At 49.6% G+C, this 72,089-nt stretch overlaps 1 protein-coding gene across 2 annotated transcripts; it reads right to left on the bottom strand.

The window, feature by feature from the left end:
* Positions 1-32,524: 32,524 nt before the first annotated feature.
* LOC140408599 (toll-like receptor 2 type-2) lies at positions 32,525-55,272 on the bottom strand. Of its 2 annotated transcripts, none has more exons than XM_072496015.1 (4): positions 55,135-55,272; positions 46,577-46,659; positions 46,273-46,351; positions 32,525-36,331 (listed from the first exon to the last, which is right to left on the bottom strand). In XM_072496015.1, the coding sequence occupies exon 4, from the start codon at positions 36,313-36,315 to the stop codon at positions 33,913-33,915; it is 2,403 nt and encodes an 800-aa protein (XP_072352116.1). In that variant the 5' UTR covers positions 36,316-36,331; positions 46,273-46,351; positions 46,577-46,659; positions 55,135-55,272; the 3' UTR covers positions 32,525-33,912. The 2 variants fall into 2 exon arrangements, 1 of the variants encoding a protein (XP_072352116.1); XR_011940147.1 differs by lacking the exon at positions 32,525-36,331 and adding an exon at positions 45,683-45,899.
* Positions 55,273-72,089: the final 16,817 nt, after the last annotated feature.

The following is a 72,089-nucleotide window of genomic DNA, read 5'->3' as shown; positions in this document are numbered from 1 at the left end:
CCCTCCTCTCCATGAGCTCCGGCTTCTCTGAAATCCCAAATATCGCCACTAAAGGGTATCCACCTCCTCCTCCACTACTAAGACCGCGAAACAGTCCCGCCCACACCTCTCACACTCATTTGCTATGCTCTGAAAGAACCCACTCATTCTCACCCAAGTCATATGCACCCTGTGCATCATCTTAAACGGTATAAAGTTCATCCTTGCACAAGAGGAGGACCCCTTTACCCTTCGCAGTGTCTCACTCCATACTCCACAATTGATCTACCCTCCCAACTCCGTTCCCATTTCTCCTTGATCTTCACCACCCGCTCACTGCCCTGCTCCCCCAGCCACTAATTCTTCCCTTCCCTTCCACATCCGGAAGCAGCAGTCGCTCCAGCAGGGTGTATCCCAGCAACCTAGGGAACCCCCTCCAGACCTTTCGCCCAAAGTCCCTAACCTGCAAATACCTGGACGCACTATTCCTCGGCAGCTCAACCCTCTCCCTGAGCTCCTCCAGATTGGCGAACCCTTCCTCCAAATACAAATCCCTCACCTTGACCAGCCCCACTTCCCTCCACCTCCTGTATACACTATCCATCCCCCCCCGGCTCAAACCCATGATTCCCGCACCACATCGTTAGCACCGAAATCCCTTCCATCCTAAAATGCCTCCTCAGCTGATTCCATATCTTCACTGTGGACTGCACCACTGGGCTCCCTGAATACCTACTCTGAGCCATTGGCAATGCAGCCGTTACCATAGCCCTCAAACTAGACCCCTTACAAGATTCCTCCTCCATCCTAACCCACTCTACCCCTTCTCCTTCCCACTACCGCCGCACCTTGTCCACATTCTCCACCCAATAATAAAGAAGCAAGTTCGGCAACGCCAACCCCCCCTGCCTCTATGACAGGGTCCTCCCCACCCTCGGCACCTTCCCTGCCCATACAAAGTCCGAGATGATCGTGCCCACTTTCCGAAAAAAGGCCTTTGGTATAAAGATCGGAAGAGCCTGAAAGATAACAAGAACCTCGGCCGAATATTCATTTTCACCACTTCGACCCTCCCCGCTGTGGTGAATGTATTGCTGTAACAATTCACCATGTACATATCTGTATTACGCAGTTGCCCATGTGGGCTCCACCTATGGACCATTGTAAGGTATTACCTGTGATGTAGCATGTTGGGGCCTGTGTGTGCTCCGCCCCTGGCTCCTCCCCTTGAGGGGAGGTATAAGAGCAGTCGCCCTGTAGGCGGCTCCCACTAACAGATCAGTCTCAGGCAGGCACTGTTCTAGTTGATTAAAGCCACAGTTTACTTCTACTCCTGGTTTCGTGTGAATTGATGGTCGCATCAATTTAATAAACTACAACGCCACGATGGAATCGGCCCTCAAACCTGACCGACTGGAACTCGATCTGCAGGCCGCGGAGGCAAAAGAGATTTTTTCGCACTGGCTCCACTGTTTCAAGGCCTACCTCACCACATCCTCCTCGCCTTCCGTCACCGACGAACAGAAGCTGAGTCTCCTCCATGCACGGGTGAGCCATCGAATCTCTGTTCAACTCGAGGAAGCCTCCACCTACACAGATGCCCTCGCGATGCTAGAGCGCCTCTACGTAAGGCCCGTGAACCTGAGGGGCACAAATATCCTGGGGGGGAGATTTGTTAGTGCTCTTTGGGGGGGTTTAAACTAATGCAGCAGGGGCATGGGAACCTGGATTGTAGTTTTAGGGTAAGGGAGAATGAGGGTATAGAGGTCAGGAGCTCAGATTTGACGTCGCAGGAGGAGGCCAGTGTTCAGGTAGGTGGTTTGAAGTGTGTCTACTTCAATGCCAGGAGTATACGAAATAAGGTAGGGGAACTGGCAGCATGGGTTGGTACCTGGGACTTCGATGTTGTGGCCATTTCGGAGACATGGATAGAGCAGGGACAGGAATGGATGTTGCAGGTTCCGGGGTTTAGGTGTTTTAGTAAGCTCAGAGAAGGAGGCAAAAGAGGGGGAGGTGTGGCGCTGCTAGTCAAGAGCAGTATTACGGTGGCTGAGAGGATGCTAGATGGGGACTCATCTTCCGAGGTAGTATGGGCTGAGGTTAGAAACATGAAAGGAGAGGTCACACTGTTGGGAGTCTTCTATAGGCCTCCAAATAGTTCTAGGGATGTAGAGGAAAGGATGGCGAGGATGATCCTGGATAAGAGCGAAAGTAACAGGGTAGTTATTATGGGAGACTTTAACTTTCCAAATATTGACTGGAAAAGATATAGTTCGAGTACATTAGATGGGTCGTCTTTTGTACAGTGTGTGCAGGAGGGTTTCCTGACACAGTTTGTTGACAGGCCAACAAGAGGCGAGGCCACGTTGGATTTGGTTTTGGGTAATGAACCAGGCCAGGTGTTGGATTTGGAGGTAGGAGAGCACTTTGGGGACAGTGACCACAATTCGGTGACGTTTACGTTAATGATGGAAAGGGATAAGTATACACCGCAGGGCAAGAGTTATAGCTGGGGGAAGGGCAATTATGGTGCCATTAGACGTGACTTGGGGGGGATAAGGTGGAGAAGTAGGCTGCAAGTGTTGGGCACACTGGATAAGTGGAGCTTGTTCAAGGATCAGCTACTGCATGTTCTTGATAAGTATGTACCGGTCAGGCAGGGAGGAAGGCGCCGAGCGAGGGAACTGTGGTTTACCAAAGAAGTGGAATCTCTTGTTAAGAGGAAGAAGGAGGCCTATGTGAAGATGAGGTGTGAAGTTTCAGTTGGGGCGATGGATAGTTACAAGGTAGCGAGGAAGGATCTAAAGAGAGAGCTAAGACGAGCAAGGAGGGGACATGAGAAGTACTTGGCAGGAAGGATCAAGGAAAACCCAAAAGCTTTCTATAGGTATGTCAGGAATAAGCGAATGACGAGGGAAAGAGTGGGACCAGTCAAGGACAGGGATGGGAAGTTGTCTGTGGAGTCTGAAGAGATAAGCGAGATACTAAATGAATATTTTTCGTCAGTATTCACTCAGGAAAAAGATAATGTTGTGGAGGAGAATGCTGAGCCCCAGGCTAATAGATTAGATGACATTGAGGTACGTAGGGAAGAGGTGTTGGCAATTCTGGACAGGCTGAAAATAGATAAGTCCCCGGGACCTGATGGGATTTATCCTAGGATTCTCTGGGAGGCCAGGGAAGAGATTGCTGGACCTTTGGCTTTGATTTTTATGTCATCATTGGCTACAGGAATAGTGCCAGAGGACTGGAGGATAGCAAATGTGGTCCCTTTGTTCAAAAAGGGGAGCAGAGACAACCCCGGCAACTATAGACCGGTGAGCCTCACGTCTGTAGTGGGTAAAGTCTTGGAGGGGGTTATAAGAGACAAGATTTATAATCATCTAGATAGGAATAATATGATCAGGGATAGTCAGCATGGCTTTGTGAAGAGTAGGTCATGCCTCACAAACCTTATCGAGTTCTTTGAGAAGGTGACTGAACAGGTAGACGAGGGTAGAGCAGTTGATGTGGTGTATATGGATTTCAGCAAAGCGTTTGATAAGGTTCCCCACGGTAGGCTATTGCAGAAAATACGGAGGCTGGGGATTGAGGGTGATTTAGAGATGTGGATCAGAAATTGGCTAGCTGAAAGAAGACAGAGGGTGGTGGTTGATGGGAAATGTTCAGAATGGAGTTCAGTCACAAGTGGAGTACCACAAGGATCTGTTCTGGGGCCGTTGCTGTTTGTCATTTTTATCAATGACCTAGAGGAAGGCGCAGAAGGGTGGGTGAGTAAATTTGCAGACAATACTAAAGTCGGTGGTGTTGTCGATAGTGTGGAAGGATGTAGCAGGTTACAGAGGGATATAGATAAGCTGCAGAGCTGGGCTGAGAGGTGGCAAATGGAGTTTAATGTAGAGAAGTGTGAGGTGATTCACTTTGGAAGGAATAACAGGAATGCGGAATATTTGGCTAATGGTAAAGTTCTTGAAAGTGTGGATGAGCAGAGGGATCTAGGTGTCCATGTACATAGATCCCTGAAAGTTGCCACCCAGGTTGATAGGGTTGTGAAGAAGGCCTATGGAGTGTTGGCCTTTATTGGTAGAGGGATTGAGTTCTGGAGTCAGGAGGTCATGTTGCAGCTGTACAGAACTCTGGTACGGCCGCATTTGGAGTATTGCGTACAGTTCTGGTCACCGCATTATCGGAAGGACGTGGAGGCTTTGGAGCGGGTGCAGAGGAGATTTACCAGGATGTTGCCTGGTATGGAGGGAAAATCTTATGAGGAAAGGCTGATGGACTTGAGGTTGTTTTTGTTGGAGAGAAGAAGGTTAAGAGGAGACTTAATAGAGGCATACAAAATGATCAGGGGGTTGGATAGGGTGGACAGTGAGAGCCTTCTCCCGCGGATGGAAATGGCTGACACGAGGGGACATAGCTTTAAACTGAGGGGTAATAGATATAGGACAGAGGTCAGAGGTAGGTTCTTTACGCAAAGAGTAGTGAGGCCGTGGAATGCCCTACCTGCAACAGTAGTGAACTCGCCAACATTGAGGGCATTTAAAAGTTTATTGGATAAACATATGGATGATAATGGCATAGTGTAGGTTAGATGGCTTTTGTTTCGGTGCAACATTGTGGGCCGAAGGGCCTGTACTGCGCTGTATTGTTCTATGTTCTATGTTCTATGAACGAGGTATACGCGCGGCATCTCCTCACCACTCGCCGCCAGCGTCCCGGGGAATCGCTGGAAGAGTACCTACGCGACCTCAAAGTCCTTGCATGAAGCTGCAATTACCAAGCAGTTACGGCCACTCAACATATGGACCTCGCCGTCCGGGACACCTATGTGGCTGGAGTCAGGTCCAACTCCGTGAGACAGTGCCTACTCGAAAAAGATGCCCTAGTGCCGGCAGTGTTGTCAATGGCTCCGAGTAGGTATTCAGGGAGCCCAGTGGTGCTGTCCACGGTGAAGATATGGAATCAGCTGAGGAGGCATTTTAGGATGGAAGAAACGGTAAAATTAGCCTCCTCTCTGGAAGTAGCGTTCCAAAGTCTTAACGCATTCCCGTCCGATCACGTGACCCCCTCGTGGACCCCCGACCAAAGAATACCCCAGGCCCGTGCCGCGTGGCTACCCGCCCACCATGGGGGGCTACCCTGTTATTTCTGTGGCCACCCTCAACACCCCCGGCAGCGCTGCCCGGCCCGGAACGCGAACTGCAGCGACTGCAGGAATAAGGACATTTTGCTAAAGTTTGCCTGGCCAGGTCCAAAAACTCTAAATCGCAGGTCCGACCCTCAGACTCACAGGCCCACAGATCCCAGCGTGTCTGCCGGCTCCGCCTCCCCCCCCCGGACGCGTCATCGGCCTCATGTTGTCCATGGGGGCAGCGATCTTCCAGCCCGCACAGCTCGTGCGACTCATGGGGGCCGCCATCTTGGCCATCCTCGCCCACGCGGCCCAGCCACGTGTGATTCATGGGGGCCGTCATCTTGGACGCCATCTTCCTCACCGCCCGACACGTGCGACCGACGGGGGCCGCCATCTTGGCCTTCGTCTGCAACGCCGACCGACACGTGCGACCAACGGGGGCAGCCATCTTGGGACAGCCACAGCACCTCCGACCACGCCGGCTACCGGCAACTCAGCGTGGTCACCCTTTAAATTATATGTAGTCCCCGACCTCTGCGCTCCTCTCCTATGGGGACTGGATTTCCAATGTAACCTCAAGAGCCTAACACTGAAGTTCGGCGGGCCCCTACCCCCACTCACCGTATGTAGCCTCGCGACCCTAAAGCTCGACCCTCCCCCGCTCTTCGCAAATCTCACCGCCGACTGCAAACCAGTCGCCACCACAAGTAGGCAGTACAGCACCCAGGACAGGACTTTTATGAGGTCCGAGGTCCAGCGACTCTTGCGGGAGGGAATCATCAAGGCCAGCAATAGCCCCTGGAGAGCTCAGGTGGTGGTCGTCAGGGCCGGGGAAAAGACCAGATGGTTGTAGATTACAGCCAAACCATAAACCGGTACACACACCTCGATGCGTACCACCTTCCCCGGATCGCAGATATGATTAATCAGATCGCGCACTATCGGGTGTTCTCCACGGTGGATCTGAAGTCTGCGTACCACCAGCTCCCAATCTGCCCGGGGGACCCGCCACTACACAGCTTTTGAGACAGACGGCCGCCTCTTCCACTTCCTCCGGGTCCCCTTTGGCGTGGTCTCGGTCTTCCAAAGAACGATGGACCGAATGGTGGACCAGTACAGGCTGCGGGCCACGTTTCCGTACTTGGATAATGTCACCATCTGCGGCCATGATCAGCAGGACCACGATGCCAATCTCCAGAGATTTCTCCAAACCGCCCGAACCCTTAACCTCACTTACAACAAGGAGAAATGCGTTTTCCCCACAACCGGACTCGCCATCCTCGGCCACGCCGTGGAGAACGGGGTTCTCGGACCCGACCCCAACCGTATGCGCCCCCTTCTGCAACACCCCCTTCCCCACTGCCCCAAGGCCCTGAAAAGGTGCCTCGGGTTCTTTTCATATTACGCCCAGTGGGTCCCCAACTTTGCGGACAAAGCCCGCCCACTATCAAGGCCACCATCTGACGCTCGCCAGGCCTTCAGCTGCATCAAGGTGGATATCGCCAAAGCCGTGATGCGCGCGGTGGACGAGTCCGTCCCCTTCCAGGTGGAGAGCGATGCATCAGAGGTCGCCCTCGCCACTACCCTCTATCAGACAGGCAGGCCAGTAGCGTTTTTTTCATGAACCCTCACCACCTCCGAAATTTGACACTCCTCAGTCGAAAAGGAAGCCCAAGCCATCGTGGATGTCGTGCGGCACTGGAGGCACTACCTCGTTGGTAAGAGGTTTACCCTCGTCACCGACCAACAATCGGTAGCCTTCATGTTCGATTATACGCTGCGGGGCTAGATCAAGAATGATAAGATCTTGAGGTGAAGGATCGAACTCTCCACCTATAATTACGATATTGTATATCGTCCTGGGAAGCTCAACGAGCCCCCAGATGCCCTGTACCGCGGCACATGCGCCAGTGCGCAAGATGACCGACTACGGGCTATCCACGATGACCTCTGCCACCCGGGGGTCACCCGGCTTCTCCACTACATCAAGGCCCGCAACCTGCCCTACTCCACCGAGGAGGTCAGAGCCATGACCAGGGGCTGCCAAATCTGTGCAGAATGTAAGCCGCACTTCTATCGGCCAGATAAGACCCACCTGGTAAAGGCATCTTGGCCCTTTGAGCGCCTCAGTATCGATTTCAAAGGGCCCCTCCCCTTCAACAACCGCAACACATATTTCCTCAACATCATCGACGAATTCACCCGCTTCCCCTTTGCAATCCCTTGCCCTGACATGACCATGGCCACCGTCATTAAAGCCCTACATAGTGTCTTCACCCTGTTTGGTTTCCCACTTCTTTTCCCACTTCTACTTCTGGTTTTGTGTGAATTGATGGTCGCATCACCCGTCAACGTTAAATGCAGTGTATCCCACCTCCTACGATTCTCCCTGGCCTCCTCCACCAGCTTCATTAAGTTCCACTTATGGAGCCCCATCCATTTCCTCGCTACCTGAATCCGCAAATACCTAAACCTATTCCTCGCTACCGTAAATGGCATCCCCCCTAAATTAGCCCGCTGTCCCAGCTCATTCACCGGGAATACTTCGCTTTTCTGTACATTCAGTTTGTAACGCAAGAGCCCTCCAAACCTCCCCAGCAGACCCATACTCTCCAACGGATCCGAAACATACAGCAAGAGGTCATCAGCATAGAGCGACACCCGATGTTCCCTCTGTCTCCTCATAATCCCCTACCACTCTGCACTGAGAGCCATCGCCAATGGCTCGATGGCCAGCGCAAACTGCAACGGTGACAGTGGGCACCCCTGCCTCGTACCCCTGTGTAAGCCAAAGCTTCGTGAGCTCATATCATTCGTCCTCACCCTCGCCCTTGGTGCCACACACAGCAACCGCACCCATGCCACAAATCTCGGCCCAAACCCAAACCTTCCCAGAACTTCGAACAAGTACTGCCACTCCACCCGATCAAATGCCTTCTCTGCGACCATGGACACCACCACCTCTGATCAGAGCCCCTTACGGATTCATAATCACATTCAACAGCCGTCTTATATTACTCGCGAGCTGCCTGCCCTCCGCGAAGCCTGTCTGCAACCACCCCCTGGACACAGTCCTCCACCCTCCCAGCCAACAACTTAGCCAACACTTTCACATCCGTGTTCAATAGTGATATGGGTCTATACGACCCACATTCCACCGGATCCTTCCCTTTTTTTGGGGATTAGTGTGATTACTGCCTGCGTCATCATCTCCGGCAACTCCCCCTTCTCCAGTGCTTCATTAAACCCCCCAAACAGACGTGGTGCCAGGTCCGTCGTGAATTCCTTATAAAATTCCGCCGGGTACCCATCCGGCCCAGGGGCCTTCCCCAACTTCATACCCCTGATACTATCCAGCACCTCCCTCAGCCCCAGGGGCTCCTCCAACGCCTGCCTCTTTGCTTCCTCCACCTGGGGAAATTCCAGCTTGACCAGAAACAGCCCCGTGTCCCCCTCCTCGCCCCCTGGGTCTGCCTCATAACATCCCTGGTAATACTCTCTAAATGCCTCATTTATCTTCCCTGGCCCCGACACCACATCCCCAGCCCCAGTCCGTATCTTCAATATTTCCCTGGACACAGTCTGCCTCCGCAGCTGGTGCGCCAGCATGCAGTTCGTCTTCTCCCCATACTCATATTGCACCTCTCTTGCCCTACGCAGTTTCCCTACCGCCCTCCCCGTTGTCAGCCTGTCAAATTTTTCCTCCTCGCCAATCCCTCCAGGGTGGGCACCCTCGAATATTCCCTGCCCACCTCCACTATCTCGTTCATTGGGCGGTCATGTTCCGCCCTACTTTCCTTATCTGCATGAGCCGTAAATGAAATAATTTCTCCCGGACTACTGCCCTCGGTGCTTCCCAAAAAATGCCCGCTGACACCTCCCCATTTTGATTCAACTCCACATACTCCTTAATCACCGCCCGCACCTTATCACAAAAATCTCCATCCGCCAACAACCTCGAACCAAATCTCCACCCCGGCCTCTGCTCTTGTCCCACTCTAAACCGAATCTCCAGCCAGTGGGGTGCATGGTCCGAGATAACTATCCCCGCATACTCTGACCCCTCCATCCCAACCAAAATCTCCCGACTCACTACAAAGTAGTCAATCCTCCAATACACCTTATAGATGTGAAATGAAGGAATACTCCCTTCCCCCATGGTTCTGAAAATGTCATGGGTCCACCATACCCATCCTCTCCATGAACCCCCCCCCCCCCAGCTCCCTTGCCATTTGTACCCTACCCATCGACCTGAGGCTCGACCAATCCACCCTCGGCTCCAGGACACAGTTAAAATCTCCTCCCGTGATCAACTAGGTAAAATCCGGGATTGCTGCCAGCAGCCTCTTCATAAGACCCACATCATCCCAATTTGGGGCATACACATTTACCAACACTTCCCTTCCAATACCCCACTCACAATCACATACCTCCCACCCAGAGCCCTCACCTCCCTTGCACTCACAAATCCCATTTGTTTTCTCATTAAAATCGCTATCCCCTTGATTTCAAATCAAACCCCGAGTGAAAAACCTACCAGACCCACCCCTTCCTGAACCTAACCTCGTCCTTCACAAGTAGGTACGTCTCCTGCTGAAAGGCCACCCCCGCTTTCAGGCTCCGGAGGTGCGCAAATACCCGTGACCTTTTAACTGGCCCATTAGGTCCCCGGACGTTCCATGTTACCAGCCTTACCAGAGGCTTATGCCTCCAATCCCCGCCACCGTTTGTCATCTTCTCTACTTAACTCTCGCCCCCTTAATTCCACGCTACACCTCGCCCATCCCAGGTTGCCTCTTTTTCCGTCCCTGACCATGTCATCTCTCACCCCCTGCCACATCGCAGCAACCTCCCCGCCTTTCCCCCTTCCCCCCCCCCCCCACTTCCCCCCTCCCCCCCAGCCACCCCTCTTGGCCTTCACCCCCACCGCCTCACTTCCGTTCACCAGCATACCTTGCTAACACGGCCGCCCCTGCCCAAAGGCACCTCCCAATGACCCCCCCCTCCCTCTGCCCCCCACTCCTCAGCTCAAGAAAGAAGGCCTCCCGCTGGCCTTACCCTCCCCCACCCAAACAAGGACTTCTCCTGAACTCCCAGCAGCCATCTCCAAAAGCAAACAAACAAATGTTAAACACAAACAGTCCCATAAAACAGGAGGGGGATGGGAACATCCATCTCCACATAAACTTTTCGTCCCTACAACTCCTTACATCTCAACACTGAACAGAACCCCCCCCCCCACCCCTCCAAAAAAACCCCAATCCCTACCCCCATTTCAAACATGCTCCCGACCATTACAAAGTGCCAGCACCCCAGTTCCCAAGCATTGTCCGCTCAGTTCTGATGTGTTGGGTACTCTGCTACACAGACGAACCAACACGGTTGCGAATGGTACAACTCAGTTTTATTACGAACATTTATTTACAGTGGTAAACTGGTTACTGAGGTTCGATCATAACCCTAGACTCTGTGGACCTATTCCTAATACTATCTTGTAGTGGCACTCAGCACATGGTGGATGTCTGAGTGGCTTGCTATGAGCTCTGTGTCCTGCACTGTCTCCTGCTGGAATGCCCAGGAAGTGTCGTGTTCCCTGTTTTGTACTGTATATGTTCTTGCCTGTGATTGGCTGTGGTGTTGTGGGTGTGTTGATTGGTCCGTTGATCTGTCCATCAGTATGTATGTTTGTGCTATGATATTTACCTGAATATCATGACATCCCCCCTTTTGTACAAGAACATGTGCCTATGTGGTTATAAATAGAGATGTGTACTGAGTGCAGCTGAATGTGTGTGTGTGCAATATCTACAGCATGTACATGGGGCTAAACTATATACAAGGGGCGATGTCGGGTGCGACATAACAACGAGGTTGTACCATAACCAAAGAACGGGGAAATGTTGAACGACAAAAACGAACTCCTGTAATGACAAGGAAGAACGGAAACATATTAACACAGTGGTATCATGAGTTCAATGTACAAACAGGCTCATAAGTCCAGTCTAGTAGGTGGGCGACGAATTTGGGTTGACCGCCTCAAGGGTGGATCTGGATCCACCAGCTGAGGAATGGGCCTGGCCACGGGCGACAATAGAAGGGGCATGGTGGCAGGAAGCTCCACAAAGTCGATATCAGGAACAACAGGAGGGCACGGTGTCGGTGTAAGTTCCCGTAGCGAGCGTGGAAGTAGGCGAAGAGCCCGGCGATTGCGCCTACGAATGGATCCATCAGGCATGCGAACCAGGAACGAGCGGGGAGCCACGCGTTGGAGAACTTCGGCAGGTGCTGACCAGCCATCTTCTAGTAGGTGGATGCGGACATTGTTTCCAGGCGCCAGGGCGGGAAGATCTGTTGATCTTGTGTCATATACCATCCTCTGGCGAACGCACTGCTGTTGCATTCTGTGCAGTACCGGAGCATGGTTGGTTGTGGGTACCAGAATGGATGGCACAGTGGTCCTGAGGTGCGACCCATCAACAGCTGGGCTGGTGAGAGGCCAGTGGCTAGTGGGGCCGAGCGATAGGCCAGCAGGGCGAGGCAGAAATCCGATCCGGCAGCAGCAGCCTTGCGGAGGAGCCGCTTGACTATGTGAACGCCCTTCTCCGCCTTTCCATTGGACTGGGGATGCAGAGGGCTGGACGTCACGTGTGTGAAGCCACATGAAGCAGCAAAGGATGACCATTCCTGGCTGGCAAAACAGGGCCCATTGTCCGACATGACAGTAATTGGAATGCCGTGGCGAGCGAAGGTGTCTTTGCAGGCCCTTATGACAGCGGACAATGTCAAATCGTGCAGGCGTATGACCTCTGGATAGTTTGAAAAGTAATCAATGACGATTACATAGTCCCTGCCAAGCGCGTGAAAAAGGTCCACACCCACCTTCGCCCAGGGGGACGTCACCAGCTCATGGGGCAGAAGCGTCTCAGGAGGTTGCGCCGGTTGAAACCTTTGGCAGGTGGGGCAGTTGAGCACCATATTGGCAATGTCATCACTGATGCCCGGCCAGTATACCGCCTCTCGGGCCCTCCGTCTGCACTTCCCGACCCCCAGATGGCCTTCGTGTAGTTGTTCGAGGACCAGCTTGTGCATGCTGTGTGGAATCACAATCCGGTCCAGCTTTAGAAGGACACCATCAATGACGGCCAAGTCGTCTCCGACATTGTAGAACTGCGGGCACTGTCCTTTGAGCCACCCACCCGTCATGTGGCGCATCACCTGTTGTAGAATGGGGTCAGCCGCAGTTTCCCGGCGAATACGGGCCAGACTGGAGTTGTCAGCTGGCAGATTTGCCGATGTGAAGGCCACCTGCGCTTCGACCTGACAGACGAACCCCTCCGAATTGGGCGGTATGCTCACTGCTCTGGATAGGGCATCCGCAATGATAAGGTCCTTTCCCCGGGTGTAGACCAGTTGGAAGTCATACCTCCTGAGTTTAAGTAGGATGCGCTGGAGGCGAGGAGGTCATCTTGTTCAGGTCCTTATTTATGATGCTGACCAGGGGCGATGGTCAGTCTCAACGGTAAACTGGGGGAGACCGTACACGTAGTCATGGAACTTGTCTATGCCGGTTAACAAAGCCCGGCACTCCTTTTCGATCTGCGTGTAGCGCTGTTCTGTGGGGGTCATGGCCCGTGAGGCATAGGCGACCGGGGCCCATGACGCAGTGTCATCCCGCTGCAGGAGTACCGCCCCAATGCCGGACTGGCTGGCATCAGTCGAAATTTTAGTGTCACGAGATGTGTCGAAAAATGCCAATACCGGTGCTGTGGTGAGCTCAATTTTGAGCTCCTCCCATTCCTTCTGGTGTGTGTGCAGCCACTGGAACTCCGTGGACTTCTTGACGAGGTGGCACACAGCCGTCGTGTGGGAGGCAAGGTTGGGAATGAACTTCCCCAGGAAGTTGACCATGCCTAGGAAGTGTAGCACTGCTTTCTTGTCTGCCGGCTGCGGCATGGCTGTAATGGCGCTCACCTTGTCTGCATCCGGACGGACCCCTGACTGGGAAATGTGGTCCCCCAGGAACTTCAGCTCGGTTTGGCCAAAGGAACACTTGGCTCGGTTGAGGCGCAGGTCGTTTTCCCGTATGCGCGCAGACACGCTGGAGACGATTGATGTGCTCCTGTGGTGTGGTGGACCAGATGATGACGTCGTCCACGTAGACGCGCACCCCTTCGATACCCTCCATCATCTGCTCCATGATCCTGTGAAAGACCTTGGATGCCGAGATGATGCCAAATGGCATTCTGTTATAGCAGAACCTGCCGAAAGAGGTGTTGAAGGTGCACAGCTTTCGGCTGGACTGATCCAGTTGGATCTGCCAAAAACCCTTCGAGGCATCCAGTTTTGTGAAGGTTTTAGCCCGGGCCATTTCGCTCGTGATCTCTTCCCATTTGGGTATGGGGTAGTGTTCCCTCATTATGTTGTTGAGGTCTTTTGGATCAATGCAGATCCGGAGCTCGCCGGAGGGCTTCTTAACACACAGCATGGAGCTGACCCATGGCGTGGGCTCCGTGACCCGGGATAGCACCCCTTGGTCCTGGAGACCCTGCAGGTGCTGCTTGAGGTGGTCTTTGAGTGGTGCTGGGACCCTGCGAGGTGCGTGAATGACTGGGGTGGCGTCCGGTTTGAGCCGAATTCTGTAGGTGTAGGGCAGTGTTCCCATGCCCTCGAATGCCTCCTGGTTGTGGGCGAGGAGCGATTGGAGCTGTGCCCTGAATTCTGCATCCGGGAAGTCAGATGTGCCTTCTGGAGACAGAGCGTGGACTCGTTGCACGAGGTGGAGAACCTTGCATGCCTGTGCGCCTAGCAGGGGGTCCTTTGATGATCCGACTATCTCGAATGAGAGTGTGGCCGTGTGTGTGTTGTATGACACCTGGAGCTGGTGGGATCCCATAGCCGGGATAACATTCCCATTGTAGTCAACCATCTTGCAACGGGATGGCAGAATTGGTGGTCTGACCTTCATGGCGTAGAAGGCTGACCATGCTATGATGTTGGCGGAGGCGCCAGTGTCCAGACGGAATGTTATCGGTGATCGGTTGACCGTTAGGGTGGCACACCATTCATCTCTCGGATTGACAGTGTTCACTTGCAACGGCTGGTGGGTCCTGGCTGGAGACATCCAGTTCCCATCAATGACCGCAACACGGAAGGCGTCCCGGTCGACTGTGTCACTGGTCTGGATGTCGTCTGGGCACGACTCGTAGTAAGGAGGCTGAATGGTCCGCACGTCCCTGCGAGGTTGTCGGAATTGGGGGAACATTGGCAGGTTGAGCTGCTTGACAGCAGGCAGCGTAGTGGCCCATCTTGCCACAGCGGAGGCATTGTCGGTTTCTTGCGGGACATTGCCGCTTTAAATGTGCGGCTCCGCAGTTGCCGCACGTTGTGACATCATGGCGTTCGTTGCGCCACCGCGCATGCGCAGTTCGGTCTTGCGTCGAGCGCGCCTGCGCATCACGTCCCTCTGTGTCAACGTCGTTTTTGGTGCGCACAAACGCGGGATGCCTCGAAAAGCGCGCGAAATGGCCGCCCTCGTCCGGGCTGCGGGCCGGGAGGAATTCGAATGCCTGGACCGTTCGGCCTCGTAGGACGCCTGCCTCGCCGATCCAGCCGCGTAGGACCCCTGCCGTGCCGATTCGGCCGCCTGAAATTGTGAGTAGTGGCTAGTCGCGTTTTCATGCAGGACACAGGCTTCGATTGTGCAGGCTAGGGTGAGGCCTTTTATTTTTAAGAGCTGCTGGCATAGGGTGCTCAGAGGTGACCCCAAAAACGATCTGGTCCCGAATCATGGAATCGCAGGTGGTGTCGTAACCGCAGGACTGCGCGAGGATACGGAGATGCGTGAGGAAGGATTGAAAGGGCTCATCCTTACCCTGCAGGCGCTGCTGGAAGAGATACCTCTCAAAACTCTCGTTGAAGTGTTGGTCGAGTTTGAGAAGGACCGTCTTGTACTTGGTCTTGTCCTCACCTTCCACGAACACCAGGGATTTGTAGACATGGATGGCGTGTTGACCTGCCATGGAGAGGAGGATGGCGATCTTTCTGGTGTCCGAAGCGCTCTCCTTTTCGTTGGCTTCCAGGAAGAGCTGGAAGTGCTGTTTGAACAGCTTCCAATTAACGCCGAGGTTTCCAGCGACTTGTAGCGGCTGCGGTGTGCTGACGGTGTCCATGGTGCAGGATGGCAGATTCCGGAGGATTCGTAGGTAGGTCCCACAGTTACACCTGGTACTATGATGTGTTGGGTACCCTGCTACACAGACGAACCAACACGGTTGCGAATGGTACAACTCAGTTTTATTACAAACATTTATTTACAGTGGTAAACTGGTTCAATCATAACCCTAGAATCTGTGGACCTATTCCTAATACTATCTTGTAGTGGCACTCAGCACATGGTGGATGTCTGAGTGGCTTGCTATGAGCTCTGTGCCCTGAGCTGTCTCCTGCTGGAATGCCCAGGAAGTGTCATGTTCCCTGTTTTGTACTGTGTATGCTATTGCCTGTGATTGGCTGTGGTGTTGAGTGTGTGTTGATTGGTCCGTTGATCTGTCCATCAGTATGTATGTTTGTGCTATGATGTTTACCTGAATATCATGACAAGTTCTCCCCCAGTTTATGCTCCTTAATGAAGTCTTTGGCCGCTTCTGGGGTCTCAAAATAATACTCCCGGCCTCCGAATGTCACCCATAATTTCGCTGGGTGGAGCACCCCAAACCTGATCTTCCGCCGGCACAGCACCGCCTTGGCCTTGTTGAAACCTGTCCGCCGTTTTGCCAACTCGGTTTCAATGTCCTGATAGATTCAGACGTTATTCCCCTCCCAGTCGCAGGTCCGCTTCTCCCTGGCCCATCGCAGAATTTACTCTTTCTCCACAAATTTTTTATTTTTATTTATTTTTTTTAAATAATATTTTATTGAAAATTTTTGGTCAACCAACACAGTACATTGTGCATCCTTTACACAACATTGTAACAATACAGATAATAAATGACCTTTTTTAAATTTAAACAAAAACAACAACAAATAAATAAATATTAAATAACAAAAAATAAAAACTAGCCCTAATTGGCAACTGCCTTGTCTCAGGCCACACCCACCCCCCATCCCCCCCCACCCCCCCCCCCCCCCCAAGTCCTGGGCCGCTGCTGCTGCCTTCTTTGTTCTCCCCTATCTATCTTTCCGCAAGATATTCGACGAACGGTTGCCACCGCCTAGTAAACCCTTGAGCCGACCCCCTTAGGACGAACTTAATCCGCTCTAACTTTATGAACCCCGCCATATCATTTATCCAGGTCTCCACCCCCGGGGGCTTGGCTTCTTTCCACATTAGCAATATTCTGCGCCGGGCTACTAGGGACGCAAAGGCCAAAACATCGGCCTCTTTCGCCTCCTGCACTCCCGGCTCTTGTGCAACCCCAAATATAGCCAACCCCCAGCTTGGTTCGACCCGGACTCCTACTACTTTCGAAAGCACCTTTGTCACCCCCATCCAAAACCCCTGTAGTGCCGGGCATGACCAAAACATATGGGTATGATTCGCTGGGCTTCTCGAGCACCTCGCACACCTATCCTCCACCTCAAAAAATTTACTGAGCCGTGTTCCAGTCATATGTGCCCTGTGTAATACCTGAAACTGAATCAGGCTTAGCCTGGCGCACGAGGACGACGAGTTTACCCTGTTTAGGGCATCTGCCCACATCCCCTCCTCAATCTCCTCCCCTAGCTCTTCTTCCCATTTCCCTTTTAGTTCGTCCATCATAGTCTCCCCTTCGTCTCTCATTTCCCTATATATATCCGACACCTTACCGTCCCCCACCCATTTCTTTGAGATGACTCTGTCCTGCACCTCTTGTGTCGGGAGCTGCGGGAATTCCCTCACCTGCTGCCTCGCAAAAGCCCTCAATTGCATGTACCTGAATGCATTCCCTTGGGGCAACCCATATTTCTCGGTCAGCGCTCCCAGACTCGCAAACTTCCCATCCACAAATAGATCTTTCAATTGCGTTATACCTGCTCTTTGCCACATTCCATATCTCCCATCCATTCCCCCCGGGGCAAACCTATGGTTGTTTCTTATCAGGGACCCCCCCAGTGCTCCAGTCTTTCCCCGATGTCGTCTCCACTGTCCCCAAATCTTCAGTGTAGCTACCACCACCGGACTCGTGGTATAGTTCCTTGGTGAGAACGGCAATGGGGCTGTCACCATAGCCTGCAGGCTGGTCCCCCTACAGGACGCCCTCTCTAATCTCTTCCACGCCGCTCCTTCCTCCTCTCCCATCCACTTACTCACCATTGAAATATTAGCGGCCCAATAATACTCACTTAGGCTCGGTAGTGCCAGCCCCCCCCTATCCCTACTACGCTGTAAGAATCCCTTCCTCACTCTCGGAGTCTTCCCGGCCCAAACAAAACCCATGATACTCTTTTCTATCCTTTTGAAAAAAGCCTTCGTGATCACCACCGGGAGACACTGAAACACAAAAAGGAATCTCGGGAGGACCACCATCTTAACCGCCTGCACCCTCCCTGCCATTGACAATGCTACCATATCCCATCTCTTGAAATCTTCCTCCATCTGTTCCACCAACCGCGTCAAATTTAGCCTGTGCAATGTGCCCCAATTCTTAGCTATCTGGATCCCCAGGTAACGAAAGTCTCTTGTTACCTTCCTCAACGGTAGGTCTTCTATTTCTCTACTCTGCTCCCCTGGATGCACCACAAACAGCTCACTCTTTCCCATGTTCAATTTATACCCTGAAAAATCCCCAAACTCCCCAAGTATCCGCATTATTTCTGGCATCCCCTCCGCTGGATCCGCCACATATAGTAGCAGATCATCCGCATGTAAAGATACCCGGTGTTCTTCTCCTCCCCTAAGTATTCCCCTCCATCCCTTGGAACCTCTCAGCGCTATCGCCAGGGGCTCAATCGCCAGTGCAAACAGTAATGGGGACAGAGGACATCCCTGCCTTGTCCCTCTATGGAGCCGAAAATATGCCGATCCCCGTCCATTCGTGACCACACTCGCCACTGGGGCCCTATACAACAGCTGCACCCATCTAACATACCCCTCTCCGAACCCAAATCTCCTCAACACCTCCCACAGATAATCCCACTCCACTCTATCAAATGCTTTCTCGGCATCCATCGCCACTACTATCTCCGTTTCACCCTCTGGTGGGGCCATCATCATTACCCCTAACAACCTCCGTATGTTCGTGTTCAGCTGTCTCCCCTTCACAAACCCAGTTTGGTCCTCATGAACCACCCCCGGGACACATTCCTCTATTCTCATTGCCATTACCTTGGCCAAGACCTTGGCATCTACATTGAGGAGGGAGATTGGTCTGTAGGACCCGCATTGTAGCGGATCCTTTTCCTTCTTTAAAAGAAGCGATATCGTTGCTTCTGACATAGTCGGGGGCAGTTGTCCCCTTTCCTTTGCCTCGTTGAAGGTCCTCGTCAGTAGCGGGGCGAGCAAGTCCAAATATTTTCTGTAAAATTCAACTGGGAATCCGTCCGGTCCCGGGGCCTTTCCCGTCTGCATGTTCCTAATTCCTTTCACCACTTCTTCTACCGTGATCTGTGCTCCCAATCCCATCCTTTCCTGCTCTTCCACCTTGGGAATTTCCAGCCGATCTAAAAACTCCATCATTCTCTCCCTCCCATCCGGGGGTTGAGCTTCATACAATTTTTTATAAAATGTCTTAAACACTTCATTCACTCTCTCCGCTCCCCGCTCCGTCTCTCCATCTTCGTCTCTCACCCCCCCTATTTCCCTCGCTGCTCCCCTTTTCCTCAATTGGTGTGCCAGCAATCAGCTCGCCTTCTCTCCATATTCATACTGTACACCCTGCGCCTTCCTCCATTGTGCCTCTGCAGTGCCTGTGGTCAGCAAGTCAAATTCCACATGCAGCCTTTGCCTTTCCCTATACAGTCCCTCCTCCGGTGCTTCCGCATACTGTCTGTCCACCCTCAAAAGTTCTTGCAACAACCGCTCCCGTTCCTTACTCTCCTGCTTCCCTTTATGTGTCCTTATTGATATCAGCTCCCCCCTAACCACCGCCTTCAACGCCTCCCAGACCACTCCCACCTGAACCTCCCCATTGTCATTGAGTTCCAAGTACTTTTCAATGCATCCCCTCACCCTTAAGCACACCCCCTCATCCGCCATTAGTCCCATATCCATTCTCCAGGGTGGACGCCCTCTTGTTTCCTCCCCTATCTCCAAGTCTACCCAGTGTGGGGCATGATCCGAAATGGCTATAGCCGTATATTCCGTTCCCCTCACCCTCGGGATCAATGCCCTACCCAACACAAAAAAGTCTATGCGTGAATAGACTTTATGGACATAGGAGAAAAACGAGAACTCCTTACTCCTAGGTCTACTGAATCTCCACGGGTCCACCCCTCCCATCTGCTCCATAAAGTCCTTAAGCACCTTGGCTGCTGCCGGCCTCCTACCAGTCCTGGACTTCGACCTATCCAGCCTTGGTTCCAACACCGTGTTAAAGTCTCCCCCCATTATCAGCTTTCCGGTCTCTAGGTCTGGGATGCGTCCTAGCATTCGCCTCATAAAATTGGCATCGTCCCAATTCGGGGCATACACGTTTACCAACACCACCATCGCTCCCTGTAATTTGCCACTCACCATCATGTATCTGCCCCCGTTATCCGCCACTATAGTCTTTGCCTCGAACATTACCCGCTTCCCCACTAATATAGCCACCCCCCTGTTTTTCGCATCCAGCCCCGAATGGAACACCTGCCCTACCCATCCTTTGCGCAACCTAACCTGATCTATCAGTTTCAGGTGCGTTTCCTGTAACATGACCACATCTGCTTTAAGTTTCTTAAGGTGTGCGAGTACTCGTGCCCTCTTTATCGGCCCGTTAAGCCCCCTCACGTTCCACGTGATCAGCCGAGTTGGGGGGCTTCCCACCCCCCCCCCCTTGCCGGTTAGCCATCATCTTTTTCCAGCTTCTCGCCCAGTTCCCACGCGGCTGTATTTCTCCCAGACGGTGCCCCCCCGCCCATCCTTTCCCGCACCCACTCCCCCCTTTCCCCAGCAGCAGCAACCCAGTAATTCCCCCCTCCCCCCCCCGCTAGACCCCCCGCTAGCGTAATTACTCCCCCCATGTTGCTCCCAGAAGTCAGCAAACTCTGGCTGACCTCGGCTTCCCCCCGTGATCACGGCTCGCCCCGTGTGGCGCCCCCTCCTTCCTGCTTCTCTATTCCCGCCATAATTATCATAGCGCGGGAACCAAGCCCGCGCCTCTCCCTCGGCCCCGCCTCCCATGGCCAATGCCCCATCTCCTCTCCCTCCCCACCTCCCCCCATCACCACCTGTGGGAGAAAGAAAAGTTACCATACCGCAGGATTAATCATACAATCCCTCTTCGCCCCCCCCCCCCACTCGTCCCACCACTTTGTCCAAACGTTCATTTTCGTAGTCCAATCATTCCAATTTTTCTTCTACAATAAAAGTCCACGCTTCATCCGCCGTCTCAAAGTAGTGGTGCCTCCCTTGATATGTGACCCACAGTCTTGCCGGTTGCAGCATTCCAAACTTTATCTTTTTTTTGTGAAGTACCGCTTTGGCCCGATTAAAGCTCGCCCTCCTTCTCGCCACCTCCGCACTCCAATCTTGATAGACGCGGATCACCGCGTTCTCCCATTTACTACACCGAGTTTTCTTCGCCCATCTAAGGACCATTTCTCTATCCTTAAAACGGAGAAATCTCACCACTATGGCTCTGGGAGCTTCTCCTGCTCTCGATCCTCGCACCATAACTCGGTATGCTCCCTCCACCTCCAACGGACCCGTCGGGGCCTCCACTCCCATTACCGAGTGCAGCATCGCCCCCTCCACACCTTCAGGAAGGCCAAGAATCCTCAAGTTGTTCCTCCTTGCGTTATTTTCCAGTGCCTCCAACCTCTCCACAGATCGTTTCTGGTGTGCCTCCTGTATCTCCGACTTCACCACCAGGCCCTGTATGTCGTTTTCATTCTCTGCTGCTTTCGCCTTCACGACCCGAAGCTCCTGCTCCTGGGTCTTTTGTTCCTCTTTCAGCCCTTCAATCGCCTGTAATATCGGGGCCAACAACTCTTTCTTCATTTCCTTTTTTATCTCCTCCACGCAGCGTTTCAAAAACTCTTGTTGTTCAGGGCCCCATATGAAACTGCCACCTTCCGACGCCATCTTGGTTTCTGCTTGCCTTCCTTGCCGTTGTTCCAAAGGATCCGCTGCAATCCGGCCACTTTCCTCTCCTTTTTCCATCCGTGTCCAGGGGGAACACCCTTCTGGTTTACCGCACGGTGTTTTCAGCCGTTAAAATTGCCGTTGGGGCTCCTATCAAGAGCCCAAAAGTCCGTTTCACAGGGAGCTGCCGAAACGTGCGACTCAGCTGGTCATCGCCGCACCCGGAAGTCTCTTTCTCCACAAATTTGTGGAGTCTCACGATCACCGCCCGCGGCGGCTCCCCAGCTCTAGGCTTCTGCCTCAGGGACCTATGCGTTCGGTCCACTTCAGGCACCTTATCCAGCATCCCTTCTACCACCCGTCCCGCCAGCATCTTCAAAACGTACCTCGGGGCACTCACACCTTCCACTCCTTCAGGCAGGCCCACTATTCGCAGGTTCTGCCTTCTCAAGGTATTCTCCTGCTCCTCCACCTTTGCCCTCAACGTTTTGCACAGGTCCCCTAGGAGCCCCACCTCTGCCTCCAGCGTCACCACACGATCGCTGTGGTCCGAAATCATTCCTTCGATCGCCCGAATCTGTGACCCCTGCACATCCAAACACCTCTTCACCCATTCCAGAGAACCCTTCAGGGGTGCCACAGCTTCTTCGATGGCCTTCGCGCGATCCTCACGCATTTCTTTCCTCTGTTGATGGAATTCCTCCATGATAAAAGCCCCCAGCTCATCCATCTGGGGCCTTCCAGCTTGCACAAGCCCTTCCCCCACCTGCATGTTTACTGTGGCTGCTGCAGTACAAGCTTGTTCCGACTTTTCAGCCAAATCGCTCACTGTTTTCTGCCGGGTCTGGTCACCAGCAGACATACCACTCCTGGGGGAATTTACTCCTCCAACATTCACCTACGCCTTTTCATCAAAATTCCACCCAGTATTGGGTAAAAAGAGGTCTTTTTTGTGACTTTAAGCAGGAGCTGCCCTATATGTGACCACTCACTCCATGGTCACACCCGGAAATGATAGGATGAGATTTATACTGATTTGTTGGGGGGGGGGGGGGGAACGGAATAGTGGGGCTCGATAGCAGGCCAGCGATAGATGGAGATCAACAAAGTTCCACTGTTCCACGCTCCCTCCCCGACCCCCCACTCCACAGCAGTATAAATCTCATCCTATTTCCAGTTCTCTAGCTTTGACAAAGATCTTCCAGACTCAACGTTAGCTCTGTTCTCTCTCCACAGATGCTGTCAGACCTGCTGAGATTTTCCAGCATTTTCCCTTTCTGTTCCAGATTCCAGCATCCGCAGTAATTTACTTTTATCAAAATAGGGATGTTATGCCTCAGTTATACAGGGCATTGGTGAGACCACATTTTGAATACTGTGTGCAGTTTTGGTCTCCTTTTATGAGGAAAGATATAACATTGGAGGTGATTCAGAGGAGGTTTACTGGATTGATACCTTGAATGAGTGGGTTGTCTTTTAAGGAAACATTACAAACATAGGAAATAGGAGCAGAGGTAGACGACTGAAGCATAGAATCCCGAAGTGTCGGAGGCCATTCAGCCCATCAACTCTGCACCGACCCTCTGAAAGATCACACTAGCTAGGCCCACTCCCTCGCTTTATCCCATAACTCCACCTAACCTAGACATCTTTGGATACCAAGGGACAATTTAGCATGGTCAATCCATCTAACCTGCACATATTTGGACTGTGAGAGAAAACCTGAGCACCCAGTCCACGTTTGTGTGGTCCAGGATTGATCGGCGCCCGGTTGCAACCTCCCTGGGGAGGCTGGCGAATCGAAGTAGGCCGTTGGAACCCGCCCAGGTAGGTCGTAGGTAGGTATACAACCGATTTCCGTGAGCGTCATTTGGTTACGCTATTTGGGGCGAGATGCGGAGGTTCGCTGGAGGGCCTTCCTGGCATTCACCGGCCGTATTGCACTCAAGCGAGAGTCCAACGCAGCCGGAGCTTCGCGCCGCTAGTTTCTAATTCTATCAACTGAACATTGGTTTAAAGCACACGTTTGGATCGCTTGTGCACCCACAGAAAACTTTTGTTCTGACCTGGTCATCGGTCCCAGTCCATTTCAATCTGGAGGGCCAGGGGCCTGCACTGGGGACCTGCAAGCATCATGCTGAGATCCATCCATAGAACCATAGAATTCCCACAGTGCAGAGAGGCCATTCGGCCAATCGGGTCTGCACCAACCCTCTGAAATGGCGTTCTACCTAGCTGACACCCCCACCCTATCCCCGTAACCACATCTAACCTGCACATCTTTGGGAACTAAAGGGCAATTTAGCATGGCCAATCCATCTAACATGCACATCTTTGGGAACTAAAGGGCAATTTAGCATGGCCAATCCATCTAACATACACATCTTTGGACTGTGGGAGGAAACTGGGGCACCCCAAGGAAACCCAGACAGGAGGATAAAGTGCAAACTCCACACAGACACCCAAGGCCAGAATTGAACCCAGGTCGTGGACCTGTGAAGCAGCAGTACAAACACTGCACCACCGTGCCATTCTTTGAACTCAATAAACAGAACCTCTGTGCTGCACTTAATCTGCTGTCCCATTTCCCAGGGAATGGAGCCTGGGAAAGGGAAAAAGGTGTGAATGTCTGTGACAGAGAGGTGAGTGTGTGTGAGACAGAAGGAGGGGTGACTGTGTGAGAGAGAGAGGATGTGTGTGTGAGTGGTGAGTGTGTGTGTGTGAGAGAGGTGGGTGTGTGTGTGAGAGAGAGTTGAGTGTGTGTGTGTGAGAGAGATGGGTGAGTGTATGGATGAGAGCGGGAGAGAGTTAAGTGTGCATGTGCGTGAGAGAGAGAGGTGACTGTGTGTGTGAGAGGGTGAGTATGTGTGAGAAAGAGAGGGGTGAGTGTGTGTGAGAGAGGGGGTTAACGTATGAGAGAGGTGTGTGTGAAAGGAGTGTGTGTGAGAGCAGTGAGTGTGAGAGGTAGTGTGTTTGTGGGAGAGAAGGGGTGCGTGTGTGAGGTGATTATATGTGAGAATGGGTGAGTGCATGTGAGAGAAGTGAGTGTGCGTATGTATTTGTATATGAGGGAGAGGTGAGTGTGAGAAAGAGGTGTAAAAGTGTGTGTGAAAGATATGAGTGTGTGTGAAGAGAGAGGTAAGTGTGCGTGTGAGACATAGAGAGATGTAAATGTCTGTGATGGAGAGGTGAGTGTATGTGTGAGAGAGAGGTGACTGTGTGTGAGAGGAGAGTGTGTGTGTAAGAGAGGTGAGTGTGAGAGAGGTAAGTGTGCGTGTGTGAGAGGTGAGTGTGCATATGAGTAAGATGTATAAGAGTGAGGTGAGTGTGTGAGAGGTAAGTGTATGTGAGTGAGGTGAGTGTGTGAGGGAGGTGAGTGTGTATGAGAGGTGAGTGTGTGTATGAGAGGTAAGTGTGTATGAGTGAGGTGAGTGTGTGAGGGAGGTGAGTGTGTATGAGAGGTGAGTGTGTGTATGAGAGGTAAGTGTGTATGAGAGGTGAGTGTGTATGAGTGAGGTGTGTGTGAGGGAGGTGTGTATGAGAGGTGAGTGTGTATGAGAGAAGTAAGTGCGTGTGTGAGGTGAGTATGTGTGTATGAGTGAGGTGTGTATGAGTGAGGTGAGTGTGTGTGAGTGAAGTGTGTGTATGAGCGAGGAGAGTGTGTATATGAGAGAGGTGAGTACGTGTGTATGAGAGTGTGGTGATCCACTGTAATAGGAGATGTAATGTAGGACGTACACTACAGGTTCGCCGGTAGCTCCTGCCGGCTGGCTCCGCTCAGGGAGAACTGTATAAATATGCATGACCTCCAGTGCCCTGCCATTTCGCCAGCTGCAGCAGGAGGCCGCGCATCTGACTGTAATAAAGCCACAGTTGTGCCCAACGTTAGTCTTTGTGCATGTGGTAGTATGTATTAGGGGTCATGTGGGACTGGAAGCCCTAATGTCATTGGCTGACAGATCCCGGGTCCTGGTTGGCCAACTTTAGTCTTTGTGCAATTGATCGTGCGTCAATTTATTACAGTCAGATTTTCCACAGAATGGATATCCGAATTAAGCCCGATCGCCTGCAGCTGGATCCGCACTCGCCCGACGCCAGGAAAGACTTTACTCACTGGCTAGCATGTTTTGAGACTTACATCAACGCGGCGGACCCCGCGCCAATGCAGGCTCAGAAGATAAACGTCCTGTACTCCAGACTAAGCTCCAGTGTGTTCCCGTTGATCTAAGACGCTACGAATTACACAAAAGTCAATGGAACTCCTCAAAGAACACTATGTTCAGAAGGCGAACACGCTCTTCGCCAGGCATGTACTCGCCACCCGCTCGCAACTACCTGGTGAGTCCATCGAAGACTTCTGGCAGGCCCTAATTCCACTCGTCCGGGACTGTGACTGTCAGGCTGTTACGGCTGCCGAACACGCGAATCTTCTCATGCGCGATGCCTTCGTGACGGGGATTGCGTTGGACCGCATCCGAGAACGATTGCTGGAAGGGGCCACGCTTGAACTGGCGAAGACGAAAACCTTGGCGTTCTCCATGACGGTCGCATCCCGTAACGTACAATCGTACCTCTCCCGCCGCGCTGCCCACCCTTCTACTCCTTCCTACCCCTCCTGGACCTGCCGACGACCTCCTCAGCCGGGGCCCTGCCTTCGCAATACACCTGCGCCGCACGCCGATCCATGCACCCCAGGGGTCCCCGCTGCTACTTCTGCGGTCAGCAGAAGCACCCCCGCCAACACTGCCCGGCCCGCACTGCCGTTTGTAAAGCCTGCAGTAAAAAGGGCCACTTCACGGCTGTGTGCCAGGCCCGCGCAGTCGCTGCGATCGCGCCCACTATCGCCCCCTCCCCCACGCCAGACGCGCAATGGGAGCTGCCATCTTCTCCTCCCGGGTCCTTGTGAGCCCAATGGGCGCCACCATCTTGTTCCCCTTCGGCCACGTGTGCCCCATGGGCGCCGCCATCTTGTCCCGACCCCGCAATGTGCGCACCATGGGTGCCGCCATCTTGTCCCAACCCCGCAATGTGCACACCATGGGCGCCGCCATCTTGTCTCCCACAGGGCCTCCGGACATCCCGACATCAGAACCGCACACACTCGCCACCCGAAGCATCCGATGGCTACCCGCAGCTCGCTTCGATGACGCTGGACCAATCTCGCCCGCACAACCTGGCCACCGCGTCGACAACGGTTAAAATCAACGGCCGCGCGACCTCCTGCCTGCTGGACTCCGGGAGAACCGAAAGCTTTGTTTACCCAGATATGGTAAGGCCCTTACCTCGCGGTTCAGCCTGTTAATCAAAGGATCTCCCTAGCCTCTGGGTCCCACTCCATCCCGATCAGAGGCTTTTGTACAGTCATCCTCACGGTCCAGGGCGTAGAATTTAGTAACTTCCATCTCTATGTCCTTCCTAATCTCTGCGCTGCACTCCTGTTGGGCCTGGACTTCCAGTGCAACCTACAGAGCCTGACCCTCAAATTCGGCGGGCCTTACCCTCCTTACCGTTTGCAGCCTTGCGACCCTCAAGGTCGATCCCCCCTTCCTTTTTGCCAATCGAACTGTGGATTGCAAGCCCATTGCCACCATGAGCAGACAGTACAGCACCCAGGACAAGACCTTCATCAGGTCCAAAGTCCAGTGGCTGCTTAAGGAGGGTATTATCTAGGCCAGCAACAGCCCCTGGAGAGCCCAAGTGGTAGTGGTTAAAACTGGGGAGAAACACAGGATGGTGGTGGACTGCAGCCAGACCATCAATCGGTAGACGCAGCTCGACGCGTACCCCCTCCCACGCATATCTGATATGGTCAATCAGATTGTGCAGTACCGGGTCTTCTCAACAATTGACCTGAAATCCGCCTACCACCAGCTCCCCATCCGGAAGTAGGACCGTCCATACACGGCCTTTGAGGCGGACAGTCGCCTCTACCACTTCCTTAGGGTCCCTTTCGGTGTCACAAATGGGGTCTCGGTCTTCCAAAGAGAGATGGACCGAATGGTCGACCAGTACGGTTTGCGGGCCACCTTTCCGTACTTAGATAATGTCACCATCTGCGGCCATGATGCCAACCTCAATAAATTCCTCCGCTCTGCCACTCTACGCAACCTGACCTACAACAAAGAGAAGTGTGGCAGTGGAGGCGGCATAGGGGGGAAGTTAGGGCCTCGGCGTGGACCCCATTACGGGGGAACCACCGGTTCGCCCCAGGAAGAACAGGTGGAGTGTTTTCGGGGTGGCACAGGGCAGGGATACGAAAGTTGGGGGACCTGTTTGTGGACGGGAAGTTCGCGAGCTTGGGTGAGCTGGAGGAGAAGTATGGGCTCCCCCCGGGGAACACCTTCAGGTACTTACAGGTAAGGGCGTTTGCCAGACGGCAGGTGGTGGAATTCCAACGGCTACTGCCACACACAGTACAGGACAGGGTGCTCTCGGGGGGGTGGGTGGGAGTGGGGAAGATCTCGGATACTTACCAGGTGATGCAGGAGGAGGAGGCCTCGGTGGTGGAGTTGAAAGGTAAGTGGGAGGAGGAGTTGGGAGAGGAGATCGAAGAGGGGACGTGGGCAGATGCCCTAGGGAGGGTGAACTCTTCCTCTTCGTGCGCGAGGCTCAGCCTCATACAGCTTAAGGTGCTGCACAGGGCACACATGACCGGAACAAGGATAAGCAGGTTCTTTGGGGGTGAGGACAGGTGTGTTAGGTGCTCAGGGAGCCCAGCAAATCACACCCATATGTTCTGGGCATGCCCAGCGCTGGAGGAATTTTGGAAGGGCATAGCGAGGACGGTGTCGAGGGTGGTAGGATCCAGGGTCAAACCGGGCTGGGGGCTCGCAATATTTGTGGTGGCAGAGGAGCCGGGAGTGCAGGAGGCGAAAGAGGCTGGAATTCTGGCCTTTGCGTCCCTGGTAGCCCAGCGAAGGATTCTCCTTCAGTGGAAAGATACGAGGCCTCCAAGCGTGGAATCCTGGATCAGCGATATGGCAGGGTTCATTAAATTGGAGAGGGTGAAATCCGCCTTGAGAGGGTCGGTACAAGGGTTCTTTAGGCGGTGGCAACCGTTCTTAGCATTTCTGGCAGACCGCTGGACATTGGTCAATGGCAGCAGCAGCTCGGGGGGTGGGGGGGGGTTCACTTTATTTTTGTTTATGTTATTTACACTGGAAGGGTCTGAGGGGGTGTATACACCTGTTGTCTTAAGTCAGGGTGTTAATGTTAATTTATTATTTAGGCACGGGGGGGAGGGGTTTGGGGGGTTGCTTTTCTAGATTGTGTTTTGTACTTAACCCTGTTGGGTTCTTTTTTCTTTCTCATTTTGTTATTGATATTTTATGAAAACCTTTAATTAAAAAAATTATTGAAAAAAACAAAGAGAAGTGTGTGTTCAGCACGACCCGGTTAGCCATTCTCGGCTATGTAGTCCAAAACGGACTTCTCGGGCCCGACCCCGACCGCATCCGCCCCCTCATGGAACTTCCCCTCCCCCACTGCCCCAAGGCCCTCAAAAGCTGCCTGGGGTTCTTTTCCTACTACGCTCAGTGGGTCCCAAACTATGCGGACAAGGCCCGCCCACTCATTCAGTCCACCCAATTTCCCCTTGCGGCCGAGGCACAACACGCTTTCGCCCGCATCAGAGCAGACATCGCCAAGGCCGGGATGCGCGCAGTGGACGAGTCACGGCCTTTCCAAGTAGAAAGCGACGCTTCAGACGTCGCCCTTGCCGCCACTCTAAACCAGGCAGGCAGACCTGTGGCATTCTTTTCCCGCACCCTTCATGCCTCTGAAATTCGACACTCATCCGTCGAGAAGGAGGCCCAAGCTATCGTTGAAGCTGTGCGGCATTGGAGGCATTACCTGGCCGGTAAGAGATTCACTCTCCTTACGGACCAACAGTCGGTAGCCTTCATGTTCAATAACACACAACGGGGCAAGATCAAAAATGACAAAATCTTGCAGTGGAGAATAGAGCTCCCCACCTATAATTACGAGATCTTGTATCGCCCCGGTAAACTCAACGAGCCCCCAGACGCCCTCTCCCGAGGTACATGATGCCAGCGCACAAGTATACCAACTCCGGGCCCTACACGACAGCCTTTGTCACTCGGGGGTCACTCGATTGTACCATCTGGTCAAAGCTCGCAATCTGTCCTACTCCATCGAGGAAGTAAGGACAATCACCAGGGACTGCCAGGTCTGTGCGGAGTGCAAGACACACTTCTACCGGCCGGACCGTGCGCGCCTGGTGAAGGCTTCCCACCCCTTTGAACGCCTCAGCGTGGATTTCAAAGGGCCCTCCCCTCCACCGACCGTAACACGTACATTCTCAGTGTGGTCACTGAGTACTCCAGATTCCCCTTCGCCATCCCATGCCCCGATATGACATCTGCCACCGTCATCAAGGCCCTCATCACCACCTTCACCCTGTTCGGTTTCCCCGCCTACATCCACAGTGACAAGGGATCCTCATTCATGAGCGATGAGCTGCGTCAGTTCCTGCTCAGCAGGGGTATAGCCTCCAGCAGGACGACCAGCTACAACCCCCGGGGAAACGGGCAAGTAGAACGGGAGAATGGGACGGTTTGGAGGGCCGTCCAGGTGGCCCTACGGTCCAGGAACCTCCCAGCCTCTCGCTGGCAGGAGGTCCTCCCTGATGCTCTACACTCCATCCGGTCACTATTGTGCTCCGCCACTAATAACACACCCCATGAACGTGTTTTTACCTTCCCCAGGAAGTCCACATCCGGGGTGTTGCTCCCGTCTTGGCTCGCTGCTCCAGGACCGGCCCTTCTCCATAGGCACGTCCGACTCCACAAGGCGGACCCCTTGGTGGACAGGGTTCACCTGCTCCACGACAACCCTCAATATGCCTACGTTGAGTTCCCCAACGGCCGCCAAGATACTGTCTCACTCAGGGACCTGGCACCGTTGGGCTCCACCCCAACACACTCCCCCACCCACCGCGCCGCCAATATTGACCCCACCAGACCACCCCCCCCCTTTTCCGCACAAGAGGACAAATAGGACTTCTGCACGCTCCCGGAGTTCCCCGATGACTGGCCAGCATCAGCACCGCCATCACTGCCACCTCCACCACCGCCAGCACCGAGTTCACTGCCACCGTTACGCCACTCCCAACGAAGCACCAAAGCACAGGACCGGCTGAACCTTTGACGGACTCCGGACCGTCAACATGGACTTTTCTTTCCCTACCACTGTACATAATTGCACTAATTGTATATAGTTTCACGTCACCCCCGCCGGACTCATTTTTAACAGGGGGCGAATGTGGTGAACCGCTGTAATAGGAGATGTAAGGTAGGACCTGCACTACAGGTTCGCCGATAGCTCCTGCCGGCTGGCTCCGCCCAGGGAGAACTGTATAAATATGCATGACCTCCAGTGCCCTGCCATTTCGCAAGCTGCAGCAGGAGGCCACGCATCTGGCTGTAATAAAGCCACAGTTGTACCCAACTTTAGTCTTTGTGCAATTGATCGTGCATCAGAGAGGTGATTGTGTGTATGAGAGGTGATTGTGTGTGTATAAGAGAGAGAGAGTGTGTGTGTATGAAAGGTGAGTGTGTGTGTATAAGAGAGAAAGGGTGAGTGTGTGTGAGTCCTCCAGTGGTCTCATCAACTGTAGTAAACATTCTTACGTGTACATCCCATTCCCCTTGCAACAAAAGACAGCACTCCATTTGCCTTCCTAGTCACTTGCTGTACGTCCATGGTAACGATTTGTGATTCATATACAAGGGCACTAAAGTCACTCTGGACCAAAAAGTTCTGAATTTTCTCTTCATTTAGGTATTATGTTACTTTTCTATTTTTTGTGCCAAATTGGCCAAGTTTACATTTTCCTACATTATATTCTACAAAATCTTTGCCCACACACTTATCAAATCTCTATCGCTTTTCAGATCCTTGATGCCCTCTTCACAATTTACTTTCCTACCTAACTAGAAACTCATCCCCTGCCTCCCCCAAGTCTGTCCACCATCTTCAAGGCACAAATCAGGGGCAGGATTCTCCGAGCCCGTCCCGGGTCGGTGAATTACCGGGAGAGCACCACGCCGCTCCAACGCCGGGCTGCCGATTCTCCAGCGACCGGAGAATCGGCGGCAATTGCGCCAGCGTGGTCGCCTGTCGGGGGCTGTTGAAAGAGGCCCCCCATGGCGATTTCCCGCGCTCAACAGGCCGAGTGCCCACGGAGTCCTGCCGGCGTCGTTCGCGTGTGGTCCTACCCGGCGGGACCTCGCCATTCTGGCTGCGGGGGACATCCTAGTGGGGGGCGGGAGGAGCTGACTCCGGGGAGGGCCTCCAAGGTGGCCGAGCCCGCGATCGGGGGCAACCGAACGGCGAGCGCGCTCATTCCGGGGGGGAGGGTCTATGTTCCTCTGCGCCGGGCCCCTGTAGGGCTCCGCCATGTTTCCCAGGGCCGGCACTGAGACGGCTGCGGCGCGCATGCGCGGACCTGCACCGTACGTGGCGCGCATGCACAGACCCGCGGCGGCCATGTAGGGCCGGCATTCGGCGCCGGAGCAGCGTACAGTACTCTGGCGCCGTGCTAGCCCACGAGGAAGGGGAGAATGACTGGGCCTGGAGGCCCGTTGACGCCGGTGTCGTTCGTGCCGGTTTTGACGCCAGCGTCAACACTTAGTCAGGATTTCGGAGAATCCCAACCCAGGAGAACTCTCCACTGCCTGAATAAATGCGGCTCCAACAATGCTCAAGAAGCTTGACACCATCTAAGAAGCCCACTGGATCAGCACTTCTATCACCTTAATATTATACTCCCTCTGCCACTGGTACACACAGTACCATGTACAAGAGGCAGTTCACCAAGGTTCCATTCACAGCATCTCCCAAACCTGTGTCTTCTACCATTAGAGGAACATAGGCAGAAGATGCATCGAAACACCAGCACCTGCAAGTTTCCCTCAAAGTCACACGCCTTCCTGACTTGGATCTACAGAACTCTTACTCCATTATTTCTGGATGAAAATCCTGGGTGTTCCTTTCTTTCTTAACAGCCCAGTAGGTGTGCCTACATCAGTTAGATTGTAGTGGTTCAAGAACGTGGCTGACCACCGTCTTTTGAAGGGCAATTAGGGATGGGCAATATTACTGGCCTCGTCAGCAATGTTCACATCCCATGAATATTTTAAAAAAGTAATATTTGTGTATCGTTCTAATATCCTGTCTCAGTCATCTTTGTTCAGCACAATTGCTTTTATTTTAATTTTATGTCATTGCAAATATTACACTGAGCACTCAGTGGACAGAGGTCACAACCATGTTTACATCCAACGCCAAAGAGTCAATAATTAAGTTGCTTCCTCACAACATTGAGAATGAAGAATTAAAAGCTTAATGTTAAACTTTCAGCACATTTGTGCTAAACAGTAAGCAGAAATTGTTCTGAGAATGTTAATGTGAGTGAGATAGGGGCTGGTTTAGCACACTGGGCTAAATCGCTGGCTTTTAAAGCAGACCAAGGCAGGCCAGCAGCACGGTTCGATTCCCGTACCAGCCTCCCTGAACAGGCGCTGGAATGTGGCGACTAGGGGCTTTTCACAGCAACTTAATTTGAAGCCTACTTGTGACAAAAAGTGATTTTCATTTCATTTACACAAACAACCAGAGAGAAGCTACTGGCAAGTCACTATAGTACTGGTAGAAGGCTTTTCTTATCCATAGAATTCTTAGAATCACTACCGTGCAGAAGGCTGCCATTCGGCTCATCGAGTGTGCACAGACCCCCCGAAAGAGCACCCGACCTAGACCCACTCCCCTGCCCTATCCCTGTAACCCCACCTAACCGTCACATCTTTGGACATCAAGGGGCAATTTAGCATGTCCAATCCACCTAACCTGCACATCTTTGGACTGTGGGTGGAAACCGGAGCACCCGGAGGAAATCACTGCAGACACAGGGAGAATGTGCAAACTCCACACAGTCATCCAAGGCCGGAATCCACCCGGGTCCCAGGCGCTGTGAGGCAGCAATGCTAACCCCCGTGCCACCCTGTTATCCATTGATAACTAATTCATAAAAAGTTCATTTCATTGATGTAAATATCATAATTTGATGTGTAAATTATGTATAAATGTTAAGTATTCAATGCCCATAACTGATAATTCTGTCAATAAACTTCATCAGGTCAATTGTAACACCCAACCAGTTGAAATGGCTGTAACTGCTCACTGGGTTAAACTCATCCATGAAGAAACACCAATTTAGTAAATCCTCAGAGTCTGTCAGTTCCGCTGGACATATACAGAAGAGGAGTCAGGACATTATGGAGTGGACCAGATTTTTGAAAGAGAAACATGAAAAAAACGTATGTTACTTAAATGAGAAATAGATGAAAATAGATGGGAATATTTATGTCTGTTCTACTGCGTACAACTGTATCTCTGTTCATTATTGTTCTGGCTGCATTTAATTTCCTTTTTGTTCTGCATTCAGTAAAAAATGCCCACTTATTGTTAAATGGGATTTCTAACATGCCCTGCTATCCATACGTTTTGTGCATAAAAGTCATTTCATTATAAACCAGTATTTTGCATTATTTTAAAGGGACTGGAAATATATTAGTCATTTTATAGAGAAAGTGTGCTTCTCGCGGGCATCAGCTACATTCATTTCTTCTTTCAATGTTGCTTTTAAATTAAACCAGAAGATTTGCTGTTCTACTTCATCCTGCGGCCATTCCAAATAGGTTTTTGTGTTCATCAGTTTCCGAAGTTTGCAGAATCTCTGAGGAATGGTCTGCTTTGGAATCGACTCCAGCAGAACAAGTATGGCTGTATCATCGTTTTCATCAAATAGACGGAAATGGGTATAGTCAAGCTCATACTTGCACCATTCACTTTGAACAAAATGTTGAGACAAAACAAACAGGGTTTTCCTGCTTTTCTCAATGGACTCGATAATGTTGTCAATAATCCACTTTCCTGGGATGAAATCACGCTTATGAAGGCAGAGTGTCAGAGGTGGATGAGCACTTTCTAACTCTCTTACCAGGAAGCTTTCCACCCACTCGGAGTCCATCTCACTGTACGAAACAAAGGCATCATAACAAATATCATTATTCCTCACTTTCTTTGGTTTCCTCTTTGCCTTCAGCCATGCCCATGTCATTTGGATATACCAGATCCAATGGTACTTGTAGCACAGCATCCCAATAATGGCTATTGCCAAACAAATGCCAGCACACAATAAGGCTAGAGACAATGTTGTATGACAATCAAAAAAAGAGCGCTTAGTATTTTGTACCACCATTCCCCTGAGAAACAGAGGTGAATCGCAGATGTAATTCTCTGTTCGGTCCAACAGTTGTACAGTTATGTCGTTATTCATATAAAACAGGAATTCACATGAACAAATGTAATTATTTTTCCCAGCCTCTAAAAATTGAAGCTTCTTAAATGCCTTGATTTCTTCACCTGTGAGTGAGGTAAGTTTATTATTGCCAATCTTCAGAATTTCCATCTTTGGTAAGTGGCCATCACCTGGTAACCTTTTAAACTTATTATTGGACACAATTAATTCTTTGAGCAAAGGGAGATTAACATCAAAACTGCGGAGGGCATTGTTACTTAAATCCAATACTTCAACGTTTGGAGGGATGCATTCTTTTATATGTTTTATCTCACAGCTCGAAAGGTTCAGAAATTGTAGATTTTCTGACCATTTGCATGAAGTCATGTCATGAAACCTATTCTGACTCAAATCTAAATGGGTAAGCTTAGAAAGTGTGGATAATTTTGAGCTTGTCATACCCAGGTATTTCAAATCATTCTTTCTCAAAATAAGATAACGCACAGAAGGCCAAGCTCCTGAACACACAGTTTCCTGCATACCACCATCTTTGAGCAAATTGTCAGTTAAATCAAGGAACTCAACATTTTTTAACATTTTGGATACAGTGCAAGGCATCAGGTGCATGGTTAGCTTTGTAAGTTTAGCTATTTTAATGGATACAAGTAAAGAGCTAATACCTGAAAGATCATAAAATAAATAAAACTTTTTAATGGATATGTTACTTAATGTTAATGAATGTAAAAAGTTGCTTCTTATGGATTTTTTAACTTTCCAGTTTCCAGTTCCTGAAAGCTCACAATCTACAACGACCAGTTCAGATAATTTTGTATTTACCATCGAATTCATAAAACTAAGCACGATACTATCAGTAAGAGAATTATTTCTGAAGGTAAATTTCCTCACTGCTGAATTGTTCACTGTGGGAAATATTGGGTTGTCCATTTTGTCAGGAAATGCTAAGTCTCTCAGCTCTATGTGGGTGGTGGATCCTAACAAATCAGCAAGAATCTGCTGAGCTTGGTCTGGTTTATTCTGAAATATGTTGTGCAAACTCAAGGCAGCATGACTTATGTTTCTGAATGAACTGAAACTTCCATTCTGATACACAAGTAATTTCTCTGCCGTTACAATGAACTCCTCCAACTGCGTAACTCCTACAAAGTCATCTTCCTTTAGATGAGATAGATAAGGGTTGCCAAATTCTAACCATCTGAGTTGTGTCAGATTTGAGAAAATTCTCCCTGGTCCCAAATCTGTGTAATTATTCCCTGAAATGTTGAGAGATAGTAATTTGGAAAGATATTTAAACCAATTGGGTGACAGTTGAGTCAGAAGATTATTTGACAAGTCAAGATACTCCAGTTCTGTGCTGTGCTGGAATGCCTGGTCAGCAATAGACCGGATTTGATTTGATTGCAATACGAGTCTTTTCAGTTTCACATATCTTATGAAATCAGCGTCGTTAATTTGTGAAATCCTGTTGTGAGACAGATCAAACCTTAGCACATTTTCCGATACATGTGGAATATTCTCTAACTTCAACGAAGAGCAGTTGCAGAAGTTGTCAGAGTTGCATTTTTGACAGGCATCGTATAGGGGAGAGTTCCTTTCTAAGAAAACTGTTGGTATAAAAATACATACAACAAGAAGGATCCACAGAGATGGAGCTCTCATTGTTCTTCAGAGGTTCCTGAAATGGAAAAGTAATACCAGCATTAGTGCAATGTAATATTTTTGGCTACTGCTTCCTTAGAGGAATATCTTCTTGGAGGTTCTCAATTATTAGCTGGTCTCTGCAGGATGTTGTTTTAATTCCCGTACATCGAAAAAACCACTTAAACAGTATTTCATCTCCCTTATTGTGGCTCTCCCATCTAAGAATGGGAGAGATATAATAATTAACAAAGAAGCTGTTTGGGTTGTTGGAGGTCCCATGTCCTGTGCCCAACTCACACTTCCAAATTGGTGCTCATTGTGGAGAGGGAAGGCTCAACATCGTCTACAGCAGGAAGTGGGGGAAGGGAACCCTGAAGAGTCAAGCATATCATTTCAGGACAAGTCTGAAACGTGTTTCTTGCTTCATGCCATTTATACATTGCAGACAGAGAACTGGGGTTCGACGGAGGAGGCGCGAAAAGGTATTTGGAAAAAATCAATCTCAGCAGAATAAATGGCATGTGACACCCAAGCATGAAAGGTCAATAATAATCAGGGGCTAAATTTTATGATAACCCCGGGGACAAGATGGCAGGTGAGGCAGGTTAATTTGGGGGTCCATGCCAGCTGTGCCGAATGGAATGGGACTTCCAGCATCCCTAACAGCTGCTGCGCCATAACAATCCTGTGATCCGGAGTAATGTTGCCCTTAGTGTCAAAAAATGTTAGGTGGGGTTACTGGGTTATGGGGATAAGGTGGAGGCGTGGGCTTAGGGAGAGCGCTCTTTCCAAGGGCCGGTACAGACTCGATGGACGGAATGGCCTCCTTCCCGCACTGTAAATTCTATGATTCTATGTCTGCACTGGCTCTCCAAATTATCATTGTGACTTTTAAACTTATTAGACACATTTAATTATTTGAGCAAAGGGAGATTAACATCAAAACTGCGAGGGCATTGTTACTTAAATTCAATACTTCAATATTTGGAGGGATGCATTCTTTTATACATGATGCGGAAATGCCGGCATTGGACTGGGTTGAACACAGTAAGAAGTCTTACAACACCAGGTTAAAGTCCAACAGGTTTGTTTCGAATCACTAGTTTTTGGAGCACAGCTCCTTCCTCAGGTGAATGAAGAGGTGGGTTCCAGAAACATAGATATATACAAAGTCAAAGATGCAAGACGATACTTTGAATGCGACAACGCAGAATCGCCGAGCAGAAACTTATAGCCAAGTTCCGCACACATGAGTACAGCCTCAACCGGAACCTTGGATTCATGTCGCATTACATTCACCCCCCCCCCGCCCCCCCCCCACACCATCTGGCCTGCAAAATCCTACCAACTGTCCTGGCTTGACACAATTCACACCTCTTTAACCTGTGATTATCCCTCTCTCCAGTTGCTCCGTCTGGACCTGTAAAGACTTAATTACCTGCAAAGACTCACATTCAAAGTATCGTCTTGACTTTGACTTTGTCTATATATGATTCTGGAACCCACCTCTTCATTCACCTGAGGAAGGAACTGTGCACCGAAAGCTAGTGATTCGAAACAAACCTGTTGGACTTTAACCTGGTGTTTACACATTTTATTTTTCGGATCAAAAGGTTTAGAAATTGTAGATTTTCTGACCATTTGCATGAAGTCTTCATGTCGCGAAATCTATTCTGACTCAAATCTAAATCCCGCGCCATTCCCCTGCCTTTTCCGCGTACCCCAGCACATTGTTTCTATTCAAATAATCGTCTAATGCTCCCTTGAATGCCTCAATTGAACTTGCCTCCACAATATTTCCAGGCAGTACATTCCAGATCCAAACCACTTGAACATTCAATGTGTGAAAAAGTTTTTCTTACATCAAATTTGCTTCTTTTACAAATCACTAAATCAGTGCCCTCTCATTCTTGATCCTTTTACAAGCAGGAATAATTTCTCCCTATTTACTTTGTCAATTCCCTCAAGATTTTGAACATCTCTATCAAATCGCCTCTTAGCCTTCATACCAGTCCCAACCGCCTGAATCCGTCCTCATAATCCGTGGGCAGCACGGTAGCACAGTGGTTAGCATTGCTGCTTCACAGCGCCAGGGACCCAGGTTCGATACCCGGCTTGGGTCATTGTCTGTGCGGAGTCGGCACGTTCTCCCCGTGTCTGTGTGGGTTTCCTCCGGGTGCTCTGCTTTCCTCCCACAAGTCCCGAAAGACGTGCCTGTTAGGTAATTTGGACATTCTGAATTCTCCCTCTGTGTACCCGAACAGGCACTGGAATGTGGTGACTAGGGGCTTTTCACAGTAACTTCATTGCAGTGTTAATGTAAGCCTACTTGTGACAATAAAAGATAATTAAATTAACTGAAATTTCACATCCCTGGAACAATTTTTGTAAACCTCTTCTGGACACCCGCCAATGTATTCACATCTTTCCTGACACCCAGACCAGTACACAATATTCCAGCTGAGGTCTAACTTGTGTCTTGTATAAGTTCAGCATAACCACCTTTCTCTTGTACTCTAGCTCCTATTAATAAAGCCCAGAATACAATATGCTTTATTAATTGGTCTATCAACCTGCCTTGCCACCTTTAATTAGCTTTTTATTTATTATTTTGTGGAGTATGGATGTCATTGGATGGGCCAGCATTTGTTGCCCATCTCTAATTGCCCTTGAACTGAGTGGCCATTTCAGAGGGCCAAAAGACCATAAGACATAGGAGCAGGATTAGGCCACTCGGCCCATCGAGTCTGCTCCGCCATTCAATCATGGCTGATATTTTCTCATCCCCATTCTCCTGCCTTCTCCCCATAGTCCCTGATCCCCTTATTAATCAAGAACCTATCTATCTCTGTCTTAAAGACACTCAGTGATTTGGCCTCCACAACCTTCTGCGGCAAAGAGTTCAACAGATTCACCACCCTTTGGCTGAAGAAATTCCTCCTCATCTCTGTTTTAAAGGATCGTACCTTTAGTCTGAGGTGGTGTCCTCTGGTTCTAGTTTTTCCTGCAAGTGGAAACATCCTCTCCATGTCCACTCTATCCAGGCCTCGCAGTATCCTGTAAGTTTCAATAAGATCCCCCCTCATCCTTCTCAACGAGTACCGACCCAGAGTCCTCAACCGTTCCTCATACAACAAGTTCTTCAATCCAGGGATCATTCTTGTGAATCTCCTCTGGACCCTGGGCATTTGAGAGTCAACCACAATGCTGTGGATCTGGATTCGAATGTAGGCTAGATCTGGTAGGGATGAAAAGTTTCTTCCCAAAAGGACATAAGTGAACCAGATGGGTTTTTACAACAATTGACAAGGGGTTTCATGGGTATCATTAGCATGGTGGCTCAAGACATGCACTGGAAGCTTCCGGTAGTTAACAAAGATGTTTTTTGATGAAAGGCAAAGGCAGTTAAATAACAGGCACATGACACAGGGTCTTTAGACTTCAGCTCTAGGGTCCACACTTCCTGGGGTCCTGCTCCCAGGGCCCCCTGCAAACTGCCTACTGGCTGGGGTATGCACTCTCCTGCACATCTGACCCAGGGTCAGTCACGTGGTCCGTGGAGCCCGGCCCCCTTAAGGCGCTGCGCTATCACATCCCTCCCCCTCATGTCCCATATTACAACTACCCCAAAAAGCTATGGACAGAAGTTACAAGTGTTGTAAGAGTCAACAAGGGATGGAAAGTCCATCAAAACATCAATCGGTCCAGAGGCTGATAGGACCTTCATAGCCCCGCCATAGGCTCAGCACCCTTCTGGGCAGACAAATTGTCACCTCAGGAAGCAGCACCTCAATGACAGGTGAACTGGCCTCACTGGCCTCCACAGACACAGCTGGCTGGGCAGAATCAAGAGCCCCTGGCTCCCCTTGGCCAGACGGAGTTACAGGGGTGCCCACAATGCTGGTGGGTCTTGTTGACTTCAAGTTGGAGGTCAACACCCCATAACTCCTCAGGTGGTCGACGTGCTTTCTGATGGCCTTACCGTTGACATTGACCACAAATGACACTGGCGCCGACTGGACCACAACCCGTCCTGCTAACCAAACTCGACCTAAAACAGAATTACCGGCCAAAACTGGGTCTCTGCTCTGACCGCTGACTTTTCTGGGAGGCCTGACATGCCTCCACCCCCGCCACCAAATTTGGAAACACAAAATCTGGGCAGCATGGTAGCATAGTGGTTAGCACAGTTGCTCCACAGCTCCAGGATTCCAGGTTTGATTCCCGGCTTGGGTCACTCTGTACGGAGTCTGCACATTCTCCCCGTGTGTGCGTGGGTTTCCTCCGGGTGCTCCAGTTTCCTCCCACAGTCCAAAGATGTGCAGGTTAGGTGGATTGGCCATGCTAAATTGCCCTTAGTGTCCAAAAAGGTTGGGTGGGGTTATTGGGTTACAGGAATAGGATGGAGGTGTGGGTTTGGGTAGAGTGCTCTTTGTAAGGGCCGGTGCAGACTCGGTGGTCGAATGGCCTCCTTCTGCACTGTAAATTCTATGATTCTATGAAAATCTAACCTGGTTTCCAACCGAGAGCCCATGAACAGCTCAGCGGATATGACCTGTCATGTGAGAGTACCTTCTGGGAGGCGCTGAAGGCTGTGATCAGCGATGAAATTATCGCTTATAAAGCACGGAGAGAGAGAGAAGAGAGAGTGGCTAGGCAACAGCTTGCCGACTCCATTCTGCAAGTAGACCGGCGATACGCCAAGGCCCCGACCGTAGAGCTCCTGGTGGAAAGGGAAAAGCTACGAATGGACTTTGACCTGGTCTCCATGAGGAAAGCAGAGCACCAACTCCCCCGGGCACGAGGGACCCTGTACAAGCACGGAAACAAAGCCAGCCATCTGCTGGCTCACCAGCTCAGAAATTAGGCAGCCACGAGGGAAATAGCACAGCTTAGAGACACCAGAGGCAAACTAATAGCGGAGCCGGAAAAGGTAAACAAAGAATTCAAGACCTTCTACCAGGGGCTGGACACCTAGGAGCACCCAGCAGGAGACTTGAGGATGAAGCAGTTTGTCTATAAACTGGACATACCAGTTGTGGGAGAGGATAGAAGACGGGGCCTGGAAGCACCGCTAGAACCGCTAGATTCCGGCTTGGGTCACTGTCTGTGCGGAGTATGCACATCCTCCCTGTGTGTGCGTGGGTTTCCTCCGGGTGCTCCGGTTTCCTCCCACAGTCCAAAGATGTGCAGGTTAGGTGGATTGGCCATGATAAATTGCCCTTAGTGTCCAAAATTGCCTTTGTGTTGGGTGGGGTTACTGGGTTGTGGGGATAGGGTGGAGGTGTTGACCTTGGGTAGGGTGCTCTTTCCAAGAGCTGGTGCAGACTCGATGGGCCGAATGGCCTCATTCTGCACTGTAAATTCTATGATCTATGATCTATGATCTAGAACTGGGAGAAGTCATGGAGAGCATTAGCTCCATGCAGCCAGGGAAGGCGCCGGGACCAGATGGTTTCCCGGCTGACTTTTACAAAAGATTTGTGATGGCACTAGCCCCACATCTGCGGGAGACGTTCATAGATTCACTGGCAAGGGGCACACTGCCGCCTACACTGGCACAAGCCTCAATCTCTCTGATACCCAAGAAAGACAAAGACCCAACAGAATGCGAGTCCCACAGACTCATCTTGCTCTTAAAACATAGACGCAAAAATATTGGCCAAGGTCCTAGCCAAAAAACTGGATGACTGCGTACCGGAGGTGGTAGCAAAAGACCATGTGGTCTTTGTCAAGGGTGGACAGCGAACTTCGACATCAGGCGCTGCTGAACCTGATCATGACCCCATCCGGGGAGGGAACACGTGAGGTGCTCATCTCCCTGGGCGCAGGAAAGGCCTTCGACAAAATCGAATGGAAGTACCTCATAGAGGTACTGGGGCAGTTCTGGCTTGGGACAGGATTCACTCCCTCGGAGAAACTCCTGTACAATGCTTCCACAGCGAATGGATGGAGAAAAATACCACCAGCTCTAAGTACTTCCAGCTGCACAGAGGCACAAGGAAGGATGCCTGTTGTCCCCACTACTGCAAGCCCAAGCGATCGAACAACTGGCGATCGGGCTTAGGGCGTCAAGGAACTGGAAGGGGATCCTGAGAAGAGACAGAGAACAGAGTCTCACTCTAGACGAGTGACCTGCTCCTCTACATGTTGGACCCGTGAAGCAGCATGGAAGGAATCATGGCGCTCTTGAAGGAGTTTGGAGCTTTCTCGGGCTACAAACTTAACCTGAGCAAAATTGGGATTTTCCGGGTGAACCCACAAGGGGCAGGGCAGAGCTGGAGGGAATGCCATTTAAACAGTCCCAACACAAAATCCAATACCTGGCAATCCAAATCACAAGTGGAACCTGACCAACCTGATGGAGGGAGTAAAAAAGGACCTACAGAGATGTAACACACTTCCACTCTCTCTGGCATGGAGAGTGTAAACGATCAAGGTGAACGTACTGCCTCGGTTTCTCTTCCTGTTCAGATCCATCCCGATCTACATCCCCAAGATCTTTTTCAACTCACTAGAAAAACTGATTATAGCACGTGTGTGTGTGTGTGTGTGTGTGTGTGTGTGAGAGAGAGAGACAGGGGGCACCAGAATCCTAAAAAGAGTACTGCAGAGAGCAAGAACCATGGCCCTCCCAAACCTGCAATATTACCACTGGGCATCGACCGCAGAGAGAGTAAAGGGGTGGATAAAAGAGCCAGAAGCTGAGTTGGTGCTTATGGAGGGGGGGCTCTTTCAGAGGGACCTCCCTCTGGGCCCTGGCCACGGCGGCACTCCCATCCCCACCAAATAAATACTCAACGAGCCCAGTGGTGGTAGCAACACTCCGGTCGTGGAACCAACGGCGACTAACTGTCCGCCAAGGCCCCCATCTGCAACAACCACAGGTTCACACCGGTGACAATGGACGCCACCTTCAATAGGTAGAGACAGGACCGGTGGGGGGGGCGGGGGCACTGACAGTTAGGGGGCGGGATTCTCCGTTTCTGAGACTAAATGTTGACGCCAATGCAGAATTTGTGGACTTTCACGACAGCAAAACTGCCGCCGAACCTGGATCGATTCCGCGACTGTGGAGGGGCTAGCACGGGCGCCACGTGGAGTACAATCGATTCCAATGAAAAACGGTGCGGGATTCGCCGGGTCCGTGATTGACACTCGGGAGGCTGACAAGCTGCAACCGCATATACACATTACACTCCCCACACACACTCATCCCAGCCACCAAGGTGGCCCATGCAACTGATCGGTCGGCTGGGGCCAGGGGGCATCTCGGGGTATAGCCTGGGGGGAGGGGAGGGTGACCGCCATATGACCTGTGGCCCTAAGTTCACAGTGGGCTGTTAGTGATGTGTGCAGCTGCATGGCTGCCTTGCCGGCTGCGGCATTGGTGTTCCATGCCCGTCCACCACAACACCACAACCTACCTCTTGGCCACCCCCCCAGCTACTCCCCCTGGCCCTGATAGAAGCCCCCCCCCGGCCAGCTGCACAACTGTCAGTAAACTATGGTGATGTTGAAATTTTCTGTATCCCCTCTCTCTCCCTCAGCAAACACGACGCTGGTTTCACGATTTTTAAAAGCACAAGTGAACCGCCAGTCAGGAACTTGACCCATCGTAAGCAGAGCATCACGGAGGCCCGGAGAATACTGGGTCAGGCATGCGAATGACATGCAAATGGTGTTATGGTACGTGCGTTCCGGACTGCATTGACGCCCTGTTGAGATGAGGGAGAATTGTGATTTGGCGTCAAATCGGTGCCCGCGCGATTTTAGCGTTGCAACCTCTTCTGCGCCCAATCGTGTTTCACGATTTTGCCATCAACCAACGGAGAATCCTGCCCAGGGGCCTTTACACTGACAACAGACTGACAATGTAATAGGAACTGACAGAATAGTTCCAGCTGATGGGGGGGAACGAACTAAGGTACATGCAGGGCAAATACTTCTTACGCAGGGAAATGACGATATACCCACGACCACCACAACAATCGCTGTTAGAGGACCTACTGGACACGGACATCCTAGGGAAAGGGAACAGTGGCGACATATATGGGCGATTATTAAGGAGGGCTAACACCCAACTGGACGAGACGAGAGAGAAGTGGGAGGAGGACTTGGGGTTTGAATTAGGGTGGGGTGTCTGGAGCGAAGCACAGCACAATCCTGCAAAATCCAAGATGGCGCCGGAGCGAGGCGACTTCTTGCAAGCTGTGCCCAGCATACTCTCTAATTCTATCTTTTACTCTCGTTCTATGCTTCTAAAACTTCATTCGAACTCTTTTAAACTCTCTAACAATGTTCTAATTCAATTCCATCAGACCTTTGAATGGACCTACCTCGTATTAAGTTGATCTTTCTCTACACCCTAGCTATGACTGTAACATTACATTCTGCAGTCTCCCTTCCCTCTGTACTGTATGTGTTGTCTGTATAGCAAGAAACAACACTTTTCACTGTATACTAATACATGTGATAATAATAAATCAAATCAAATCAAATCACAGTGTCAACTCCACCTCCACATGCACAAAGGTAAGCCTAATGCAGCCATAAGTGATACACGGAGCCCACTTAACCAGAACCCGAATGAGCAGGTTCTTCCCAGAGGCGGAGGTCAAGTGCGAACGGTGCCAAGGAGGCCCAGTCAACCACACCCACATGTTTTGGTCTTGCCCCAGAATTGCCAGGATTTGGACTGCCTTCTTCAAGCCAATGTCTAATGTGGTTGGGAAGAGGGTGGAGCCATACCAGAGAGTGGCAGTCTTCGGGGTCTCAGAACAACCAGATCTATTCATGAGGAGGAGGGCGGATGCTCTTGCCTTTGCCTCCCTAATCGCCCGCCGGAGAATCCTGGTTGGCTGGTGGTCAGCAGCACCACCCAAAGCTGCCAACTGGCTGTTCGACCTATGGAATTTCTCCAAATGGAGAAAATTAAATTTGCCATCCGAGGGTCGGAGGAGGGTTTCCACAAAACGTGGGCGTCATTCACTCGGTTGTTCCAAGATCAGTTTGTAGCCAACAGCCAATAAGCCAGAGAAAAGGAAAGGGTAGTCATATTACAGAAAGGAAAGGGGGCGGGGGGGGGGGGAAGTGAGAGGGAGGGGGGGAACCCAACCATGCCCAACAAATAGCAATAGATATGGCATCTCACCAATGCAGCTGGAGCTGGACACAAGAGCAGACGAGGGAAGAGGCACGCTAGACGGCACGGGGGGGGGGGGGGGGGGGGTTGTGGGGGGGGGGGGGGGGGGGGGAAGAAAAAGGAGGAATAGGGTGTAAGGGACCCAGCCAGAAACAAATGCCTACTGGAAAACGAAAAACAGGAAACTGTAACCATTGTAAATAACGCAAGATGATTGATGTAAATAACCGTAGCCGGCCGATGTGTAAATATTTCTCTTTATTCTTTTGTCTTCAAATGTATGTCCATGCTTATCCTTGCTCTGTATACTACAAAAATCTCAATAAAAACATTTTTTAAAACTCTGCTTCTCCGTCCACAATTGCTGCCAGACCTGCTGCATTTCTCCAGCATTCTCAGTTTTTATTTCAGATTTCCAGCATCTGCAGTAGTTTGCTTTTAGCTTCCAAGTCAGGGTCTGCGTTTAGAATTGAGGTTAAAGAAAAGCCAAGAAAGTAAATACTTCTCTACTTAGGAATTTTAAAAATCAAAAAGATTTAGTAAGAGTGTTATAGTAGACGATTTAAGTATAAAGTTCACATGATTAATCTCTATTTTGTGTATTCCCAGTCGAGAGTATCGAATTACCATGTGCGCCTGAAACTGACAGCCTTAAATATTTCCACATAACCAGCGGACTTGTGCTGTTATACACTTGGCTAGGGTTTAAGGGAATAGAAGCCCATCGATTTAAAAATACTCTTAAGGTCCTCTGTCTGAAATATTTTCAGATTATCATTGCTCAAGCATTCAGAATGACCGTTTAAAACTCAGTGAATGTTCAGACTCACGTATTTCTTCTTCACGGACGTGTTCTGCAGTAGCTCTTGGTGGAAGGAATCCAAAATTTGCTTCTCTGGTTATACAACCCTACAATTCAAAAACTGAAAATAAAAACCAGGCATACTTTTTACAACAATTAATCAGATCTCTGGGAGTGTGATTAGCACAATATTAGATTCAGCCCAGACCTTTGACTATTACCAAAACTCAGGAAAACAAAATAAACTGGACATGGAACATGGATAGGTTATAAAAGCAATATTGAACTAAATTTATTGAGGTTGCTCTTGTTAGTACAATTTTTACACTTACTTTCATTTGAGAAACAGCGGCACTAAAATCTTGCTGAAGCTGGTCAATACCCGTGATGATTTAACCGAGGAACTGGAAATAAACTGACAGCAGGAATGAAAATTACATCATTAAGAGGAAGAATTACAAACAGACGGTATTGTGAAATATTTGTGCTGGCATTGGAAAATGTCCAGCTTTCAAATGCAGCACCAACTTTGTTTGGTGAAACATCTTAGGCGAGATTCTCTGTTTTCTGACACCAATTTCGTAATCGGTGATTGGGCAGGTAATCCATTTTTATGTCGGAATTGGGGCGCCGCCTGCTTTACGCGGGTTGCGCATGCTCCGCCCCCTGTGAAATGGCATCATCGCGGTGCACGCCGTTGGGACGGCCTCAGGACGTCACCTGAAGGCCTTCCTCCGATGCTCCGCCCCCGATGGGCCGAATTCACGATGGCGCGGGGGACGCGTGGTCCAAGTCATGCGGGAACCCGGCGTGACAGCTGCGGACTGTGCCCTGCGCCGCCACAGTTGGTCGGGAGCCGTGCTGCTGGCCGGAGGGTTGGTTGAGGGCTGGGGGGGGGGGGGGGGGGGGGGGGGGGGGTGCTGGCCACGGGGTGGCAAGGTTGTGTCCAGGGGGGCACTATCTGGCAGGTCGCGTCCATGCACGACCGGTGCCACGTTGTACGGCGCGACCGTTGCAGGTCGTTGCTGTGAGCATGCGCAGCCACGGACCCGGCAATTCTCCGGACATTTATTTTGTTTTACATGGCGCAGCTGCTAGCCCCTCACCGATCGGAGGATCGGTGAGGGGAGCCGCCAATTTCTCCACATAAAATGCCACGGCTCCTCCGGACATCGCCTCAAAATCAAAGAAACTAGCCCCTTAAATTTGATGTTTTAATAAAAAATCACAAACTCTTTGAAAAAACAAAGGAGTTTCCCAGACCAAGAAACATAATTTTTAAGAAAGAAATCACTTCTCCTGACCGCCGTCCGATGAGCAACACTGTTGTGGTGTGAGCTGTGCCTCAGTTGGAGCATCTCGCCTATGAGTTCAAAAGTTGTGATTTTAAGCCCCACTTCAAAAATTTCAACACAATCTCCAAGCTGCCACACAAATAGGTCTATTGAATGGAGTGTTAAAATGGGGCTGATTACCCTCAAATGGATGCAAAAGATCCCATGGTAATATTTTGGGGCTTGGCAGCTCTCTCAGCTGTTGTGCCAAATATTAAGCCCTCAACTAACAATATGAAACAAATTATCTGGTCATTATCACAATATTGGTCGTGGGGCCTGGCTGTTGTGCTCCCAACATTATAATGTCCATATGAACTTCCGGTGGTGGTGATGTGCTGAGGGTCGCACAAAAGGTGGCTCTCCCTTGGGAACTTCCATTTAGGCCCTTTTAACCCATAAATTGGACACCAAAGCAACCCTACTCTCACCCCAAACTAACAACTACACGAGGAAATGCCCTAAAACCAGCCACAGAGCTGCAAAAATAATAGTAATAGTAAAAGTCGGAAGAGGAGGATCCAGGCCTCACAGCGAGGAGACACATGGACCGAAACGGAGCACAGCATGGCAGACCGAGCAAGATCTCCAATGCAAACGCCAGCCCACCCACCGATGGAGCCATGGATGGAGTTTCTTTCAATAGAGCTCTAAAAATACAGGGATCCTATAAAGCAAGACATCATGTCAGCTATGAGGTCAGCCAGGGAAACTGCTCTGGCCCCCATCAAAGAAGCATTGGAAAGAACAGAGCAGAGACTGGAGACACAGGAAGCCACAGTGCAGGACCTGAAAAACGGCCACTGACCAGAGCAATCAAGTGACCTCACTAGAGGCCAAGGTGGGAAGGTAACAACCCAGAGAGCACTGAAAGGGAATGGGGTGATATGCCTGCAGACAATATTGTGTATAGTTGGTGGTGTGACCTACAAAAAGCAGGTGGCAGTACAGATCTACCATGTGGTCTGGAGACATCAGTAAGGTGACACCCAACTCTCATCAGGATGTTGTAAGGCATACATGAGGGTAGTTCCAGGAGAGTCTAATGTAACTCTATGATAACTTGGTCTGTATTCATTCTGATCGTTACCTTACCATATGTACACCTCAATAAAACATTGTTCTGGCTGAGTCACCAGCAGTTCCATAGATTCATTGCAAGACAAGATTACAGAACACAACAGGGAAGGTGGAAGATCAGGAAAACAGGCCCGGCCTCCAGAACCTAAGGATTGTCAGACTACCTGAGGGCACAGAGGGCAGAAACCCGACAGAATATGTTGCGAGGACGCTCGGGAAGCTGGTTGGAGGGGAAGGAGTCATCAGGCCCGAGGTAGAGACGACCACAGGTCACTCTGGCAAAGGCCCAAATCAGGAGAACCACTGCGGGCGATTATACTGAAACTCCATGGGCGGGATTCTCCATTAGCCAACACCGAAATCAGGAAAGGCGATTGGGCGGAGAATTTGTTCCAATGCCAAAATTGTGGCAGGCGCCGATTTGACACCAAATCGCAATGCTCCAATGCGTTCTGGAACGCACATACTGTAGACACTGTTTGCATATCATTAGCAGGTCCATCCCAGTATTCTCCGCCTCCGATGGGCCGAGTTCCCGACGGTGCGGTTCACTTGTGCTTGTAAGAATCGTGAAACTGGCGTGGTAGCTGCTGAGGAAGAGAAAGGGGATACAAGAAGTGTCCAACATCGCCATAGTGTGCTGATAGTTGTGCCACTGGCCGGGCTGGGGGTGGGGGGTTCTGCCAGGGCCGAGGGGAGTAGTGGGGGGTGGCCAGACGGTGGGGTCGGAGTGGACAGGCAGGGAACACCATTGCCACAGCCGGCAAGGCAGCCATACAGCTGCGCACACCACTAACAGCCCACTTTGAACTTAATTCCATAGGTATCTCCCGAGGGCACCACCAGTGCCTTCTGGCCCTTGTCGACCCATCAGCTCTATTGGCCCCCTCCAGCACAACCAGTGCCATCTTATTGTCTGGGATAAGTGAGTCTGGGAGAGTGTATGTGCAGCTGCAGCTTGTCAGCCTCCCAAGTGCCAATCACGGACCCGGCGAATCCCGCACCGTTTTCCAATGGAAAAGATTGCGTTCCACGCGGCACCGGTGCTAGTCCCTCAATAGTAGTGGAATCGGTCCAGGTGTGGCACCACTTTTTCTGTCGTGAAAATCTACAAATTCTGTGTTGGTGTCAATACTTAGACTCAGAAGCGGAGATTCCCACCCCGTAAGTTTCAGGGTACAGAGAAGGGACAGAACCGGGCGAGGAGCACACAGTAATGTAGATGGGAGGTGCCAGCGGTACAACTGTCAGCACACTATGGCGATGTTGGGCACTTTCCGTATCCCCTCTCTCTCCCTCAGCAGCCGCCACACCGGTTTCACCATTTTTATAAGCACAAGTGAATCGTACCGCCGGGAACTCGGCCCACCGGACATGACCTGACCAGAGATTAATGGGGCCAAGGCTTTATTTAAAAACAAGGTGCAGTTTGGAATGCTGTACCCAGTGAGATTTTGGGTAACCTACGTCAACAAAGAACACTATTTGAACACACCAGAGGATGCAAATGAGTTAATCCGGAAAAGGGGCTGGAAAGACAGCAATAATAGACAAGTAAGAACTCTTAAATGAGACTTTCCTTTTCTGGGCTGAATGCTTACATGACCTTGGGGAGGATGAGAGGGGGGAGAGAAAGCAGAGATACACTGAAACAAGAAGGGGGGGAAGACAAAACGGGCTGAGGGCAGAGATAGCTGTGTCCGGGGGGAGCCACCACGCTGGTAGTTAGTGTGTGGAAGTAAGGGGGGGGCGGCGTAGCACCTGAAAGGGAGGGAGCGCCTGGCAGAAGGGGAGGGACAAAACAAAGAACCAGGGGAAGGGGGAATGAAGGGCAAATTGGGGGGAGATAACAAGGGGAATCAAAGAGGGGGAGCAACAGGGGTACGGGAAACTGAAGAAGGAACGGCAAGGGTAGATGGGCTCCTTGTGGGGGGGGGGGGGGTCAGGGACTAGGAAGGGGAGAGAGGGTAGAATGCTGGTTACAACTGGTCACACATGGGGGCAGCTGTAACAAAGGTGAAAATGGTGGCCATCTTGGATGCTCCTAAACACTGATGCCAAAGTCCTGGCAAAGGCCCTGGCGAGTGACTGGAGAGATGCATGCCAGAGGTAGTTGCGAACGGTCAGACGGACTTTGTCAAGGGCAGACAGCTAACGGCGAATATTAGACGCCTGCCGAATGTGATTATGACCCCACCCGGAGAGGAGACACCAGAAGTGATCATCTCCCTAGTTTCAGAAGAGGCCTTCGACAGAATCGACTGGAGGTACCTCATGGAAGTACTGGAACAGTATGCGTTTGGGCTGGGGTTCACCTCATGGTTGAAACTACTATCCAACACTCCTATGGTGAGTGTATGGACAAACACCACCAGCTCTGAATATTTACGGCTGCACGGAGGCACAAGGCAGGATACCTGTTGTGGGAAAATCAACCACTTCGGGAGTCAGACTTGCTGTGTTCAATCAGTGCAGTTTATTGTTACACGAAGCTTCGGGAGAAAGCGTACGTACCCCGCGGTACAGTAGCCAACTTTTCTCATGGTTTGAATGGCAGTCATTCATTTTATACTTTGGGTTCACAATGAGCCCAGATACAAAACAATTATCACCTTGTTATCTTTAAACAGCCACTTCGGGTTCACAATGAGCCCAGATATAAAACAATTATCACCTTGTTATCTTTAAACATTTTATAGATTGTACATCGCTATTTGTAAGCGTTTTGACATTTACACATGGTTATAGTTAAAGAGGTTTTACAGGTTACAGGTAGCAGCAGGAAAGCAGTAACGATTGTCCCTTTGTTTTAGGAAATGGCCCAAGACATTCGTATTAGCATATCATTGTGTACACCTTGGCTGAAGTCAGCTTTATTCGAGTGCTGTCCCGCATTTATGTACTTCTTAATCTTCCTGTCTGGCTCCCTTTGTCCTGTATCTGTTCCTATCTGTCCCACTGGCACCCCGCTGGGCTCCAGGCATCAGTTATGTCTGCTTTATTCTCTGTGTCTCCATCTTGTCTGTCAGGCAGCCATCTTCTGTGCCAAGTGCCCTTCTGAACCATTTCCCACTTCAATACCCATTGTCCTCACTGCTATTTGCCCTGCCAATTGAGCCACTGGTTATCGCCCTTAGAGTAGCAAAGTAGTGGAGAGGCATCTAGAGGGGAGAAAAGGAGTATGGAGTTTCACTCTCCGTGGATGGTCTGCTCCTCTACATCTCAGACCTCCTGGCCAATATGGGAGGAATAATGGAACTCCTAAGGGAGTTTGGAGCCTTTTCCGGTTACAACCCCCAGGGTGGAGAACCAGAGCTGGGAGAGCTGCCGTTCAAGCTGGCCCAAACCAAATTCCGATACCTGGGGATCCAGATAGTCCACAACTGGACACAAATCCACAAGTGGAACCTATCGAGTCTAGTGGAAGAGATGGAGGTGGGATCCTGCTCTCCCTGATTGTGGGAGGGCAAATAATCAAAATGTACATGCTGCCAAGATTCCTCTTCCTATTCAGATCACTCCCGATCTTCATCCCCAAGGCATTCTTCACCAAAGCAGACAAACTCATCATGGCATTTGTGTGGGGAGGGAAGAACCCTAGGATATGTAAAAGTGTCCTGCAAAGAAGGAGGAACATGGGGGGCTTGGACCTTCTGAACCACCTATTGTACCACTGGGTAGCCAACGTAGAAAGGGAATGAGGGTGGATCAAGGAGTCGGAGGTGGAATGGGTGAGAATGGAGGAGACCTCCTGCATGGAGACATCCCTCCGAGCACTGGCCATGGCCCCACTCCCAATTCCCCCAGCCAAGTACTCAAGGAGCCCGGTGGCAGTGGCCACTCTGAAGATGTGGAACCAACTCATGCACCACTTCCATCTGAGTGCGATGCCCACCATGGCCCCCAGCTGCAGAAATCATAAATTCACCACTACAGTACTGACGGTAGGGGACCTATACCTAGACAGCAGAGTAGCAACCCTGGGGGAACTAATGGAAAAACCCCAGTTCCTGAAAGGGAACGAGCTCCGGTACATGCACCTAATGAACTCCCTCCGCAAGGAGACAGCAGCGTTCTCCCAGCAACCGACACACTCCTTCCTGGACAGACTTCTGATATGGGACGAATTAGGGAACGGTGGTTGCTGCGACATGTATGGTCTACAACTAGATGAAGTAAGGGCCCTGCTGGATGAGAAAGGGGAAAAATGTGAGGAAGAGGTAGGCACAGAGATAGGGGGGGGGCTCTGGATCGAGGCACTGCATAGGGTGAACTCCACCTCTTTATGCGCAGGGTTGAGTCTAACGCAACTAAAGGTAGTGCACAGAGCGCACTTGACCAGAACACATATGAGCGGGTTCTTCTCCGAGGTGGAGGCCAAATGTGAACAGTGCCAGGGAGGCCCGGCCAACCACGCCCACATGGTCTGGTCTTGCCCCAGACTTGTCTGGTACTGGACCGCCTTTTTCGAGGGCATGTCCAAGGTTGTGGGAGTGAGGGTGGAGACATGCCCACTAGTGACAGAGCTCTTTATGGTGAGAGGGGCAGACGCCCCAGCCTTTGCCTCCCCGATCGCCAGTCAGAAACTCCTGCTCGGCTGGAGATCAGCACCACCACCCAAGGCCACAGACAGGCGGTGCAACCTAGCGGAATTCCTCAAATTGGAAAGGTAAAATGCACCATCAGCAGATTGGAGGAAGGCTTTGGCAACACATGGAAGCAATTTACCAACCTGTTTGAGGACCTGTTCGTGACCAGCAACCAATAAGGGAGGGGGGGGCGTGTAGGGAGGGGGGACTGAAAGATAAAGGAAGAGAAGGGGGGGGAATATGATAAGGGAGGGGGGAAGACACCATCCAGAGTACAGTGGAGAGAAGGAAATCGGAGCACCCGGAGAAAACCCATGCAAACACAGGGAGAATATGCAAATTCCACTCAGACAATCACCCAAGGCTGGAATCGAACCCTGGTCCCTGGCGTTGTGAGGAGCAGTGCTAACCACTGTATCGCCCCGGTTGCTTGCAGGCTTCCTTGGTGGGGGCTTCCCTTGTTCAAATTAGGCACTCAGGGGGCAAATGCGTTCGTTGTCAGCGCAAATGGCAACACAGGTGGAATTCCCGTGAGAATCGGAAAATAATATTCTTGTCGGCAAGATCTAATTTTCTCATTTTTCCTTCCCTTCTCCGATGATGTGTTGAGGATTCGGTCCAAATTTCAAAAAATTGTAATAGATTTAAACGTAATTAGAGGGCTTTCCCACAATATATTCCCCCCTCACTGAATATTCATACCTTGCCAACATGATGTGACTCCAGCATGATTTACAACAGCTACTCAAAATCCTGAAGCAGTCGAGGGGAACCTACATGGATCACAAAGGTAAGTCCAGGCATGGAGGGGAGAGGGGCTTTTCCAGGGAGTGCCCTGGCATTGCCCCTGGCACTGCCCCTTGCAGTTCCAACTTGGCAGTGCCAGGGTAGCAATTCCATGGATTGGCCCACTGGGGATCCATACTGGGGTGGGGTTGCACTTATGAATGGGGGGGTGGTGGCATGCCATGCCTGTGTGGAGGGGCTGGAACTGTGCCTCTGTGGGGGAATGATATTTCCCGATGTCTGTGGAGGGGGGTAGGGGGTTTGTGCCCATGTGGGATGGGGTCACCTCGATGCCTGTCTGGAGGTTGGGTGGGTGGTCCCTAGTGCCCGTGGGGGGTGGGATTTATTTATCACACTGATCGGGGCGCCATCTTTAAAGATGGCGCCCCAATCTCTCTGGAGGCAGCGTTGCCGATGCTATCAGGCCTCCTCGCCAACCCTGTTAGAGTGATGACAGAAAACACAACCCCAGATTTTCTGTATATAGTGTGCCAGAGAATCTAGAGAGAAAACCCAGCCATATAGCTGGAGAGATACATGCCAGTTTTCTCCCTGATACTGACACTCTGGCAAATGATGGGAAGATTCCGCCCTCAGTGTCTAAGTGAGGGACCCGGCTTTGGGAAGTGGGGGGCCTGCTGAGAGCTATACCCTTGACCTTGTTGCCCCCCCCCCCCAAGCTTACGAACCCCTTCCTCCCATGGCCTGGGATCCAGCGACAGTACAAGGTCTGGGTTGGGGGTAGAACTAGCAGAATCACATTTATGTTGATTACAATCTTTTATTTTCCTTGAAACATTAAAACTACCCTTCTGTTACCTCTCACATAAAATGAGTCCCTTGAAACATGCTTACAAACTTCTCACGTAACGAAGTGTAGCCACAGAGCCTTTGCCTAGCTCACTGTATTTACTAGCCTCAGACTGACATGACAGCTGTACGATACCAAATCCTTTGAAGGTATATCAGGACAAAAATTAGTAGTCATGCCTCTCATGAAAGGTTATTTATAAGCTGCTAATCACATAGTATGCTGGTACATAGTCATACATGTTACTATTTTTTACAATTATTTAATACCACAAGAAAACTTTGTCTTACAATAGTAAAGTTGAAAGGCTTCTCTCAGCTTCTCAAATTGCCCAAGTTCATCATGAAGGTACTTCAGCAAACAAAGTATTAAAAATCAGTTAAGAAAAATGCAGGTCCGGCATTTATTAGGAATGCTCGACGGTAATGTGCATTCTGTGTCGCTTGAGCTCCCCTTTCACAGAACCAAATCTAATTATCTGACCAGCTAAAGGAATCAAACAATAGTGCATTACCATAGAAATTCTGCATGTTTGTCACAGTTGACAGTTCTATTTCACAAAGGGTCACCCTGCCCCATGCAGACTCTGGGAAACTCCCTGGGCCAGGCTTGCATTTTTGCCTTTAACTCACTGGCTAAGATAGAATAGTGAGAAGACTTACAACACCAGGTCCAACAGGTTTGTTTCGAATCACTTGCTTTCGGAGCTAGATGGAATAATATGAACAATAGTTCTTATCCAATCTCTACCGACACACACACATGCAGGCATATAAACAGATACACACAATATAATGAAGCATCCTTGTGATATATGCATTCCACGAATGAGTGAAACTTCAGCAAATACTCAAATAAAATAATGCTCAAACCATTTAACTCTACTTCCCCTGCACTTGCAATATTCTGATCATGAGGAATATCTTAAAGTGGCACATAAAATGCTTTTTAGAGTAAAAGTGTCAACCTTCCTAACAATAGATGCTCCTGGTAATGTTAATATGATTTATAATTTGATGTGATTATCATGTAGTCGCATGAACATGACTTCAGTCACTGTTCGAATGCCGTCATTTTCAAAATCAGGGTTGTGACTCACGGGTGGGTCCGAGTGGGTGTCGGGAGGGTCGCAGGGCCATCGGTCACGGTGTTCCAGATTGCGGGAAGAAGTGCTTTTAAAAATGTTGTCCGTCCCGTGCATGCCAGTGCGCAGACCCGGAGCCCAGCCAAGTAGACCACCTCCTCCTGACGTCAGCACGCTGACCCAGAAACAGATTCTTTTTAAAAATCGATGGAGTCTTCCCTCCAGAAGCGACAGCAGAAAGCAAGTCATGCCCCCCGTACTCTGATATCACATGCTCTGGACACAAGAGAGATTCCTCAATTTTGTAGCTGCCAGCAGTTCTGGTGTGAGTTCCAGGGCCTCTGGTGAACAACCTATTAAGAAGCTGTAATCAGGAACAAAGCAGTATAAAGATGATTTCTTGAAATACAGATTTATTAATAGTGCCACTGCAAATCAGAATGCAATGCCTATGTGTGTTATATGCAGGGAAGTACTGGCAAATGAAAGTTTAAAACCCTCAAAACTTCAAAGGCATTTGAAGACTAAGCATGGTGAGTTTGAGGACAAACCTCTTGATTTTTTTCAACGGATGCAATGAGAACTTAAATAATCAGCTGAAGTCCTTAGCAGAAATGTAATATTGAATGACAAAGCAAATAAGATTGTGAGGACCAAGCAGGCTCACTTGTCACATTAAAGGTAAGCAAAAATGGTGGATCGTGTAGTTCAGGGGGCGTGGGTGCAAGGTTCAGGTGGCGTGGGTTGCAAAGGTCAGCTGGCATGGGTAACGAAGGTCGGCCGTCATGGGTCCCGAAGGATGGCCGGTTGGTAAAAATGGATCCCGGCAAAAACGTTTGAAAAACACTGTTCTAATGTAGTTAGCTGCAAAAGTATTTTGTACAGAAACTTGGTGTGTGAATTAGGCAGATAGGACCTGAGGTGGGTAATTAAGTGTCCTGACATTGACATTGAGGTTTTAATTCCAAAATCTTCTCCACATGTCCCCACTGTGAAAATGGATTTTACTTTTAAAACTATTTTTGGAGAAAATTGTGTTATTCTGGAAAGAAGACGGTGTATGCGCATGTAAATGATTTAAGTATCTGGGAGAATTGAGAGATGAAAATGAGTTGAGGTTTTAAATGTATGCATTTGTAATGAATAGTCAAATGGTTTTATAATAAATAAGTAAAGTGTAGAAATTTGCATTAGAAGATAGAGGGACTTAGTTTTCTCAGCTGTTAAATTTCAAGGGGAATAAAGGATTTACAGCTTGCAATGGTTTCATCAGTAAACAAGGGAAGGTTATTGAATTGCATTTGATCCCAAAAGTAGGGCAATAGGGAAGGTGTGAAAGATTTTTGCATTTTGGAAAAGTTAGGTTCAAAGTGCTGAGAACAATGGAATGAAAGTTGAAAGGGAAAAACAATATTTAATGAGAGATGTTGAGATGATTTGGTGTTGCCTATGCAGGGAAGAGCTCTTGGAAACAGCTCTGGGCTGGAAGAAGATGTGAAGTTAGAATCAGCCATCCAGACAATCCAGAAAAGTCTTCAGCTTCAAGCAACTTTCTTGGATTTCCACAGCAGAATGGAAGTGCGTTTGAGAAGTCATGTCATATGCCTTTATAAATGTGACAGCAGCTTTGCTTTGGGTAATATTATTGAACATTTATAGTTAAACATCTACAAAGGAGTGTTGCCTGGAAGTTGTTTATTTGTGGGTCTGACCAAGTAGGGACTCTTTTGGGGGCAAAGTTTTGTAAGACTGTTTTAACTATGTAACTGCAATCTTATGTGATTAAGTTTTCAAGAAATCTTTTACTTTTAATTTTTGAAATCCCAGAAGTGTTACTGAACTTCTGCTACTAAGATCAGTACATTTACTTCTCATTTTTCAGAATACATAAAAAGGGTATGGCCTGTAAACCAAGTTTCCCTCTGGGATTTGATTTGCTCAGCAATTAACATCTGCTATGGTCAGAGAATCACCCAGCTTCCAACAGGAAACTGCCAGGAAGTGGAAACTAACCACTGGGAGGAGCACAATTGCAGCTGATAGATGGCCAATCGCAGTAAGTAAAGGAATGACCTGTGATATTCTGGTAAGTTTATCCTGACCTAGGAGGAGGGACATTTCGTGGGCATGGAGCAGCGCCAAGACAGTGTCCGGTGGGGTGGTGTTCTGTGTGTGTGTTGGGGGGTAGAGGGGGGGGGGGTTTGTTCAAGGTGTATGCTATTCGGAAGGGGGGGGGGTAATTTTTATTTTTTTTTTGCATTGGGCACTCTTGAAAAACAGCATAGCGGAGTAAGCCGTTATTGGCGAGACAGCTTCCATGGCATTTTTCCTATCTGCTGCCGCACATATAAAATATGAGAAAATGCAGCACATACTCAATTATATTTATCATTTTTGCACTGAATCATTGAATGTTAGAGCACAGAAGGAGGCCATTCTACTATCATACCTGTGCTAATGCATTCAGGCTTTACTTTCTATCTCATTTTAGTACCCACTCTCTGTGGCTTTCTATTTCAATATAAATATTTTAATGTAGAAATTAATGGCCTGACAGTGTAATATTTATCACCTTTTATAGTTGCTTGATAACTGGGGCGGGCATCCTATGTGATCAATGAAACACAATACTAAGTTAATGTTTTTTGAACTTTATTTCTCGGGGCCCACTTTCACCAACTGGCCTACTTTTGTTGGCCATCCCGGCGGACCTTCGGGACCCACGCTGGCTGATCTTCGGGACCCACACCACTTTAGCTTACCCAGTCTATCCTGAGTCAAGGCAGTGTTTGAAGCATTAAAGTTTTCTTGCTCCAGGCAAGGGAGGGAAAGAAAACCATCTGATTTTCCTTAATCACTATCCAGTATTCCCTAGTGCATTGAATTCATCTCAGCATTGAATAAGGACAGGATCAGATATGCCTGTGATATCCTCCTATCTATGAAAATTCACTGTCCAGAGTCACATATGGAGAATAGTTACTCATGAGCGATACTGGGGAGCAGCCAACAATTATGAATCAGCATTCATCATGGGATGCTGCCTCGAGAAAACAAAATGAAGGACGAAGGCTGAGAGGAGAACCAAGAACAGATATCACTGGGAGAGAGCCATATGTGGTCCTTGTAAATATATCAGCCATAAATCTGAAGATGGTGACATTAAAACCTTGATTTATAATTGGCTTAAATGTAATTCTATCACTTGCTGCAAGTTTATCCAACTTCAAAGTACAACTATTAGAAATATGTCATCAATACTGATGAATGCTGACAACACTAGAACTGCTCCATGGACAACTGACAAACTAACTGTTCTGGCTGCCATTATCAGGCTGGATGGACATTGAACAAAGTTTTTTTCAGATGTTAATTATTTTCTCAGATATTAAAATGTGCCATCATGATGTGCTCAGATCTCCCCAATCAGAGGTCGTGCCATTGCAGTCACTTCATGGAGACTGATATCTCAAATAATGTAGCTGTTTCTGCAATGGAAGCCAACTTCCTCTCACTGAAGGTCCTTCCATGGCATCGCTGACACACACGCTGCTGACCCCTCAGCAGCAACCATCCTGCAAAGGTGGCAGTGGTCCTTTCCTTGTGGTGCGCAGAATCGACCCCCTAACATTGGAACTTGGATGCAGTCCCTATTTGAACATGGCTCCCAGAGGTGGATCTTTAATTGGCCACCAATTGCTTCCAATGTCCCCCTGCCACCCCTTCCTGGTCTCCAATCAACCCAGGAAAATTCATAGTGCCATGGCGAAGTTTCAGGAGCAAGCATCTGTGTTGGTAAACTATTGATATATTACAATTGATATAATTTCCAATTGGAATACTCAATTCCAATTGGGCACGGTGGCACAGTGGTTATCACTGCTGCCTCACTGCGTTGAGGACCCGGGTTCGATCCTGGCCCCGGGTCACTTTACGTGCAGAGTTTGCACATTCTCCTGGTGTCTGTGTCACAACCCAAAAGATGTACAGGGAAGGTGTATTTATCATGTTAAATTGCCCCATAATTGAAAAAGAAAATAATTAGGTACTCTAAACTTATTTTAAAAAGTTCTTACGTTTTGATTATAATGAGACAGGGTTATGGAAAACGGCTTGGATTAGAACTTCAACAACAGATTGTGAAGAATGATATGAAGATGGTAGACCGACTACACTTGCTCTGAGTGTTGAAGGGGAGCAGGAACATCAATATTTCACAGCATGTTACATGTTTTGCTTTCTGTTATCGGTCAAAAGTCCGCAGTACCAACTCCATAACGTGCTGCATGCCCTGTACGATATGTGATGGCGGAGAATCTGATTATTGTAAGAGAGTTCAAGGGCATGGAAATTTACAATAGCTAAGTAACAGCTCGCCACAGGAAATATCACAGCCGTATGTTATCACTAGTACAAAAACTGAGATGAAGGAAGATCCAGAAACACTAATTGGGTCAGACATACAGGCAATAAGAAAGAGGAGTTGAGGCCACTGTAGCACTGTGGCTTCTCAGTGCCTGGGTGCCAGGTTCGATTCCCGGCTGGGTCACTGTCTGTGCGGAGTCTGCACGTTCTCCCCGTGTCCATGTGGGTTTCCTCCGGGTGCTCCGGTTTCCTCCCACTGGTCCCAAAAGACATGCTGTTAGGTAATTTAGACATTCTGAATTCTCCCTCTGTGTACCCGAACAGGCGCCGGAATGTGGTGACTAGGGGATTTTCACAGTAACTTCATTGCAATGTAAGCCTACTTGTGACAATAAAAGATTATTATTATTAAGCACAATTGCTGGTGTCAGGCAATATATAAAATTTCTGTCATTAAAGGCTTCCAGTGGTAGCTCAGGACTTGGGAATGTGGATATTTACCAAGTTGTCAAGGCATCAATAACCAGTCCAAATTTAAACACCTCCACTGATATTAAACCTTTAAAAACATTGTGTGTATATCAGGACAGTGTCTCTCATCCTGATATGGCCTGATATGGGGGGAGTGTTCTGGGTTTTGTAAATCCATAGGGGAGGATTGTGTGTGCAGCGTACTGACAGTCATGTCATTAATATTTAGCGCAGTACAAAGAAGTTGTTGGCATTTGAAGATTGGCAAACACGCAGAGTATCAGGTCCCTTTTCTGTTGAAAACTATAGTTATTTGAGGCTTGTGCGAGTAGTTCTTTTTACAATTCAGACAAATCAAATTCTTCTCATTTTTTTGTTGAAACTGAGATTAAATCCCACTTGGCTGTTGCAACTCGAGCAGGGGAGTTCCAGATTCCCAGTCTTATCTTCACAAACTTGGAGAAAATTAGAAACAGTTTCTGTCCTGACAGGGTATAGATAGCATGGCCAGGTGAGCCAGTAGTGTTACCTCTGAGCTTCATGTTAAGTCTTGTTACATTCTTGTTTTTACAGAGGAATGGCTTCTCCCTATGAATGACAGCATTGTTACTGACCACAGGCTCTGCGACCCTTCTGACACCCACCTGCGACCCGCACTTTGAAAAACCCTGAGTTAGAACATACAAGGGCTCTATGAGAGTTTTGTGAACAGCCCTCACTGGTGAACACTGATCATACCCATTTCAGAATAAGAGACAAAATTGGGAAGATGAGCGGTCACCAGTCATGTTAAGCTGGGAGACCGTGATAAATGATGGGACAATGAATGCCCCAAAATTTCCCAATTGCCAAACATCAATACTATTGGAAGTTCCTATTGTCTGCTCTGCTACCTCCCTATCCAGGATTGGCTCTACAAACAGAAATTAAATGAGTTAGTATAATTACAACCAATACTATCAGCCTAGCTAATGATCATGCTGATGACACTTCCTCCAAAGCCGAGGATTTGTCTCCTACAGTAGATGTCTCCTACATAAGCAAACAAATGGACTGGCTGTGGAAATGGAGCATGTAACTTGGGAAACTAACCCAGTCAGTTCAGTAAGTGATTGGGGCATTTTCTGCCACAACCATCCTGAATTAGAAGCAATGGATTTTAAATTGGTTCTTTTGGCATGTGCCTCCCAGGAACCTTAGGGGAGGCAGTAGTGTACTGGTATTGTCATTGGACTAGTAATCCAGAGTCCCAGGGTAATGCTTTGGGGACATGGGTTTGAATCCCACCAGGGCAGATGGAGGAATTTGAATTCAATAAAAAAAAGTCTAATAATAACCATGAAACCAATGTCGATTGTTGTATAAACCCATCTGGTTCACTAATGTCCTTTAGGGAAGGAAATATGTTATCCTTGCCTACGTGTGACTCCAGACCCACAACAATGTGGTTGACTCTTAAATGCCATCAGGCATAGCCAACAAATGCTGACCGAGCCACCGACGCCCACATTCAACGAACACATTTTAAAAAATGATCACCTCAGAGGAACCTATGATGAGTTCTTTGTTGATAGAGTCCTTCCATGACACAAATAAGCCTTAATCATTGATAGTTTGATCCCACTTATAGGTGGACTTGATGGACTTCTTTATGAATGTGGTCATGCGATTATGACTAGATGTGTGTATGATGTTATTTGCTCATCCCAAATGGATGAACACCCCACCCTCAGGTGCTTGAGGACATTGGTGACCATGGACTTCCATTGATTATCCTTGGCAAAGTAACACCAATGGTTTGCCATTGACATATGCAGTATAACTGATCAGGAAACTCTTAACTGCCATCATGCATTTTTATTCGTTCATAAGATGTTGGCATCGCTGGCTGGGTCAGCATTTATTGCCTATCCCTGAGGACATTCAAGAATCAACTATCATTGCTGTGCATCTGGAGTCACAGGCAGGCCAGGACAGGTAAGGCAAGCAGATTTCCATCCCTAAAAGACATTAGTGAACCAGATGGGCTTTTCTGACAATGGTTTCTTGCTCATTATTGGACTTTTAATTAACTCCATTGTGCAAGAATCATGGGTTGAGCCGGGGTGGATGGATAGTGTAGACAGGAGGTGGAGGGAAGTGGGGCTGGTCAAGGTGAGGGATCTGTATTTGGAGGAAGGATTCGCCAGTCTGGAGGAGCTAAAGGATAGAGCTGCCGAGGGGGTGAGTTCAGGTACCTGCAGGTTAGGGACTTTGCATGAAATGTTTGGAGAAGGTTCCCTAGGTTGCCGGGATACACCCTGCTGAGCGACTTCTGTTTCCGGATGTGGGTAGGGAGGGAAGAATTGGGGATACCCATATAAGTGGCTGGGGGAGCAGGGAGGCGTGCGGGTGGTGAAGATCAAGGAGAAATAAGAAGCGAGTTTGGGAGGGGAGATCAATTGGGGAGTACGGAGTGAGGCACTGTGTAGGGTAAACGGGACCTCCTCTTATGCAAGGATGAGCCTGATACAATTTAAGGTAGTGCGCAGGGTGCATATGAATCTGGCGAGAGTGAGTGGGTTCTTTCAGGGGTTAGCAGCTGAGTGTGAGAGGTGTGGGCGGGGGCCAGCCAATCACGCGCACATGTTTTCGGGTTGAGAAAAATTCGGAAGATTCTCAGAGGGAGTGTTCGTGGTCTTAGCCGGGATAGTGGAGGAGGAGGTGGACCACCTTTTGGTGGCGATATTTGGGGCTTCAGAGAAGCCGGAGCTCATGGAGAGGAGGAAGGCCGATGTCTTGGCCTTCGCCGTGCACGGCGGCGAATTTTGCTGGAGTGGCGGTGGGCATCGCCACCGGGGGTAGCGGCATGGTTGGGTGACCTGTACGACTTCCTGCGGTTAGAGAAGATAAAGTATGAATTAAGGGGCTCTGCAGGGGGGTTTGAGAAAAGGTGGGGGATGTTTGTGACCATGTTTGAGGGGCTGTTCGTCGTGGGGGGGTGGGTGGGTGGGGGGTATCTGTACAGATTGTATAGTTGTTTGTTGGGAAGTATGTTTCCCGGGGTGTCTATTTGCTGTAACCTGTTTTGATACATGTTTGTAATAAAATACATTTAAACAAAAATCATTGGACTTTTAATTCCAGATTTTTACTGAATTCAAATTTCACATTCTGCCATGGGTGGGATTCGTACAGGAGTCCTCAGAGCATATTACCTTGCCTCTCTGGATTATTAGCCCAGCGACAACAATACTAAGCCACCACATCCTCTTTTGGAAGGATTTATAGGCTGATAATCAACCTGTTTGACCACATTATGAACACACTTTCCATGACATGAAGTCCTGAAGTGAGACTTGAACCCAAAGCTTCTGGCCAAGAGGTAAGGATGTTACCCACTGCACCACAAGACCTCTCTGTCAGACATCTTGTAGCCTTTGCAAATTGATTACATGATTTGCATGGCAGTTCCTAACGATACACTGATGAATGAGGACACTGGAGGGGGAAAGATTTAAAATTATATTTTCAAATGTCCTTCTTACTCTGGTTAAAGATGTCCGAGGCATTGCCATTCATTAAAAAAAAAATCCCCAGGCTGATTTACTGGAGCTGTGCATTCGTGTAGTGGTCTGGTTTCAATCATTGCCAAGTTGTAATGTTTCAGCAGTGAAAGGCCCTCCAATTGTACCAAAGAGTAAAGGGGAACATTCTTCCCAAATGGGTGATAACCAATATTTGATCTGATTTAAATATTTTCAAAGCCAGGGCACTATGCTCTTGACTGTCACGACAACTGGTGTCGAAACACCGATTTCCATCCCCCACATGGTGATGTTAATACGAAAAATCCATCAACATTTGTGGGCGGGATCTCCGTCACCGAAGTCAGCCAATGGGATTTCCCATTGTGGCCACCCCCACGCCTTCGGGAAACCCCCTGGGTGTGGGTGCGCTGCCGGCAAAGTGGAGGATCCCGCCAACGGAAATCCCGCTGCATATGTCTCCCGACCCTAGTTGCAGCAATAAGCCATTGACAGTGTGGAGGGAGGGATGTTTCAGTGCTATCTTGTGGTGAGGGTGCACGTCAGGGCTCACTATCCGAGCAGACTTTATGTCAGTCACAGGTCACCGCCGTGGTGACCTCTTCCCGGTTGGGTTTGGGGTGATGAGCATCCCTTTGTCTGAGCCACTGGAGAAGGGGGCTCTATCATATCTGTTCGTGGATCCAGGCCCTGCCTGACTATTGTACATGGCCCAATTCCTTTCTCACACCTGGGAACTTCCTTAAATCTTTTTGTGTTCAATAATTCGGCCCAAATGGTTTAGCGGGGGTTAATTCCTATTATTCTGTGGCTATTTCTTTCCCGGTTTATATGCCCAGCCACAACTAAAGGGGCCTACTTAAATATCATGGATGAGATCAAATGGCCACATCGCATCGTGCGCCAATCAGAGCAAGCCGGTTAGATCACAGGAGAGTCTGAAATTGGGAACCGTGTCGGGTGCCGATCTGTTTCTGATGGCCCGGTCCCGTTGGCGAGATCCGATCCCACCGTGGCGAGAAACCAGTAATCACCAATTAAGGCCAATCTCCAACTCATTAATGGGAAGGGCCCCTTATTTAACATCTTCCCGTGTTCTAACTGGCTCCTCAGCGAGCGATCATATGGGCGCCCTTTAGAACACTATTTTAAAATGTGGAGCTACAGAAATGGCTGCTGTTGGGGATCGGAGGAGGTGAGTAGGTGGAAAATGGAGTCAGCTCGGGGACACCAGGGCTGCTGCCCCAGTGCTCATGGGGGTATGTGGGAGCCCCCGGGAGAGGGGGGTGCAGGTCTGATCAGGAGGGTCGGCCGCCATCGGCTGGGGGTGGGTGAGGGGCTCAGCGCCCACAGTTCTGACATACCACCCCGCGGATAGTGTATGCCCACACCAGGGAAAACTTTAGCTTCTGCCCGTCTGTCCCACTGAACACCTTCAGGACAGAGCCCCGTCCACGGTAATAGGGTGACGGTCACTTTAACCCCCTCTGACCCTGGTGGCCTCTGGCCGCACAGCTGAAAGCTACCATCAATTAAGAATTGACAATGGTAATAATGTGAGCACTTCACAGCTTCAAAGTGGATTACTGTGGGTAGACGTGCTACGTTGAGGGCGGGGGTTACTGCCTAGCATCCCAATCAGACTGTGAGGCCTGGAAACTTTGCCTGAACAATAGATGATTCAACACCGTAGGGGCAGCAGCCAACAATTGAACACCCAAGAGGTGGGCTGCAACACTTGCGACCAGAGGGTGGGTGAGTGATTCGAGTAGGGTAACCTGAGCCCAGTCCCAGTGCTGTTCTCGGCGGGGGTCTGGGGTCCAGTGCACCCTGCAGTGGCCGGGGTGCATGTGCTGGGCGGGGCCCCCCAGCACAACTGACTCACTGGATGGCACCTTGAGAGATGGCATGGAATGTAAGGGTGGTGGAGGCTTGGGGGATTTGAGGATACTGGGGTTGAAGCCATAACTGGTTGTCGATCTCACACCCTCTCCAATTCCTTACAGATATCACAATATGGATGATATTGTGGACCCAGCAGCAGTTGCCCTGGCAGTGGTGGTAGTAGTCCAGGCGGCCAAACATCAGGGAAGCTGGTGGCAACAGTGTCGACAGAGTCTCGAGGTGACAACCCATGTGCAGGAGCCCGCCCCACACCCTGAGGACCCAGCCACCAATCAGACCAGGAAGGGACCCAGAGGAGGGAGGCCGCCAACTCATTGGATGGCACCTTGAGAGATGGCATGGAATGTAAGGGTGGTGGAGGCTTGGATGTCCAAGATGTACAGGCATCGCTAGTCATTTGAAGAGATGTTGGACAGCATGTGCTGCAGGAGGCTCCGTCTCAACAAGGGGACGGTACAACGCCTGTGCCATGTCCTTTTGGACTTGGTACCACGTGGAGTCGGAGGAGGAGGAGGATACCTGCTCCTGGTGGCAGTCAGGGTCTCCGCGGCCCTCAACCTTTAAGTCTCGGACTCATTCTAGGGCTCGAGTGGACACTTGTGCGGCATATCCCAGCCAACAGCCCACAAGTGCATCCGTAAGGTCACGGATGCCCTGTTCGCCTGGGCAGGTGACCATATAAGCTTTGTCCTGGACCAAGCCCATCAAGATGCCGGGGCAGCAGGAATATCCGCCATTGGCGGGATGCCCCGAGTTCAGGGGGTAATAGATGGCGCGCATGTCACCTTGCACACTCCGGGAATCCCGGGAGTGCCCTTCATTAACAGGAAGGGGTTCCACTCCCTGGACGTTCAACTCGTGTGTGACCACCAACTCAAGTTCATGCACGTGTGTGCGCACTTCCCAGGGAGTGTAAATGACAGCTAGATCCTGGGGCATTTCTGGCGTGAAGCCAATGGGGCATCATCAAATGCCCTAATTAACGTTAGATACCGGTGATGGCTTCACTGACTCGATGGTTGGGAAACACTCCCACACTTAGAAACCTTTTCGTTAGATCGCACCCCATGTTATGCTTGACTAATCTAATAACTACGTACAGTGACACCTTAAAGGTGGGCCCTAAACACTTATTCTGGGACTTGAACTGTGCATGAAATACTTACCTGAGGCTTTTGACCGCTATCAAATCAGCAGGCCGCCTGGACAGCTCAGTCGGTAGAGCATGGGAATCTTAGTCCCAGGGTCATGGGTTTGAGCCCCACGTGGGGCGCTGCCATATATTTTCAGGACAGCATGGTAGCACAATGGTTAGCACTATTGCTTCACAGCGCCAGGGTCCCAGGTTCGATTCCCAGCTTGGGTCACTGTCTATGCGGAGTCTGCATATTCTCCCCGTCTGCCTGGGTTTCCTTCAGGTGCTCTGGTTTCCTCCAAGTCCCGAAAGACGTGCTGTTAGGTAATTTGGACATTCTGAATTCTCCCTCAGTGTACCCAAACAGAGTGTGGCAACTACGGGCTTTTCACAATGCTTCATTGCAGTGTTAATGTAAGCTTACTCATGACAATAATAAAGATTATTATTGTTTTCAATTAGATTCAATATTCACTCCCTCCACCACCACCGCACAGTGTCAGCAAGATACCCCTCCTGGCCCCCACTGCATTGAGAACAGTGTCACTGAATCTGTGGGCCGAAGCTCCCTGGTGTTGCCGGGCCATCTCCTCCGTCAACGATCAGTATGTGACAAAGAGGTTGCTGTCCAGGCGCCGTTTAAATCTGCAGCAACTGGCCAAACCTCCTTCAAAAGCACCTTCCAGAACTGCAACATCTGACCCCAAGAAGGACAAGAGCAGCAAATTCATGGGAACCATTGCCACCTGCAAGTTCCCCACCAAGTCATACACTAACCTGACTTGGAAATATATTGCTGTTCCTACACTGTCGCTGGGTCAAAATCCTGCTTAACAGCACCAAGTGTGCACCACATGACAGCTCAGCCCCTTCTTAAATCAATTAGGGATGAACGACACATTCTGGCTATATTATTTCTTATGTCTGAATAAAGCTTGCAGTCTTCCAGTTGAAGTAAATGCTTTATTCAGTGAGTTTGTTCTCTCTCCAGAGCTTATACTAGATGTTACATCTGAGCTGTCTGTCTGTGTCCTGCTCACTTGCCTCCGTTCCTGTGAAGAGTGTCTTCCTGGCTTTCGTCTGCTTATTTATACATCTCTAGTGCTCCCTCTAGTGGTTACTTAGTTGTAGTGTATTTACATTAACCCCTTGTGTGTATACAGTGATTCAGATCACTACATATACATGGATAAAGAACTGGCTGGGCAATAGGAGACAGAGAGTAGTAGTGGAAGGGAGCTTCTCAAAATGGAGAACTGTGACCAGTGGTGTTCCACAAGGATCCGTGCTGGGACCACTGTTGTTTGTGATATACATAAATGATCTGGAGGAAAGTATAGGTGGTCTGATTAGCAAGTTTGCAGATGACACTAAGATTGGTGGAGTAGCAGATAGTGAAGGGGACTGTCACAGTCTGAATACAGCAGAATATAGATAGATTGGAGAGTTGGGCGAAGAAATGGCAGATGGAGTTCAATCTGGGTAAATAGGTAGCATTGTGGATAGCACAATTGCTTCACAGCTCCAGGGTCCCAGGTTCGATTCCCGGCTTGGGTCACTGTCTGTGCGGAGTCTGCACATCCTCCCCGTGTGTGCGTGGGTTTCCTCCGGGTGCTCCGGTTTCCTCCCACTGTCCAAAGATGTGCAGGTTAGGTGGACTGGCGATGCTAAAAGTGCCCTTAGTGTCCAAAATTGCCCTTAAGTGTTGGGTGGGGTTACTGGGATATGGGGATAGGGTGGAGGTCTGGACCTTGGGTAGTGTGCTCTTTTCAAGGGCCGGTGCAGACTCGATGGGCCGAATGGCCTCCTTCTGCACTGTAAATTCTATGAAATGCGAGGTGATGCATTTTGGAAGATCCAATTCAAGAGCGAACTATATGGTAAATGAAAAAGCCCTGTGGAAAATTGATGGACAGAGAGATCTAGGTGTTCAGGTCCATTGTACCCTGAAGGTGGCTGCGCAGGTCGATAAAGTGGTCAAGAAGGCATACGGCATGCTTTCCTTCATCGGAAGGGGCATTGAGTACAAGAGTAGGCATGTCATGTTACAGTTGTATAAGACTTTGGTTCGGCCACATTTGGAATACTGCATACAGTTCTGGTCGCCACATTACCAAAAGGATGTGGATGCTTTGGAGAGGGTGGAGGAGGTTCACCAGGATGTTGCCTGGTATGGAGGGCACTAGCTATGAAGAGAGGTTGAGTAGATTAGGATTATTTTCATTAGAAAGACGGAGGTTGAGGGGGGACCTCATTGAGGTCTACAAAATCATGAGAGGTATAGACAGGGTGGATAGCAAGAAGCTTTTTCCCAGAGTGGGGGACTCAATTACTAGGGGTCACGAGTTCAAGGTGAGAGGGGAAAAGTTTCAGGGGGATATACGTGGAAAGTTCTTTACGCAGATGGTGGTGGGTGTCTGGAATGCATTGCCGACGAAGGTAGTAGAGGCGGGCACGATAGCGTCATTTAAGATGTATCGAGACAGATATATGAATGGGCAGGGAGTAGAGGGATACAGATCCTTAGAAAATAGGCAACAGTTTTAGATAGAGGATCTGGTTCGGCGCAGGCTTGGAGGGCCAAAAGGCCTGTTCCTCTGCTGTAATTTTTCTTTGTTCTTTGTACATCCCCCTTTTTTCTTTTTACATATTTTCTGTACTTTGTTAAAGAAAATTGTACAAAACAGGTAGCTAAATGATATGTACAAGTTGTGATGATATTGAAGATTATACAAAGCCAATTGATATTTATGAGACCAATCTCAATAAAAAACTTTATGAGTCCAAACTTTATGAATTTATTCGGTTGAGTTCTTTCTTACTCTGTTGTTGACGTGGTGATGTTGATATTGCAATTTATTTGTGAACGTTGTCAGTGTTCTTGTGTTTAAGTAACCAACAAGTCATCATGAGGCGTTTGAATGGTCGAATCACTTTTGTTGGCTGACCTGGGCTTTTTTCTGTGCTTGCGGTATTGATTCTGTATGTCATCCGCCTTGTCTGACCTGGACCTTTTCCTGTACTTGCGGTATTGATTCTGTATGTCATCCGCCTTGTCTGACCTGGATCTTTTCCTGTACTTGCGGTATTGATTCTGTATGTCATCTTTGTTGTCTGACCTGGACTTTTCTCTGTGCTTGCGGTGTTACTTCTGTATAGCATCTGCCTTGAAAACTGGTTTGCTTGTTTGTTGTGGAGCAGATATGAATTTGTGAGATTCGTTGTCATGCCATGTTATGTTTGTACTCTTGCCATTGTTTTGGACTATGCTGTTACATTGTCCTTCATGTGCAGAGTTGTACCATGTTGTACAGGTCGTTGTTTCATTGTTGTTGTTTTTGTCGTTTCTGTCTTTGTTGTTTCTGTTTTTGTTGTTTTTGTTGTTGTTCTTGTTGTTTTTGCTGTGCTTGTTGTTTCTATTGTTGTCTTTGTTATGCTTCTTGTTGTTGTTTTTGTTCTTGTTGTTCTTGTTGTTTCTGTTGTTGTTCTTGTTTCTGTTGTGCTTCTTGTGGTTTTTGTTGTTGTTATTGTTGCGCTCAATGACTGTTCCGTGGGGATAATTTGAGTCATTCTCAAAGTTTTTGGTGTCAGTGTCCTTTGTGGTATCTGATGTTTCATTGAGCATTTCTTCTTGAGGATTGTGAGAATGATCTGATGTTGCATTGATCCTGGTCACATCAGTCATTTGTGGTTGATGTGATTCCTCTTTGATTCCTTGTTGCTCCTCTCCTGGAGTCATTTCTGCTTGATTTGCTTCATCGTTCATCTCTTGGTGCTCCTCTTTTGGATTCATTTGTCGTTGATTTGCTTCCTCGTTGATCTCTTGTTGCTCCTCTTCTGGAGTCATTTCAGGTTGATTTGCTTCATCGTTCATCTCTTGGTGCTCCTCTTCTGGAGTCATTTCAGGTTGATTTGCTCCCTCATTGATCTCTTGGTGCTCCTCGTCTGGAGTCAACATTGCAGGTTCTTGTGGGTTGTCAAGAGTGGATGAGGTTTTAATTGATGCGGTCTCACTGGACTCAAGAGTAGTTTTATTTTGATTGTTGAGTGCTTCTGTACAGACGAGCTGAGATCTGTCAGTCTCGCTGTTATCTTGCACATCGTGTATGCTGATTGTGATCACATTGTCACTGTTCTCACATACAGTGGGTAGACATTCACTGTCTTCTTGTTGATTAAAGGAGCTGGGTAAACTTTCATAGTCTTCCTCTGGTTGCTCAAATAAGGTGGAATGACCTTCATGGTCTTCTTCGTGCACGGTTGGCACTCTGGAGTCTTCAATTGTTTCCATTCTGGAGTCTGTCAATGAGATCCCTGTGGAGGCTTGCGTCGCTCTCTCTGTGGAGTCTTTCATCGCACTCTGTGTGGAGTCGTGCAGTGTTCTCTCTGTGGAGTCGATCTGTGCTCTCTCAATGGGGTCAGTCAGTACTCTTTGTGCGGCATCGTTTTCAACGATCTGCCATTGCATCATGGTATTAGATTCATCTACCATGAGTATAGGTGGGTGTAAAAGACCCCCTGGCACCATTTTGAAGAAAAGCGGAGTTCTCCCTTGTATCATGCCAGAAACTGATTATATGGACATTATTGAGTGCTGCTTGTGGGGTGTTGCTGTGCACACATTGGCTGCGGAATTGCTTTTATTTGTTCAGGGGATGGGAACTTCGCTGGCTGGGCCAAGCATTTGTTATCCATTGAACTTAATGGTTTTCTAGGCCATTTCTAAGAGTCAACAACATTCCTGTAATCACATGCAAG

Source organism: Scyliorhinus torazame, chromosome 3, assembly GCF_047496885.1.
Source record: "Scyliorhinus torazame isolate Kashiwa2021f chromosome 3, sScyTor2.1, whole genome shotgun sequence".
Taxonomy (NCBI): domain Eukaryota; kingdom Metazoa; phylum Chordata; class Chondrichthyes; order Carcharhiniformes; family Scyliorhinidae; genus Scyliorhinus; species Scyliorhinus torazame.
The sequence above is the reverse complement of the archived record's forward strand: the minus strand, read 5'-3'. Positions and strand labels throughout refer to the sequence as shown.

Excerpts from the sequence above, each read along its gene's own strand:
- LOC140408599 (XM_072496015.1), bottom strand. The coding sequence starts at position 36,315 with ATGAGAGCTCCATCTCTGTGGATCCTTCTTGTTGTATGTATTTTTATA.